Source organism: Electrophorus electricus, chromosome 3 (assembly GCF_041902795.1).
Source record: "Electrophorus electricus isolate QZ-2024a chromosome 3, ASM4190279v1, whole genome shotgun sequence".
Classification (NCBI taxonomy): Eukaryota; Metazoa; Chordata; class Actinopteri; order Gymnotiformes; family Gymnotidae; genus Electrophorus; species Electrophorus electricus.
In genome coordinates this window covers 38,297,719-38,358,666 of record NC_137499.1, presented here as the reverse complement: position 1 = coordinate 38,358,666, position 60,948 = coordinate 38,297,719, and the positions used below count along the sequence as shown (strand labels likewise).

At 42.7% G+C, this 60,948-nt stretch overlaps 6 protein-coding genes and 1 long non-coding RNA gene across 13 annotated transcripts; 2 read left to right on the top strand and 5 right to left on the bottom strand.

The window, feature by feature from the left end:
* Window positions 1-258: 258 nt before the first annotated feature.
* Window positions 259-9,035, bottom strand: aldh16a1 (aldehyde dehydrogenase 16 family, member A1). The gene is made up of 17 exons (XM_035527773.2): window positions 8,654-9,035; window positions 7,979-8,078; window positions 7,748-7,874; window positions 7,363-7,520; window positions 6,939-7,016; window positions 6,378-6,562; window positions 6,041-6,199; window positions 5,295-5,453; window positions 5,004-5,160; window positions 4,599-4,674; window positions 4,320-4,425; window positions 3,953-4,083; window positions 3,698-3,865; window positions 3,046-3,250; window positions 2,749-2,934; window positions 2,463-2,588; window positions 259-2,308 (listed from the first exon to the last, which is right to left on the bottom strand). Exons 1-17 carry the CDS (start codon window positions 8,741-8,743, stop codon window positions 2,132-2,134), a joined length of 2,388 nt encoding a protein of 795 aa, XP_035383666.2. The 5' UTR covers window positions 8,744-9,035; the 3' UTR covers window positions 259-2,131.
* A 214-nt stretch (window positions 9,036-9,249) lies between these two features.
* On the top strand, window positions 9,250-14,288 carry baxb (BCL2 associated X, apoptosis regulator b). 3 transcript variants are annotated; one of them, XM_027014713.3, is made up of 7 exons: window positions 9,250-9,270; window positions 9,741-9,797; window positions 9,906-9,936; window positions 10,267-10,437; window positions 11,198-11,333; window positions 11,444-11,548; window positions 13,040-14,288. In XM_027014713.3, exons 2-7 carry the CDS (start codon window positions 9,776-9,778, stop codon window positions 13,193-13,195), a joined length of 621 nt encoding a protein of 206 aa, XP_026870514.3. In that variant the 5' UTR covers window positions 9,250-9,270; window positions 9,741-9,775; the 3' UTR covers window positions 13,196-14,288. The 3 variants fall into 3 exon arrangements, with proteins under 3 accessions (XP_026870514.3, XP_026870511.3, XP_026870512.3); XM_027014711.3 differs by lacking the exon at window positions 9,250-9,270 and adding an exon at window positions 9,480-9,595; XM_027014710.3 differs by lacking the exon at window positions 9,250-9,270 and having other exon boundaries at window positions 9,479-9,797.
* Window positions 14,289-16,057: 1,769 nt separating this feature from the next.
* On the bottom strand, window positions 16,058-18,731 carry LOC145657055 (toll-like receptor 12). Its single transcript, XM_081711480.1, is given in 3 exon segments — window positions 16,058-16,456; window positions 16,459-16,739; window positions 16,741-18,731. Coding segments are annotated over 3 exon segments (909 nt in total). The 5' UTR covers window positions 17,055-18,731; the 3' UTR covers window positions 16,058-16,142.
* A 156-nt stretch (window positions 18,732-18,887) lies between these two features.
* engase (endo-beta-N-acetylglucosaminidase) lies at window positions 18,888-27,278 on the bottom strand. Its single transcript, XM_027014742.3, has 14 exons — window positions 26,822-27,278; window positions 25,742-25,821; window positions 25,303-25,504; window positions 23,465-23,613; window positions 23,045-23,199; window positions 22,778-22,950; window positions 21,910-22,081; window positions 21,628-21,731; window positions 21,397-21,508; window positions 20,840-21,024; window positions 20,617-20,750; window positions 20,258-20,357; window positions 19,868-19,979; window positions 18,888-19,779 (listed from the first exon to the last, which is right to left on the bottom strand). The coding sequence occupies exons 1-14, from the start codon at window positions 26,935-26,937 to the stop codon at window positions 19,366-19,368; spliced, it is 2,208 nt and encodes a 735-aa protein (XP_026870543.3). The 5' UTR covers window positions 26,938-27,278; the 3' UTR covers window positions 18,888-19,365.
* Window positions 27,279-28,209: 931 nt separating this feature from the next.
* LOC145657054 (uncharacterized) lies at window positions 28,210-32,955 on the bottom strand. The gene is made up of 3 exons (XR_014122881.1): window positions 32,352-32,955; window positions 29,992-31,358; window positions 28,210-29,376 (listed from the first exon to the last, which is right to left on the bottom strand). It is a non-coding gene; the product is annotated as an uncharacterized LOC145657054 (long non-coding RNA).
* Window positions 31,166-36,490, top strand: slc16a3a (solute carrier family 16 member 3a). Of its 2 annotated transcripts, none has more exons than XM_027014736.3 (5): window positions 31,166-31,302; window positions 32,925-33,173; window positions 33,384-33,527; window positions 33,631-34,416; window positions 34,656-36,490. In XM_027014736.3, exons 2-5 carry the CDS (start codon window positions 32,951-32,953, stop codon window positions 35,006-35,008), a joined length of 1,506 nt encoding a protein of 501 aa, XP_026870537.2. In that variant the 5' UTR covers window positions 31,166-31,302; window positions 32,925-32,950; the 3' UTR covers window positions 35,009-36,490. The 2 variants fall into 2 exon arrangements, with proteins under 2 accessions (XP_026870537.2, XP_035388508.1); XM_035532615.2 differs by having other exon boundaries at window positions 31,245-31,987.
* A 298-nt stretch (window positions 36,491-36,788) lies between these two features.
* Window positions 36,789-59,158, bottom strand: csnk1da (casein kinase 1, delta a). Of its 4 annotated transcripts, XM_081711477.1 has the most exons (10): window positions 58,652-59,158; window positions 51,805-51,915; window positions 46,156-46,304; window positions 45,570-45,798; window positions 45,146-45,316; window positions 44,903-45,051; window positions 44,610-44,778; window positions 43,422-43,534; window positions 42,676-42,747; window positions 36,789-39,272 (listed from the first exon to the last, which is right to left on the bottom strand). In XM_081711477.1, the coding sequence occupies exons 1-9, from the start codon at window positions 58,725-58,727 to the stop codon at window positions 42,712-42,714; spliced, it is 1,203 nt and encodes a 400-aa protein (XP_081567603.1). In that variant the 5' UTR covers window positions 58,728-59,158; the 3' UTR covers window positions 36,789-39,272; window positions 42,676-42,711. The 4 variants fall into 4 exon arrangements, with proteins under 4 accessions (XP_081567603.1, XP_026870492.2, XP_081567605.1 ...); XM_027014691.3 differs by lacking the exon at window positions 42,676-42,747 and having other exon boundaries at window positions 58,652-59,156; XM_081711479.1 differs by lacking the exons at window positions 42,676-42,747; window positions 58,652-59,158 and having other exon boundaries at window positions 51,694-51,810.
* Between the last annotated feature and the right edge of the window lie 1,790 nt (window positions 59,159-60,948).

Genomic DNA, 60,948 nt, shown 5'->3' with positions numbered 1-60,948 from the left:
GTATGATTAAAGCAATGCCTACAGTTTATCACCATGTCAATGCTAATGACCAAGTGACTTATAGTTTTATTGATATGTCCTCCTCCCACATTTTTAAGGTTATGGATGTCACAGATGTGTTTAGTATCACTTTAATGTCTGGGACTGTAGTTTGCCTTAAAAACCTGCAATGAAGTGAGCACCCCTTCCCCAAACGAGAAGGGGTTAAATCCATCTCATTGAAGCAATAAGAGCATAATTACTTACACAAGGCAAGGACAAGATTGTAACCGTTTAATTAAGTGTAATAACTCTTAATATCCATTACAGTGATTAAGGACTAAATTTATTATTAAAAATATAGTCATTGAGGGAAAGGGTACACTCTTTGAACTGAAGTATAATACCACCCACTGCAGCAAGACTCAAGTCAGAATTCAGTCCTGTTATGCAAATCTACATCCAAAGAACCGGAGCACTGCACAGTTCAGTATTTCCCCTCCACTAACCTAATTAACACATAATTACCAGTAACTGTAATTGATAATGGTTTGATAACTAGCAGATAAGTTGAATCAGAAATATCCCCATGATATGCAGTTTCATGGCACATCAAGGCCAAATGTGAGTAACATATTACCCACACTGTGTTTACGAGGCTGTTATATTCCAGGTCAAAATCATCTCATTAAAGACCTCTCTTCCTTAACAAAGATGGGAACTTTGCTAGTTGGCCCCAGCAGACTCTGCAATCTTCAGGTAGTGGTGCCTGATTCCAGTTGGGAAGATCTACCCTGCAGTGTTTAGTTCCAACCCAAATCCAGGCCTTCTGTAGTATCTGAATATAGAGCTAACTGTATGACATTTCACATCTCCAGAGACAGAGCTGGGCACCCCTGGTGTACTGGTTGTATCCAAAACAGGGTGTAGCTCAACAGTCATGTTTAAACATAGTGAGTCCCTGTCATTACACATCAACAAATTATCACGCCCTTCATGTTTTCATATGTGCAGAAACCAGGAACACACAAGTGCTTGCCAAAAAGGATCTGAAAAGTAAGGCCCATTGGTTTGTAGCGAGCTAAACTAGATCTAAACTATGTAGCTTGCGCTCACAAACTGTCTTGTTCAGAATGACTGGCTCTATAGAGGTTTGTAGCTCTCTGCCCTTACATCAGTGACAGCCAGTCAACAAGTGTCATAGCATGACTAAATGGAATAGATTTCATCATGGAACAAAATGACATCAGAAATCCTCTACAGCCAGTCAGCTCTCTCGTAAATCTCAAATGGTATAGATCAATATTAATCGTAAAGCATTCACTTCAAGAGTAAATTCAAAGTTAATGATAAAAAGATGTGGAGGAACAAAGACCTCCTTTAGTATTTTTTAAAATATACATATCAAATGACTTCATTAACAAAGTAGTAGTATATTATCAAGTTACAAGTAGTCCATGTTCATACTAAATTCTAATCTACTACATCTCTTAATATTTACTCATTATCTTAGTTTTAATGAAGGACATCAGTAATTTGTTAGTTATTTAGACCTCATCAGAATGGCATTGTTTGATCTCTTAATTGCTCTAAAACCACCTTCTCCGTTTGGTCTGGTTTACCTGCAAAAACACGGACTTGGTACAGGTTGATCAACAAGGAAATTAAATTGTTGCTAGACATTTTTAATATGATATGAATTACTTGCATGTCTGGACAAAGCACTACATCTGAGGCTCACTGTTCAAAGGAAAACTGCAGAGTTCGTTTGAGGTAGCAACAGAACGCAGCGTCAGCTGGTTTCAAACCATTTCCCACTTTACAAATGGTAGCATGGTGGGAGGGAACTGATACTTGCACCAAATGCAGAATTATAAACCATTTTGCTTCTTCATTTTGTCTAACAATATGTTCCTCTGTAATCTCCCAGGAACACTAACCCTTATTTATTACTCCAAAATAATATGTTATATTAAGAGGCTGTTACCTCCAAGAATTAAAAAGCAAACTTAACCATAGGGAACATAATTTTTCCTTTAAGAATAAAAGAAAAGCCCACCAAAAAACCTCCCAATGTTTTCTTGTCAAATTCTCCTTCACCCCAACCACTTCAGCCTCAATTTCACTTTTTAAATCTTTGCTCTCTGCGTTGCTAAGCAGTAGGGATCCACACACTCTTCCACACCACAGCCTCCCTCCACATTTCCTCCTCGAACGAGGGACTTGGGTGGGTCCAGTATCTTCCTCCCTCCTCATCCACCTCTTCCTCACAGTGCAGCCACATACGCTTCAGTGGACTGCAACAGGTGTACTGAAGAAACTGACAACCCTGCGCAAAGTGTGAGGGCAAGAACGAGAGCAAGAGACAGAGACAAAGAACAAGAGGCAAACAGAGCTGTAGAGAGCTTGACAGAGTGAGACAGATGCTTGTTATTGAAATGGTGACTGCTGACAGTCATCCACTACGTGATTGTCACACTCACTTCCACAGAGCCCCAATACCATATGGCCTGAATTTCACTGTGATTGGCCAGTGCCTGGGTCAGCTGATCCCTTCCACCAGTAATGATACTAACCACACCACCAGGAATGTCTGACACCTGAAGAATCTATAACAAGAAAAAAGCCCAAAGTATATCATTAACTTTTTTTAAGGTCACGTAAAAGTGTCCAAAGTTGAAACAAACATCTTATAAGCATACATTTAAACAGTCCCAAAAGGTTGCCGCTCATCAAAACACACATGCATTTGCACGAATGAATACGAACTTGAATGAAATCGATGGCTGGAAGGGGGTGCTTTTCACTTGGCACCATTATGACAGCGTTGCCCATGGCAACAGCTGCCCCCAACAGAGACACCAAGCAGAGGAGAGGCCTTGTGTCTGGGAGCACAATACCCACAACTCCTAATGCCTCTGGTATTAAGAAGGCAGATCCAGTCTGTGGAAGGGGCTTTAGAGAGATGGCCATCATTAATGCACATCATGCAGATGAATAAAATACAATATGAGCCAATTAAGTATGAGATTTAGAAGGTAAATCCTGAAAACAGAAGTCTCTTACTGGCACTACTCCACTTTGTTTATCACAACGTGCAGCCCAATCAGAAAGCCTGGAGATGCTAAGCTCCACCTCCTCATTTGCTTCATCCATAGAGATGCCTGTCTGAGCCTGGATGGACGCAGCCATGTCCCGCCTTCTCTTGTCCAAACTGTCAGCAAGAGCATAGAGGGACTGCGCGCGTGCAGCGGAGCTCTTCCTAAGCCACCTGTGTTTAAACATAAAAAATGAAAAAAGGCAGTATACAGAGCAATGACATTAAACAGAGTAGCAGTAAAACAAACACACTGTGTTAGAATTTAAGGTCTGATAGCTGGTCTTATGTGCACATTGCCAAATATAAAAGAAATTCACGTTTTTTAGAAAAGATATGTAAAAGACTAAAATCTAAAACAACTAATGCCTTATTTGTGCAGTACAGTTAGTGTAAATAATGTATGTACAGAGAAATTCACAATACAGTTGAGTCTAGGAATATAGAAATATTTTACATCAAACTTGCCCGCATTAATACAGCATGATACTGTTTAAAGACACAAGACATTTGAAAACACTGGTACATTAGACTGGAAAAAAAAGAGTTCCAAATGGAATTCAAAGATATTCCAAAGAGTCTATTCCATATGGACAAAGGTCGGATAAAATCACTCCATACCCTGGCTGGACTTTTAAGGCTGCCTCCACAGCATTACGTATGTCCTTCCTTCCTCCATCAGCACAGTAAGCCAACACAGCACCCCCTGGCGAACTCACTACCCTAATGCAGCCAGAATCAGCCTTACAAAGCTTACCACCAATGAACTGTGAGCAGGAACGAGGGACACTTAGAGAGGGGGAGAAAGAGAGAAGATTGAATTAAGATTATGTTACTGGTTCATTGCTTAGCAATGCTAATGTGCACTGGACACACCTGGATGGATCAAAGCCCTCAGGAACCATGAACGTGGAGGCAGCCGTACCAAATGCGCTGTAATCCAAGGAGCGGGGCGTGGAGCGGGGCATACGGGGTGTGAGGGACGGGCACAGGAACTGATACAGACCCTGCCGAGCAACAACCAGGCCAGTTAGCTGGAACTCATTTCAAGCAGTTCTGCACAGATTCACTGGTCTAGACATAATCCTCAACAGAAAACACTGCATGTATACAGCGCATACGGTGTATGTATTAAGAATATCTACATAGTGGCTCTCAATTGAGTAGGTTTAGACAACTCCCATGCAAAGAGCCCAACCCATGGTGCTCGGACCGTAGGATCAGCAGGTAGAAAGCCATCTACCTCTTTGCCCCCGTTGGTGCAGTTCCCACTGTCTCTCCGTCCAGACTGCGGGAGGGAGGGGTCAGTCACAGAGTGACTATTCACCCACACTGAACCTACTTTCAAACTATACACACGCAGATGCATGCATGCATGCATGCATGCATGTGCACACACACACACACACACACACACACACACGTGCATGTAAACAGGTGCAGACAACAGTAAATACTGTTTTTCAGTAAAGACAACCAATAGTTTATACAGACTAAATTAAACAGCCAGATGTGTTTGTACCTCCTGGCAGTCTCCAAAGCTAAGGTCAAGTCTTCAGTCCAGATAGATGCAGCTTGGCCGTGAGGACTGTGGTTACCTTTAAACATTCACAGATCACAAGGGGAACTACTGAGAAACATACTCTAACATGCAGGATAATGTACAAACAATCGGCAACACTTTAACTATCCGTACTTTTGCTATCACTACTTTAGCTGTCTGGATTAGGAGATTACTAAAAGCCACTCTGTAATGTAATGTAATGACTGTATATTGTAATATACAGCAATGACAATAATTGCACCTCTCTGAGTTTCACACCAAAGTAAGAGAAACGTGCAAAGGTTGACAGAACAGGTCCAAAGTCATCTATACATTTTTACGTTCTGCAAGAATGAGACAAGTAAAAGAATGAGGAGATTTTACCCAGAGTAACCCCCTCAACTACACTCCTGAAGGAGAGGAGGGGTAGAAGAGGCCCTGGAGGTGGCGTGGTCACTGCAGAGCAAGGCGGAGCCAGCCCACACAGAACCGTGGGAGGATAGAGACCACCAGTGGAAGGTGGGGGACAGGACTGGATCAGCTAGAATAAACAACCCCCCCCCCCCCCCCCCAACACACACACACACACACCGTATGCTGAAAGTGATGAATTACTGTTTACTGATGGTCCTTTTCCCGCAGTAAACTTGAGAAATGATGTCAACCATGACTCACTGTCGCCCCCTGTTGGACGGCCTGCTGCACTGCAGTTTCTACCAGGCTCCTGTGTGCCTCACTAGCCAGAGGGACACACTTCATTCCAGTCATCCTCAGTTTCAGTCTGCCCACTACACTGTCCCACATGGACTCCTGCACACACAGCACCCACTGCCACTGAGGGAAAAATCAGAACAGGAATGTATTTTATTTGCCAGTTACATACACATACAAGGAATCTGTCTTGGTGAGTAACATACTAAAGAGACTGACACAATAGATTATTTACAAATATATAGAAATTACATAGACAAGGGAATAAAATACATCTAAACAAAGAAGATAAAACAAAAAAGAATGACTAACTGCATGATCTAGAGCACCAGGATTTGGCTCTGCACATAACAGGCACTCAGATTTTATATAGAAATGGACACCGGACATACAGGCTGTACCTAAGTATTTTATATGACTACCATATTGATATAATTAAAATTGTGTTAATGTAGAGGAACTTTTATTTTCCTTAGAACCTAAATTCTATTTAACAACTGATTCACAGGCTTATAAGTGATAGAGACTCATCTAAGTGCTTTGGCATAGAAGTACTATAGTCATCGTAAAATATATAGTCATGCCAATAAATCTATTTTCAATTAAACTCAACTGACAGGAAACACAGACACAGACACAGAAAGAGAGAGAGAGAGAGAGAGAGCGAGCAATGTTCAACGGGTCCTTATTATAGAAACCTGCTCACTTACATCTTTGTTCTTTTTGAATGCTGCCTCAATCACTCCATCCACAGCACTGTCGATGTCTGCAGACTCAAAGATGATAAAAGGGCACACAGCACTGACAGAAAGGCTGAGGGATGTGGGCACACCCCAACCGGCCAGCTGCTTTGCTAGAAGCTCTCCATCCTAGTGAGGACAAGGAGGGCATTTCATTTTTATTATTATTATTAATAAGATACATTTTAATATTACACTTTTCAAATAAAGTGCATGCAAAGGGTCTGGGTCACACACACACACACACACACACACACACACACACACACACACACACACACACACACACACACACACACACACACACCTGCTTGCTCCCACAGAACGTCAGGTAGCTGGTATGAATGCTCTGAGCCACTCTGGCAACCAGAGCGCAATCACCAGTCACTACATTCAGCACTCCAGCAGGAAGTCCCGCCTCCATAAACACTTGAGCCAATAAGAGGGCAGGGGCAGCCATTTTCACTCCAGGGACCACAATGACAGCATTGCCTATGAAATAGTTAAAAGCGACAGGTCATGTTTGGTTAATCAAAGGTCGTTTGCCGTACTAGGAAGCAAAGTGTATGAGTTATGACTACCTGCAAACATGTGTGACTCTTTACTCAACAACAAAAACAAAGTTACTATACTATGTCACTCTAAGTGTTACTTAATAGAATGGTTAGGTATATATATATATATATATATATTTCAAAATGCTTAGCCACAGTACTACTAATTACAGATAAAATGGATAATTTGAGCTGAAAGAAAAAAAGTGGAGTTTGTGGCTTGAAATAGTGATTGTGTGTGTGTGTGTGTGTGTGTGTGTGTGTGTGTGTGTGTGTGTGCATGCATGAACTGGTAGAAAGGGCAAGCCACTCACCCATAGCCAGAGCAGGCAAGACCTTAAGCCAAATGGAGTAAAATTGGCAGTCAGCTGAAACAACTATAGCAACCACACCTGGAATACACGATACCACATATGTACAAACCATGGGGGGGGGGGAAGCATATTCATTCATTCATTCATTCATTCATTCATTCAAGGTATGTTCTTGCAATCAAATATGAAAGTAACGAAAATTGTCCTCTCTCACAAACTGGTCCAAATCTATGTGTCACTGAAACATTTATTTAATGAGTTAACACTCTGATAAACTACTCGGTGTAATTAATTAATTCATCAATTACCTATTTAAGAAAATACACACAACTGAATGTAATCAGATCACGCTACTTCAGTTCAATTACTCTAGAATCAAAAGTAAGAAACGTAAACAGGCTCTGTCTTTGATGCATTCACTAACCTCGTGGTGTCCAGTTAGGCATTAGTGTGTCTCGGAGTTGAGCCCAGCCAGCATAGTAGTGAGCCAGTCTGACCAGGGCAGAAGAGGAGCAGGGACACTCAGACAGGACACACAGCTCAGACATGCACTGGCTGTATCTCTGCAGTGTGTTGGCCAACCTGCAACATACACAGAGTACTGAGTAACACATTCAAAATAGCATGCTATAATGCCAGTGGAGGGGAATTTAGTGATTCGGTGGTGGTAACGAAGTTCCTGTGAGTGAGAGCTTTGTGTGATATCTCATAGTGACACCTGACTTTGTATTTTTCAGCACTTGTCTGCTATGGATCTCTGATGGCTACCCGAGGACAAGTTCCACTCCACGTTCGTGCTGGACTCGTACCTGAGCAGGACTTTAGCTCTACGGTGGGCACTCAGCTCACTCCAGGCCTTGAAGCCTGCAGAAGCAGAGACGCCGCAGGCCGAAACATCCTCTTCCTTAGCACAGATGACACTGCAGAGAGCTGTGCCTGGTGTGGAGCAAAAATAATGAGCACATTGAAGGAGAGGGCGAGAAGCGGATGGGAAGGGACAGTGAATGGTGCAATCATAGAACAGCTGTTATGGGATTCACCTGTGGAGTCAGTAACTCGGAGGGTCTGCCTGTCTACCGGCCTAACAAATCCCCCGTCAACAAAGAGGCCAAGAGACTGAGAGTGTTGCTCAAGCCAAGTCTGATATAGAAGATACAGAAACAAGATTATGAAACGCACGCTATAGTGAAGCTTGAATGTTGCTAAAAGTAATTAGTGTTATTGCATCTGTCCTTTCAAACAATTGTGTGCATCACTCACTCTTTATATATAAATACAATGTTAGAGCCAGGGTTAAATTCGAACGTTTAGCTATGTTTATTGCGGCTGCGACACCCGTTTAAAACCAAACCATAAAATAATCTGTAACGTAAAGGATTCAGCAGTCTTGGGGTTATCTACGATAATTTCTACGTTGTACTTCTATGCTCAAAGTAACGGTGAAATCTGGTCAATATGTCTAAATCTAAAACTCACAAACCCAGTTCACGGTCACACGCTCGCCCTGTGAGTTATAATCACTATGCTGGATAGCAGGTTATGCAGCAGTCACAAATCCAACATAAGATAATTAATAATAAGATATCTAATGTTGTAATGAAAACATAATGGAGCTCAGTGCCATGCATGCAACCCCCGCTAATAAGTATGTCCAATCTCTTCAACAGCCATTTCCTTTATTTTTCTCACATGTGGAAGCCAGCCAGCCACCTTACCCGGGCAGCAGTAGCAGTGGTGGAAGCAGAGGCACCGTACTCCATGGACTGAAAGATGTCGTACACAGTTTTGGAGGCAACACTTGCCATAACACGCACTTAATGTAGGCAGCTTGGGAGCTCCACCAAAATCCCCACCCTAAAGCGAGCTGCGAAAGCTGTCTCTGAAACGGTTTAGCCAGCTAGCTAAACGTGGTTTAAATAAATGAACTGAGTGTCTAGCTAGATGTTTAATCTATTGCATTAACAACAGCGTTGTTAATTCCTGATTAGGAATACAACTTGAAGCAGAAAAGGTTTTGATGAGATGAACTAGTTACAAAGACACAAAAAAAATGCCGCGTACTTTCTCCTGTCATGACCGAGCTCCTCCCTGGCGTGGAGCTACTTGCCAAGATATTTTCGTTTAGGATGAGGGTTTCTGACTTGGCTCAGACTCCACTGAAACATTATTTAATAAATATTTAAGATCACTTAAATATTTGAGTAGAAATGCATCAGGCACACTCGCCTTTCAAAATAGTTCATTTTACTTTTCTTTGAAGGTCGGACATAGTCTGATCTTCACTATTTCCACACGGACGCTTGTCATGGGTGAACAATACACACTTTACAATGTAATTTATTTTTTTGCTTATTTTTTGTAAGCTCGCGTTGTTCTTTATATGACTACAAAACAACACGTATAAAGATGCAAAAAATAACGAAATTGCTTAGCCTGGTAGGACAAAGTAAAGTGCATTTGATGTAACGTGTACACTTCTTTATAATAATCAGCTCTGCGGTGCAGAGTGAGGTGCAGATCTTTATTGCAGTTCATGGCATGCATATCAGATGCGTCCACATGGTGTATGCATCTGTTATGTATGCCCTTCTAGTCTGGTTTATATGAATTAGGAAGAAGGGACAGGCAGATTAGTCTACTTGTGAGACCTGAGCTATGTAATAATTTGTCATACTAATTTTAGCATAGTTCTTATAGCTGCGTAGAAAAACAACCATAAGAACAAGAATAACTTTATACTGGATTATTGTACAGCTGTTATACAGTATTCGTTTCACTGTCCCTCTTACGTTTCTGTTGTAGACTAGTCTAGTAACCTAATCGACAAACGTGTCGACATGTCGTGTGAAGGAACAACGGGTAAGTTGGGTTTCTTAGCTAACTGGTAACTTTTTTAAAAAAATTCGCTATGAATTAATGAAATCAATGTGTTGATCCAAGTGTAAAGTTCTCATTTCCTCCCTCTAGATGACCAAATTGGAGAGGCAGTCTTGATCGGGTGAGTCTTCTCTTCTACATCTCGCTCACTTTGAGGCGTATGTGTACTATTACATGATGTATTAGTCATAATAACCTATATAATAATGATGCAAAATTCAAATAAAAACGAACCTCCAAAATCGAAAGTGAAAGTAGCATAATCGTCTACACACCATATAGAAGTCATATGGACTAGTTTGAGCACATTATGAGTTAGTAATCGCCTTCATGACCTTTAGTCACACCTGTCTAGTATTGTCTTAGTTTGTCTTCCTGTCTCTTTGAGGTATGCTAATTAAATTATTGTACAGAGTCCGTTTCACTGTTCCTTTGTCCCATTGTCATTCAGAGTAATAAAGGACCAGGTAAGGCACATAACTTGTGAAGGAAACATCCCCCCACTGCGCCTTCCTGACATGAAACCAATAACCAACGAGAATGATCAGATGTTAGTAGATCAAATCGCAGAGACGATCAGAGTTATTGGTGATCGGCTCGATCAAGATCCAAGATTTAATGAGTAAGTGTTAAGTCTAAGTTAAGTCTGTGTTAAATTTCATATGAAGAGGTGACAAATTAAATTTAGCAGAGTTCACAGCAATAAGCTGTTTGCATGGCACTGAAAAAAAGAGGTAGATCAGTTTGGCATTCTTCAATTTCTCATATGAAAAAATGTAATAGCTACCCTGCACCCAAGAAGAAGAAGTAGTGTGAAAATATCACAATCAGCACACTGACGTGCTATTTATAGAGTTTGGCCTAATAAAAAATGTAACATGTTCCTGAAAGATCTCTGGCCTTTCCCAGACACTCAGGATGTACTGTAACACTCTATCTAATGCTAATTTAAATTAAAAGTACAAGTCTGTGTACTCAAAATATGTATTGTGAGTGAAAATGATCTTTGATGATAGTGCTCTTTGGCAATAAGGAAGAACATCTAAAATCCATTCTATATACTTAAAGTACATAGCTATAATGAAGGTAAATAAAATCCACTACACTGCTATACACAGGAGACCAGTGTAAACCCAGTGAGCCAACCCAAGTGCATAATCGTTAGGAAGCGGGAAAAACCTAAATTTAAAAAAAACAAAACAAAACACACCACCATGCCCAGCAGGGACCTAAAACTAGCTGGATCTGGGTCATTTGAGGGTAACTTACTCTGTGTGCGCGTGTGTATGAATATAACATATTTCATTGTTTGAGTTGCTTTACAAAAGACCAGAACTTACACCTGCAGTTTTCTGTTCCACTGTTCCTCATCTGCCTGTCAGTATGATGGATGGATTGGGACGTGTGGCTGATAAAAGCTGTTTCTGGAAGCTGGTGGAGAATGTCTTCAGCAATGGACAGATTAACTGGGGAAGAATTATTGTGCTGTTCTACTCAGTAGGAAAACTGTCTGCAAAGGTACTGCTTGACAATAGCCTTCAGTACACTGGACTATCTTGCATAATTGTGTGTTTGATTTGCATATGCGTGTGCATGTGTTTAACATGATCATTCCTTGTTACACACAGATGGTCCTAGCGCGATTGCCTGCAGTGGTCTCAGACATACTTTCTTTGTGTCTGGACTTCTTCAGGAGAAAGCTTTTGGACTGGATCTGCAACATGGGAGGATGGGTAAGAAGAATCAGTAACATGACACACATTATCCTATGAAAGTATGTTTGTTACTTTGTGCCCTTTTCAAGGTACTTACAGACAAGTGTCCTATCTATCTATCTATCTATCGATATATATCTATCTATCTATCGATATATATCTATCTATCTATCTATCGATATATATATATATATATATATATATATATATATACACACAAAAAAAAGTCACACTTAAATATTTCAGATCAAACAAATTTAAATATTAGACAAAAGATAACAAGTAAAACAAAATGCAGTTTTTAAATGAAGGTTTTTATTATTAAAGGAAAAACAATTCCAAACCTACATGGCCTTGTGTGAAAAAGTGATTAGGGGGCAAACAACTGGTTGGGCCACCCTTAGCAGCAACTGCAATCAAACGTTTGCGATAACTGGCAATGAGTCTTTTACAGTGCTGTGGAGGAATTTTGGTCCACACATCTTTGCAGAATTGTTGTAATTCGGCCATATTGGAGGGTTTTGGAGCATGAACCGCCTTTTTAAAGGACAGGCCACAGCATCCCAATCGGATTCAGGTTAGGACTTTGACTAGGCCTCTCCAAAGTCTTCCTTTGTTTTTCTTATGCCATTCAGAGGTGGACTTTGTGTGTTTTGGATAATCGTCCTGCTGCAGAACCCAAGTGCGCTTCAGCTTGAGGTCACGAACAGATGGCCGGACATTCTCCTTCAGAATTTTTTGGTAGACAGCAGAATTCATGGTTCCATTTACCACAGCAAGTGTTCCAGGTCCTGAACAGCCCCATCACACTACCACCACCGTATTTTACTGTTGGTGTGATGTTCCTTTTATGCCAGATGTAACAACACCTCCCAAAAAGTTCAACTTTTGTCTCGTCAGTCCACAGAGTATTTTCCCAAAAGGCTTGGGGCTCATCAAGATGTTCTGTCAAAACTGAGATGAGCCTTTATGGTTTTTCTAATATTTAAATTTGTTTGATGATTTGAAACATTTAATTGTGACAAACATGCAAAAAAAAAAAGATATCAGGGAGAGGGCAAACACTTTTTCACACCACTGTGTGTGCATGTATACACACACACACATACGCACGCACACACATTTTTACAGCTATATGCTTGCACTATGCTGGATTTGGTATATGCTGGATTTAATTAAAGATCAGATTTTGTAGCTTTAGACATAATCAGAATAGCATTAACTGGTAACATCAGAAATGCTTATTTACCAACTGTCACAAATGTGACGTTTTCATTCATTATATGTAAAATGTTGTTATAATGTCTGAGTATCATATGTTCATTTTAAAAATGAATGATTTTTAAGGTTTAAGGTTAGCCTACATTTATATGTAGCATTGTTTTCAGGGTTGTTGGTTCTTGTGTTTTGTTACTGCAATTTACTTATTTTAACTTATTTTAATACAAATGAACTGAAATTCTTCATCCTAATCTTACGGTCCCTTTTTTGTTTATTCTCCATATAAAGATTAACAGCATTTCCGAACTGGCCCGTTTCGCCATTGAACAAGTTTCTACTTCCTCCATCAGAACCATCTCGCCTTCTGTAGCACTGGGCCTGGTTTTCATCAGTGGGGTACTTCTGGGAGCGCTCATCAGTTGGAGAATGAACAGAATCAGCTGAGAGAGACAGAAAGACAGCAAGATGGTGGGGGGGTAGAGAGAGAGAGAGCGTGAGTGAGTGAGTGAGTGCATGTGGGAGGGGCTGACAGAGCAGGTGATGGGGTGAGTGGCAGAGGCTGGATGAGGCAGGCTGGCGTGGCTAATGGAAACCGGGTAGAAAGAGTGAAGCAAAGTGAAAGAATGTAACCTCAAGACAAGAACAAGGGATTCCTGTTGGGAATCACATTCGTTTCCTATGGTTGGAGAACGCTGAACACAGTGCCAAACCTACAAATATCCATTTTGCCATATGTCTGTTTTTATATACATTTTAATGTCAATTATTTTATCTTTTTTAATTAACATGATTCAATTTGTGTATTTGGAAAATGTGTGATTCAGAGGAAAGGGTTAGACTGAGTAAGACTTCTTTAATATGTTATACAGTCTTCACAGATCACTATCACATCAGAACCTCTTTGATAACTCTCAGGTATTAAGAATCTTCAACCTCTACCTCATCCTTAAGTAGAGTACTGTACCCTAAAAGATCCTTAAGGGTTTCGTTGGGAGCTCTTGCGTTATACTGAATTGTGACGTGTTATTTTTTTCAGGACAAAAAAAATTGTGCATATGTTCCTGGTGCCCTTGCGATTTTCACAACCAAAAGTAACAATGGTTTACTTATTGTTATGTAAAAACTATTAAATATACACATACATATATACACTCACCGGCCACTTTATTAGGTACAGCTTGCTAGTACCAGGTGGGGCCGCATTTGCCTTCAGAACTGCCTTAATTAAGGAGGTCCAACCTGGTACTAGCAAAATGTACACAAACACACACACGAGACGGCACAACCTCACAAGATCCTCATCACCAGATTACTATTGTCACCTGTGTGTTATTTTTGCTAACGCTACGCTATATATTCTCTGCGGTCCCGTTTATTCCCTACGAAGTATTATCGCTGTTCTATAGCGTGTACTGAGCAATTCCTCGGTGTATATATCTGACTATTACCCTCGCCTCTTTCGTGTTTACAATTGTTGATTATTACGCTATAAATAAAACACGATTTTAAGATGTTACAATAAAACACTTTATTTTCACTTTTGTTATATTGTGTGGATTATTATACCTGGACTGTTGGAGCAGGGTCTAGCTCCACACCTCTTGTGACAGCCTGGGGTCTTTCTTCTCTTAGTGCAGTTATAAAATATAATTCAGAGCTTGGCATGAGTAGCCTCTAAGTGTGCAATGAACAGATGCTGAAATATTCGCATAACTATCAAACCTCTATGTTCAATTACATTTCTAGGTTGAAAAACAATATATTCACGAGGCATATCATTTAAAGCTATAGTATGAATAAAGTGCAAACTTTTTTATTATATGTAGCGTGTCAAACATGGAGCTTATGGCAGTGCAATGCTAAATCATGTTAACAGGAGGCTGGATAAGGAAAGAGGAGCAGAGGTTGATACAGCGTAGAGAGGGAATGTGTAGCAGCGTGATTGCATTAACACAAACAAAAACTAGGGGAAAAAAGGACATTTCCTTTGTTATTTTTACTGTAATACATTTATTTCCCCAAACTAAAGGCAGATCCTAGTTACATGTTGAGAAACAATTTTTCATTTTTAGCCGTTTAGCTCCCTTCACCACCATTCATTGTAGATTTGCTCATGGACGCCACCTGGTGTTTTTTTATATATATAACGGGAGGAATAGGAAGTGGACAGGCTCCTCATAAACTGGTATGCCTGTCCTATGGATATTAATTTCGACATCAGGTGCAGTTTTACCGTTCACGTGTATTCTGTAAGGACCCACCTTGTTCCAGACAGACATACTGTGTCAAATGGTTTTTAAAGTTTTCAGATAATGTGGTTTATGTACATTTGGCAACCGATCTATGACGAAGTAACATGATAAATTTCAAACAATTAAGCCATTATAGTCCTGAAGCCTTGTGTTACAAAAATCCTACCATCATTAATTTTTACATACGCTACGTAGAAAACCGCATACATCTATAGAAAATAGTACTTCTTGGATGTTACCATATCCAAAACTTTAGTACTTCACAGTTAGTAATAGAAAATTATCTGTACGTGAAAATTCGAACATTGGAAACTATTCAGTCCAACAATGATTCCAACATCGAAGGAGGTTTCTGAAGCCAAACCAAATAATACAAAATGGCAGACGCCGACAAAGTGGTTGTCAAATATAAGTATAGTTGGTAATAACATAACTAATAGATTAATGTGACTGTTAGTCTTAATTTATTCTTTTCTATTTTTATTTTTTATTTTTTATTTTTTTGAGCGTGATGGGTACCAAAAACTAAGAAGAGAATGTGCTAAAATATGAATTTGGTTATCTGATTACCATGAGGTAATATTGTTTGAATAGCTGTTAACCTAGCTAGCTACTATAATGTTATATTGGTTAGATTGCTGTAAGATAGCTTCTGTGGATTCTGCTATTAACAATTTTAAATGTCCAAATGCTGCAAACCATTTTGATCTTTGTGTAATTTGTTGTCTTCACATTCCTAAGTTAAGCGTAAGGTTTTAAACCTAAATTGCTATCTGCAATAGCAGGGGTATTTCAGAACACATTTATTAGGGGTACTGCAATTAATTCTTTCAAGACTCTATTTGGCAGGTTCATTTGCACGCTTTGCCCAAAGTTTGTCCCAGAATGCACTGTGTTGAGCTGGGTCTTGTGGCCACCAACAGTGCTTTTTATATTGAATCTTAAGCTCTAACAATAGTAATTAACACAAAAGAGATGAACACAAATTATATTTATGCTTTTCAATCATTAAATGCATATCTGCTCGCAAATTCCTATATTAAGTATAAAAAGACATCAGCATAAGCCTCAGAAATTTAGAATATCAAAGCAACTTATTTGTTTGAATAATGAACTTCTTTGTAGGAGAAGCATCAAAATTAAAATAATGCATATGGAAAATATGAAATGATGAAGACTCTATTTGGCAGGTTCAGGTTCAGGTGTAGAGGCTGTCTAATGTTCTCCACAATGTCCTTTCCTGGATGGAAACCCCTACTATGAAGGCAAATCCTGAGGAAAGGGGGCCCTCTTTTTTCTAGGTTGGGCAGAAGCTCATCTACCACCCAGTTCTCATCCTTTCTACAGTAGGACACAAAAACATCAAAATTATAATGTCTTCCTTTGTTCACTCTAGTGGCCTCCTCCAACCACCCTCGAGCTATGTGGAAAAAGGCCATCATGTAGTCTCCAGATGGAGCAGCACCACCAGCATGAAGAACAGTAGTCCCACAAAAGAGGAAACAAACAGCAGAAACTCTACATCAATTACACAGTGGTCTTGAAAGTATTTGGACAGAAACTTGGTTCCCTCCGCACCTTTACATTGCAGCGTCTCTACTGAATAGCACATAAGAAACACCTGAATATGCTGTCGATATTTTGCCCGTTCAGTCATCCAGCCATTGTCACAGTGACAGTAGAGAAGCGGACGTTCCATGACAAGATATCTAAGGTTATTCAGGGGTTCTAGAAAGCTCTGTTACACTAAACAGATCATCTATTTTCAATACCAATATTTTAAGTGACTGCAGATCTCTGCTTAAATCATGATCCAGCAAATGTACCCAGCAAGAGGAAAATTCCAAGTATTCCAGACTGGACAAGTTGTGGAAAATGACATCAAGATAAGGCTGCAGAGAAAAATCCATGTTTTTAATGACTAGACTCTTCAGGTGGATGAGCTGCTTCAAATCTGTCAAATCCATTTGCGCTGTCTTGTGCCATAATGAGATTTCTAAGTGCTTTAGAGACTTGAGGAACCGAACAGGAAAAGACTGGCCACACAGCATATGATCTGTCAGTACAATTAACTGGACAAGAGATTGAAAAACTGGACCCTCACAATCATGAAAAGTGACAGACTGGCCAGTAACTTGCAGGTTTAGGCCTGCTTTAGGTTTGCTGTCATTGCCTAATATCAGTATTATTGGACTTTTTCAAGAGCTAATGTACAAGTGAGTCAGATTTTCAGGGAAAATTCCAAATAACAAGCTAAGATTGATCTGCATATGTGAAGATTCAATAGATGGATCATTAAAGACTCCCAGTTCTAAATTCTTTAGGGATTTTAAATACATAAATGTTCATTCTTAAATAGCAATCAAATGATTGTCCATAAGTAGGAGATTTTCTAGATTTAACAAGACAAAAAATGTATATTCTGTAAGTTTTGATATTTTGTTCCCAGTCAAGTCTAATGTTTTTAAAAAATCATTATTTTTAAATGAAAAATCCTCAATATACTTAGTATTAGTGTATGACCAGATCAGATACTGAAGCTCTTTCAAGCAACTGAATTGCTTGTGGCTGATATTTCTGAAGTTGTTTGTTTTAAGATCCAGTGACTTTAGTTTAGTGGCACTAATGTGCTGGTTTTCACAAAGTGCCAAACTCCAGGTCTTTCATTATTCTCCCGATTTTCCACTGTCCACTCTACTTTCAATCTAGTGAGATTTCTCAGAGCACCAATGAATGATAAATTAAATGAGTTATTTTGAATCCCTATTGCACTGATGTCAAAGCTTACAAGCATTAAGCAGTTTTCTAGATTGGGCAGAAAGTATTCAGTTACATTCAAGTACGATACTGACAGTGCTGTGGTCAAAAGTTCAGATGCACAGATGCTTTCTAACAGTTCTAAATTGTCAATATCAGTTAACCAAAGATTATCAACTTTTGTAATTTCATTTCTTAAAATTTGAAATGACTTCCAGTCAATTCTTAAATTTGACAATTTCTATTTTAAGGCAGTTTTATCAAACACCGTTACATGATTAAAAAACAGCTTGACATACTCAAGTGTATGAAATTCTTCAACAACAAAAGATGTCCCATTAGTTAATGTGCACTTTGGATGTCCAAGAGTAGTTACAGATAACTGTACAAATAATTCTTTTAGTGAAGATGACAGAAATGTTAGCCTGCACAGCAACTCAGAAAAGTCATGTTTTGTCCAGGATTGTCAGCTGTTCCAATTTCATAAATCCTCTGAAGACATCTACTGCCATTGATGACATTTTGCATTCAAAAAAGTTCACAGTTCTTACATTCTGAAGGTCACTGACAACCTCAAAGGAAAGTGAAAAATTTGAAAAACCCTTGCAATTAAAAAACACGGTTTGGAGACGCAAGAGATTCTTAAAGGCTCCAGGTCAAGTCAGAAAACATGACAGTTAATACTCTTAATAGCGTGACACCTACACGTTGCGGCTCCAGGGTCTCCAGTTCAAGGCAAAACTGACCGTTCTGGGGGTAGGGCTGAAAGTATTCCCTAAGGTGGAACTTATTTTCAGTTGGAGAAATAAGCAGAACATGTAAGTGATATAGGTGCTCCAAGTGTGTGAACGTGTGTGAGATATAGGTGCTCTGTGTGTGTGAGAGAGAGAGAGAGAGAGAGAGAGAGAGAGAGAGAGAGAGAGAGAGAGAGAGAGAGAGAGAGAGAGAGAGAGAGAGAGAGAGAGAGAGAGAGAGAGAGAGAGAGAGAGAGAGAGAGAGAGAGAGAGAGAGAGAGAGAGAGAGAGAGAGATACTCCAGGCAGCACAGTGGCTTGTTGGGTAGCATGTTTACCACTCATTGCTAGGGTCTTGGGTTCACATGAAGTTTCCATGTTCTCCTTCTGTCTGCATGATTTCCTCCCACAGTCCACCATGGTGGTTGGGTCAATTGGTTACTCTAACGTGTCCTGGTGTGAGTGTGAATGACTGTCCACATGCCCAGTGAAGGATGGTGCTCTGTCCTGAGTGTTGTCCTCTCTCCCAGTGATGGATGGTGCTCTGTCCTGAGTGTTGTCCTCTCTCCCAGTGAAGGATGGTGCTCTGTCCTGAGTGTTGTCCTCTCTCCCAGTGATGGATGGTACTCCATCCTCTCTCCCCTTCTCTGTGTCCACTGCAGTCTCCCACGGGCCCATGGTTTCTTGCAGAGAGTATACAACTGTGTGTGACTGGCTGCTGCTTCTAACTGGTGTGTGTGTGTGTGTGTGTGTGTGTGTGTGTGTGTGTGTGGGATAATTAAAAGCAGACTGTTGTAAAGTGTTATTGGGTATGAATAAGTGCTATATAATTGTAACTAATAATAAGTGCGTGTCAGAGAGATAAAGGTGCTCTATGTGTGTGAACTGTGAACTGTATCAGCAGCGCTGTGGGTGTAGCTGAGTGGGCATCTCCCCCAGTGAGTCTGCAACACACTAAAACCCTCCCTGGTCACCGGCTCTACCAGCAGCTCTATCAGGCCAGGGGCGAAAGGCACCTCCAGCTCCACCACCCGGTACAGGGTGGAGTAGGCCCGGCCAATCAGAACCAGTGGGCTGGGCGGCTCCCCAGGGTCCTGCCTGAGGCGCCAGTGGACACAGAAATGGCGGGCGAGCCCAGTCGGGTAGCACCAACACAGCGTGGTGTTGAGCCGGACCTTCGGAGGGCTACCCTCGTCACCGCCCTCCCTCTGCTTCCAAACTACGTCGTACAGGCAGACGCTCTGCACAGAAACTGGCGGCGTGAACAGACTCTCAACATCCAAGACCTGAGCAAACATGCATTTGAAAGCCCTTTAGAATAAGCTTCTCAAAATAGTTACATATGAGTAATTAAGCACAGGAAGCAGCATTTACCATTATCTCTCCAATCCTGCAGCTGAAGTCCAGGTCATGACCTGCGTCGTCTGCAGCTACACACACATACACCTCCCTGAGTGCACAGCCGCTCAGCTCCAGATGAAAGCATCTACGTGCATGCGACGCACACACGCGCGCGCACGCACACACACGGCGGCACAAGAAATGACATTTTATTTTTGGCAGATGTTATCCAGACAGATTCCAAATTCTGCTGCTACTTTTTTTTTTTCTAAATTCTAATCTGGATTGAATAAAAATTCTGTAATGTTCTATCATCATTAGGCATGTACTGTCTTTTAAATCATTTTTAAGTTGTTGGTTAAAAGCATAATCAGTTAGTCATCATAATCAGTTAGACCAGTCAGACCCATCACTGTCTCTCACCTGCTCATCCAACCGTTGTCACTCGTCCGGCCACAGTTCTGAGTGAACTGCTTCACCAGGTCATTATCCTCACTCAACGCAGCTGGAAATACACTACTGTCTAAACAAACACACACACACATTGAGATAACCCCAAAACACACCTTAAAGAAACCCATCACAGAAAGTAATCAAACTACAGCAAACATGATGTTACTGGGTCAACACCTATACCATTATCTGTGTGTATGTGTGTGTGTGTGAGAACGAGAACACTCTTTTAAAAGGTATACATATGTATCCTGGAGAATACATGTGCCAGGAGAAGTTCAAGGTTCACACGCTCCTTGGTGCCCTGCACAAGGTCACTGAGAACTCACAGGGAGCATCAGGAGCTGAGCACAGCGAGGCGTCTATCGTCCGGAGCTCCAGGGACACATTCAGCCCTGCCGACGGCTTGTAGACGAAAGAGACCAGCGTCTTCGCCGCCAGCGGCACGTGCAGAGAAAATATCCTGCAGCAGGAGTCGTGAAGGGAGATGTGTGTGGTCTTGTGCATGCAGAACCCAGCAAGGTAAAGCCAGAGAAGGACAGGGTTGTTTACCGTGCACAGGCTTTGGCCAGTGAGCACGGGATATGGCCCTCCAGCAGCAGAGAGCTCCCCCCAGACCAAGCCTCTGCAGAGCAGCAACGGCTCTTCAGCCTGCCCCCGCCCTCCAGGTTGGTCTCGGCGTACATGGGTTGGATCTCCTGGGCATTTAGATTGAACCAGCTTCCGTCATGTTCCACCTGTACGCACGAACACAGACATAAGAAGCTGCAGACGGCAGCAGTCCAAATGAGTCCCACCTTTTCTTTTCACTCCCTTTCACCAAAGCGCCTCCCTCAACAGACATGTACACTAAGGCTTAGTCTACCCTTCTGTGCACTGCGTGCAAAATAACCAAAAGGAGACTTCCTGAGGAGAAGTCTGCTGATTGGCTAATAGAAGCAGTGTTCCTTTTTGGCGCGGGGACTGTGGTGACTTGTATTTGTGACAGAGCCTTACACATTTCATTTCAAAGTCAAAGTCAGCGCAAAGTTCAGAGAAGAACAAACGAGTTGTAGCCCAGAACCACCAGCAGGGGCCAGCAGGTGGAAGGGTCAGGCGCGTGGACATACCCGCCCTTTCCAGTAGAGACTCCGGCCAAAGCCCTGACAGAAAGAGGAGACGAAGGGCAGAGGGGACACAAGCTGGTGGACATAGAGGTAGTCTGACAGCCGAGCCCAAAACCTGGATGCACAAACACAACGACAGGACCACGCCATGGTATGGAGGGGGTGTGTGTGTGTGTAAGAACATTACTCACATAATCAGATCATAATGTGAATGCACTATTCTGGTGGACCTACTTGTCCTGGTTTTGGTGGAAATCCGCCGTGTCCAGACACTCATACACCCAGCCAGGGGCGAAGATAGCCGCGGAGAGGTTATACTTACGCACCAGTTCCAGAGCCTGAGATAGCAGGGAGAGAAAGCAGCAGGTTTACACCACATAGCAGAACCAGATTCCTCTGTTCACTAGCGTGGCAAAAACACAGTGAAGGAGAAACAGTGCCTAAAAAAATCAGGCTTCCAAATCCGACCGCTTCACCGTTCCAGAGGACCCCTGGGGACTGAAGCGTCCCCCTCACCTTGTTGGTTTCAAACTTCCCTCCAACCACCTCCCCTCGTGCGAACACATCGATCCCGACGTAGATATCAGCCAGGCGGTGCTGCGCTGCCGGGTCTGAGGTCATGACCTGCAGACTGCTCTCTGTCCAGTTGTAGTTGGTGAAGATGCCGTCACAGGCATTGAAAAACACTCTGATGGGTGGAGGGAGAGGTTACTTACTTGTTTTGAAACAAACATTCATAGTCTCATTACAGAGGCTTTCCTGCAGCACAGCAGGGTGAGCCGGCCAGTTGTGGAAACTTACATCATTTGCATTGTGGGATACGAACTGGTGAGTTGGTAATAAAGACTGGGGAGTGTTTATTATGCATATGTATCGCTGGTTCGACTGACATTTCTGCACAATATCTAGAGGAGTTCTACACACCAGTGGTTGTTTGCAAACCCATGCTGTACAGTACAAGTGGAAAGAAAACCGCACTTTCAAACAGAAGCAGCACTATTCATTCTCATCAGTCACACACCTTACACAGTAGTGTATCACAAGAACATAACACACCAAATAACAGACAAACTAACAATGGGTAAAATCAACATACATATTCAGAAATATCAAACATTTTTTTAAAAACTATAATGCTCTTGTAAAATTATCTACTGATGTACAATACAGCAATAAGTTTTCATAGAAATATTAGGTATCATTAGTTGTGATACCTAAATCTAACGTATTTACAGGTTCACTCTCAGGGAGCCACAGTGTGGAGTGAAAACAGGCTGTGTAAATTACTGTTGATTTCATTATTTCTTAGTATACAGAGGCCTAAATCACTCCTAAATCAAGCATTGTTTTATTCCATCCATAATCTGAGCAGCCCCACTCCTACCTGTTCCTGTCGTTAAGCTCATTCTGCCATTTGAGCGAGCCATCGTCCAAGACGCTGTCGTACCAGATCACCAGGCTGTTGTGCATCTGCTTGTGCATCTGCTTGTGCATCTGCTTGTGCATCTGCTTCGTGAGGTAGCACAGGAAGAGCTCCATGTTCCTCACCGCCACGCCCTGCAACCACACAGGGGCGCTCTCAGCACCGCAACTACTTAAGACACTGCTACCGCTGCTGGTGTGTATAAAGGAGGCAGCTGTGTTCACTCACTCTCAGTGGGTTTTCGATGTTTATGAGCCAGCCGTCAAAGCCGTAGCAGTGAGCAATCTGCACAAGCTTATCAGCAACAGCGCGATATGTCTCCTCAGTGGCCAGAAACAGCTCACACACCTTCTCTCCATCATTCCACTCAGTGATGAAGGTGCCTGAGCAAAGAGAGAGAGAGCGAGAGAGAGAAAGCTCAAACTTGTGCCCTCTTCATCATCATCTCACAGATTTTCATGAAGCTGAATGAAAGTCAGTGTTCATTGAACCTTTTAAAACACCTTCACCGTCAGATATCCCATGATCCCAATGGGAGGAGAAGCAAGAAAATCTCTCTGATACAACGAAATGCTTCATAGACGTAAACCACCGAAAAAAAGCCAACGGTAAGAAACCGGTTCACGTGAAGTAGAGCTGGTGACCTACCCATTGAGAGCACACCGTGTTTATGGGCAGCTGTGGTCCACACAGCTGGAGGAATGGTCACCAGGTTGTGGCTGAAGTAGTTAAAGATGTCGATGTATTCCCAGTGATAAAAGACATATGGGTCCTCAACCGTCGTGCCTTGAATGAATCTTAGAACAAAAATCTTGCCATGAACAGACCACTGGTGGCAACCAAACACAAGATACTATAAGAAGACATAAGACAGATCAGACTTTAACTTATGGAATAATGTGAAAACATTATTGTGAAAACTCCATAGGTTTTTTTCCTTTGTGCCCTTACCAGGAATTCTGTCACGTTTACATGACACACTACCGACAGTTCAAGAGCTCTTTTCACACCACCTTTAGGCAAGCCTAGTCTCACCAGAACATCATCCATTGAACAGCCTCTCACACACCTCTCTACAGTACCACGTGCCAGAGATCTCTGAAGGAAGCGCAGAAGTTGAGGCGCTTCTCCATTCCTATAGGCCTGCTGTTTTACAGGTGAACGTGCTGTGCAGAATGCCACAAAGCATCCACTTTGTAGTTATTGGTTATAATCACAGCTAACAAGAAACATTTAACACAAAGTCCCTTACAGCACTTTAATGTTAATTTCAACCAGAGAGAAGCAGTCACTCATAATGAAGATCCCAGTGTTAGACCTGAGGAAATAAGCCAAGCGTAGGTGTGACGTTGTCGCATGTCAAACAAGTTTGGGGAGCGAGGCGCAAGTGCAGAGAACATGGTTTATTAAACAAAAATCAAAGAGGCCAACACAAAAGTAAATGAAAGGAAATACTCTGGAAGCAGGTAAACCTTGCGTGACGGAGCACAGAGTTAGTCTGTCGTCGGACTATGGTGGAGGGCCTGGGATGGGGGACTGTGGAAACAATTAAGGAAACAGGTGACTAGGTGATTGGGATTTGAAAAGTGATGATCGTTTGTCGTGATGATTAAGGTATGCGGTGATGGGGGACGGTGGTGATGGAGAGGTGTGTTGAAGGGGGAGTGTTGTGATGTGGGGGGGTGTGGTGATGTGCGGGTGCTGATGGAGAGGGTGTGGTGAAGGGGGAGTGTTGTGATGTGGGGGGGTGTGGTGATGTGGGGGGGTGTGGTGATGTGCGGGTGCTGATGGAGAGGGTGTGGTGATGGAGAGGTGTGGTGAAGGGGGAGTGTTGTGATGTGGGGGGGTGTGGTGATGTGGGGGGGTGTGGTGATGTGCGGGTGCTGATGGAGAGGGTGTGGTGATGGAGAGGTGTGGTGAAGGGGGAGTGTTGTGATGTGGGGGGGTGTGGTGATGTGCGGGTGCTGATGGAGAGGGTGTGGTGAAGGGGGAGTGTTGTGATGTGGGGTGGGTGATGTGTGTGGTGATGTGCGGGTGCTGATGGAGAGGGTGTGGTGAAGGGGGAGTGTTGTGATGTGGGGGGGTGTGGTGATGTGGGGGGGTGTGGTGATGTGCGGGTGCTGATGGAGAGGGTGTGGTGATGGAGAGGTGTGGTGAAGGGGGAGTGTTGTGATGTGGGGGGGTGTGGTGATGTGGGGGGTTGTGGTGATGTGCGGGTGCTGATGGAGAGGGTGTGGTGATGGAGAGGTGTGGTGAAGGGGGAGTGTTGTGACGTGGGGGGGTGTGGTGATGTGCGGGTGCTGATGGAGAGGGTGTGGTAAAGGGGGTGCTGTGTGATTGGTGGACATGTGGGAGCTGGTCCTGCTGGGTGAAGACTAGAGTCTGACACTGCAGTGTCTTTGAAAATCACTGACAAGTTAAAAGTACAGAAGTGAAAAGAGATAATGATCCATCATCCAAACAGCCTCCTGATAGAGTAGTAGTACCTGTCCTCCAGGTACCCGCCCTTCATATCGTGGCAGACGAGCGTTCTCCTGGGGTTGGAGGCCAGGGGCAGCCGTCTACTGCTCACAGGTACAGTGGCCACATTGAAGGGGCTCGCCTCGCTGAGTTGCCATGACAACAATTCGGCTAGAGTTTTCAGGCTGGAGCTGATGGGTTCTGTTGTGTTCGGGTCATAGTGCTGTGCTGTCAGATGGACAGGATAGTTAGGCTTCAATAGACAAACATGTTTGGACAAAACTGCACTAAAAGCATTTTTATATGTATTCTTACATAGTATTTTTTATAAAGTTTCTTTCCAGAAGTGTTGACTATGCAACAGAAGCAATGTTATAGTTTTTAAGACACTCTACACCAAATGTTGTGTAGTGCAGGGGTAGGAAGGCATGCAGAGTTCAGGTGAGTTTTGGGGAGGTTTGGTACCTGATAGCAGAGACCTCTCGTAGTTTATCACTTGATGGCCACTTTTCATCTTCTTAAACTGCCCTAAGCATCGCTCAGAACTGTCCATAAGAATAAAATAATAAGCTTTAATGTTTAAAGACGGCTTACTAAGTGATTTACAGAAAGAAATAACAAAAATAAATTAAAAGTAAGATTAAATATAAGTGAAAGAACAAGTGCATATTAAACACAGATTCATAAAAATATATATATAACAGCAGAAAAGTGCAGAAGTCACATAAAACATTAAATTAGGTGGCATGTTACTTATAAACTTATATAAACAGGAAGTCTAGATCATCTGGAGCCCTCGGGTTACTGGGAGAGGAATCCCACAGCTGAGGGCCGCAGTAACAACAGGGCTGCTTCACCTCTCTGTAGTCAGGAAGCAGGTAGATCTGCTCTTTCCTAATATCTAATAATCAATTCATTGGGGTATACTAGGAAAAACATTACGGAATTTGATTATCATTAAGCTAAACATCTATTCTGAACGGCACAAGGAGCATATATTAGCTGTCTGAACAAATATATTCTATTTCATTCTCAGACGTCACAACATGTCATATTAATACTTGTGTTAAAGCTAATATCGCTACCAAAAAGGAACACCCAGGTTTTCTGACACAATTTTCTGATCGTCTTAAGTTCACCCTTTCCAGTAGCAAGGAATTCAGTTGTGTTTTGTGTATGCTGCAGTGCTGCTCACTTGTTTTCTACTGGTGGTAAGCATCTACACTGGTTATTTAAGATGCACAAGATGCGTTCATCAGCTGACTGACTGTAGCAAAGAGGAATTCAGGTTTACGTTTGGCTTGAAACGTACCATTTCAAACTGACAGTTTGAAGTTTTTCCCCGTTTGAATAAAACTATTTTTAATCCAGTTCCTTCCCATATACGAGATGGTTGCTACTTTATGTCGCATTGCAGAGCTCAACGCCACGTACCTGCCGTACGGGGAAATGACAAGCAAGCATGTGCTCGATAACGAGCAGCTGTCTAGCGACCTCTGCAAGGACCCAGACATGAGACCGGGCACTTCGCTATCGATGACTTACTCAGTCTGGGTTTCGCCGATCTTTTCGTCTGAATCACCAGAACTATCCGCTATTTTTCTTTTCTTGTCAACGCCGGCGGCGCGATCTTTCTCGACGGCCGAGACACCGTCCATCATAAACAAGTGTGTCCTTGCAGCTACGGAATACAGATTTTAGGAGAAGGTTTCTCAACGACGTGAGACAGAGCTGAACGCGCTGGTTTCCGGTGTTGCACGCGATTTTGTCCGTCCTCAGATCCCCGGCACATTCAACTAACGGAAGTCTCGCAAATGCAGAACGGAAACGTTCCCGGTGGACGGAGTGTCTGTCAGCACAACGCTCTCCACCAGGGGGCGCTGTTAGCACTCACACGGCTTTGCTGCTTCGCATCAATGACAGGGTGTGGTTGCTATGTGAGGGTTGAAAGTACCAATTATTAAATGATGAAAACGAATCTGATAGAAATGCATATGAATCAAAATTTGATTCAATAAAATGAATGTGAACCGAAATTGTGAGTGATTAATAGCTATTTGATATGACCAAATCAACTGTTATTTGATTAAAACAGTGTTGATATCACGTTATATTATATTATTAATCCGGGGTGGCGGTTACATGAGGTGGAAATAACATGTTTGATGAAAACATGGATTATTAAAATGGATGCGAACTGAAAACTACAGAGGTGTATTATTAAATTACTGGAGTCACTTCTGGTGTCTTGGGTATCGTTGAATCCAAGACATTTTTGTTAATGGCCTCATTTTAGCATTGTTGATTTTTATTATTTGCCTTATTTATCGTTTGACGTTAGTCGCTTTTGTTACTTGCCCAATTTATCGTTTAACTCAAGCGATGTTTGTTACATCCGCCGGTGATAAAAGATAAATGTGAACCGTAACTTCCTGCTTTCGGGTCAAATGTGTATTCTTATTTTAACAGTCTTTTGAAGCGGGAAGGCTTATGTGTTACATTTCCTAGTCTGTAAGTCACTACTGGTACAAACAGGCCTTTCTGGTAGACAAGTAAAATGTTATCACTTTTAGCACTATGTTTGGAAATATACAGGAAATGTTTTTTGCGTGAGTGCACAGTATACCTTGGAGATATGTTTGGTGCATGCAAAACAACATAACTAGAGACTTAAAAAATACTTTACTTTTAATCTGTAATCCCTTCCTTGTTAAATAACAGTAGATATAGTTAATAATGCATCTGTATCAGTCAAAGAGCAGCAATTGTTTTCCATTGTTTGGGACCAAGTTGACCCTGTTCTTGTTTTGAGAGGTGTACCACAGAAGCAGAAGTGGAAAGATGAAACTCAGTGTAGAAGTGAGCCTTTATTCATTTGATTTTTGAGACACACACACCTTTAGCAATAAAATTTCACACAGTCTACTGAACAGGCCATGATGTAGCCTGCAGCTCAGAGTTGAAGGATCAACAGAAAGCAGACCATGTACACATCCCTCCTCATCTCTCTATCTCTCTGCCCCTCCACCGCTCTCTCTCTCTCTCTCATCATTTCTCCCTTTCTGTCTCTCTCTCCCTCTCCATACGTATTTGCAGATTTCCCACAGGATGGTAAAAGACACTCCCGAGTGAAGCTGGTTGCTTCTTGCATATTGCCAGGAGATACACGCTTTCATAATGATCAATTCCCCCACTGTAGGCTAGTGATGTGTTCATGCCACTCCTACAGCATTCTCTAGTCACATACTGGCAACCATTCTTATGTTGTAATACTGTTCTTAAAAAGTAGCCTACAATAACAGTAATCTTCTTTTATGTGTGGCTATTACACCACGTACAAAATTCTTGGCAAATATTCATTAGGCAATTAAATACCAAGATGTGGTATTTAAAAAGCAATAGGAAAGACCAAATAACTGCAACGGAAATCCAATACATCTCTTTGGCAGTGATTCTAAATGATGCCATTATATAATTATATAATGTTCTATACTATTAGTCTTTTTTCCTTCACTGGCTATACCTCTGTATAGACACAGCAGGTAATTTTAGCTGTGATTGGTTTATGACAGAGAATGCTGAGTCATTAATATCTCATGACATTTCCTGTTTGCCTGCTCTGTCTAATCAGTTGCATTATATTACACCATAGTCCAGATTTAAAGGTTCATTATCTGTTTAGTTCATGGGTCAGCACATGAACTTGAAATTGTATTTATTTCATACAATGAAAAAAGACATATTTTGCCTTATTATTACTTACATAATGTAATTGTATTTATTTAATTTAAGCAAATTTAGGTGGTCCAAATCTGTACACTGTAATCATTGTTCCAATAGCACACAATGTTCACTTCAGGTTAGCTGAGCATGTAGTGCAGAATGTGTGCGTGAGCTCAGGGACGAGTCTCCTGACACCATCCTCAATGCTCCGTTTGTCCTGGAGCTACCTGTGGATGTGCCACGGAAAACGTAGACACCATTCCTGCCGAGTTCAGGGCTCTGGCACAGCTCCTCCCCTGCGCGGGCTGTTTGGCACCACCACCATAGATGTGTTCCACTGCGCTTAACATCAACCGCCTGATTCCACAGTGTGAATTCTGTCCACATTGGAAACCAGAACAGGCACAGCACAGTCTCAATGTGGGATGCAGGGTCTCTCCTCTACCATGTATTATATACAAATGCCTGTGTAATAATAATTATAATAACATTATTTAAGAAAGAGAAAACATGAGAATAATGGGCTATATAAAACAGATGAAAGATTGCATTTTATGGTGACAGTTATGTCATTTTAATAAAATAGCTCAATGTACAAAATTAAGTCACAGTCCCAAGATTCTTAGAAACAAGACTGCAGTGCTTTTATGAGTTGAACAAGATATGGTGATGCTAGACTTAGTATTTAGAGTTTGTAATCAGCGTAGTACATAACAAGAAACAACAGGAATTGAACAATACGAATAATATGCTGTCTTTCCTTTCCTGGTGCAGACATCAGCTGTGATTGCCTACAGCAGGGCAGCCATGATAAAGTTATGAAAGCAACTTCTTTCTCAGAGTCAAGGAAGGCAGCATGCATTTTATTCTGAATGTTTCTTAAATTTTAAAATTAGAGATGTTACTTATATTCATTTATATGCTGATGAACATTTAAAGACCAGCATCAAAGGTTGCACTTATGTGCATAACAGTTTTTAGTTCTTAGATACCTGTCCATCCTGACTGCAGACAGTGTCATTTGCTCAGTGTGGTCAAATCCCAGCGTGTCAACATGTCACCATTACATCTTACACCCCTACAGATGCCTCTTCAGAGTTAGTGAGGTCTGTTTCACTTCATCAGTCGCTTCACTTCATCATTTCACTTCATCATTCGCTTCTCAGAGATTATGGGATGTGTGTGAGTGGACAACACTGAGATGCAGGATGTATTGTATTTTCAAGAGGACGGGTTGTGTCTTAAATAGCTTACCTCTAAACGTAACACTGAACATTAAGTATGTTCTCACTGCAAAAATTGCGTAATCTAGTGTGCTTAAAAGAACCCGTACGCTCTACCAGTGTGTCATAGAGGACACTTTGTCACACACTTTCTAGCCAATCATGCACCACAGAAAGGGAGAGTGGTCAAAAGATGTATATATAGAGAAAAATAAACTCAGCATACTCAGCAAGTACTTAAATGAACTCTAGCTGCATCTGCAAAAATGAGAAACTCTCTGTATTTATCTCTCTGTATTTATCTTTTATTCTCATATTTACTAGGTTGAAGTCAATTTAAACAAGTTAGTCTGTCTAGATATACAATGTTTGAAATGTATCAGCTAAGTTTGGCAAGGTTATCCAGTGCAGTACTGTCTTGTGCATGCCACATCCCATAAGCACATAGTAGTGGTATGGAATATAATCACACACATCATCATACTGTTAGAAATATTCACGTACTTTCATATTTTTCATATATAGATTAGTGAGGTGTATATATTTAAAAAAAACCAAACAGGGCATAGTAATTGGTTCCAGACACGGTGGTGAGGTGGGGACAAGGGAGATATGTCTGGTGGTCCCATCTGTCTGGTGGTCAGAAACGTTCTCATAAACCAACAACAACTGAACCAATTGTTTTACCTCTCACGAGGTTTACATTTTTATAAAACAAAACACTACCTAAAAGGGGAGAAAACAAAATATGCAATAATTAAACTACTACAGATCCGAGACTACCGAATGGTACGCCAAGCGTCTCCGCAGCAAAGGGGAAACTTGGTAAAGCAGTACGTGCAGGATGTCAATCGCCGAACCTTCTTTGGAAATATGCACCGAAAATGCAAAAAGAGGAACTGGCAGTGTCATCATCCGAACGCACGCTTATACTGGGTGGACCCTAGGACCCAGGTGAGTCGCTGTGAGGTGCGCTCTCGCCACACTCACGCCTGTCATGTCATACGTGCCGCGGAAAACGCGCAACAAGAGCACCGCTGGACCTTCACGTACGCAGCATCTCCTCCAGAGCATCCCTCGGTAAGCGTCTCTTACGGCATATTGTAAAAACAGCTGAGGACTGACGACAGAAAACTCTATATGTTGGGATGGAAAGAGAGAAATAGAAATGTTATTGGTGATCACTAGATCAATAATCACTAGACTATTAAAAATATTATTATTAACTCATGATTTTACTGGTCCGAATCTTCATTTGGACAAGTTATCAGTTAACCGAGATGTGTAGAAGGTAACCGTGATCTGAAATAGTTTAATGGCTTCGTTCGAGATGGATGACTTTGGACATGGACATCCGCGTCTCCCGGTCTCGACTGCCCACCGGTGACTGGAGGCCCTTGGAATTTATGTTATCTACATGGGTCATTGTGATAGACCTGGAACAAGTCGATTTCTTTCGGGATTAAAACGCTTTGGTTCAATTCGCGGACATGCCGGTTAGCCCCGCACGCATCTACCCTGTCGGATATTGCAAGTGGCTTTCCAAGTCATCGTGACGTGACGCAAAGTGAGTCGGCTTAGTTTCAAAAAAAAAAAAAAAAAAAAGCGCATCCGGAAGGCATTTAGAAACCGGCCCGACGCGGTTCGGGACATGAAGCAACGGCAGAATGAGATCACGGGGTAGCTGAGTGATGGTTAGGAAGCCTTTTCACCAGCGGGCACTCGGGTCCATCAGTGCTTGACTTCAGCGCGCATCAACCGCATGGTAAATTTACCCATGGGGGTCATCAGGTTAAGCATTTATGAGAAACGACTCTTATTTGGGGGGTATTTTGTTTAGCTACTGTATTTCATTTGCCTCATTAGGCCTACATATGTTACAAGCTACACAGCCTATGAAACTAATGGCAAAAATGGTATAACAAGAATTAAAAAATTAAATTAAATTAAAATAATAATAATAATAATACGAAGAAGAGAAAATAAACAGTGCGTCTACTAATACAATTGATACATTAAAAATAAGTAAAATGTCATAAAAATTAAAATAGTACCCCGGGTTAGAGGTAGTACCCACTACCCAATCACACTTATTAACTAAATGGTGTCCTCTAAAGATGGGGATATACCTGACGCTTTGTCACCAGCGCTTCCGGTCGTGCGGTGTTGTCGCGTCGGTGCGACGCTTGGTGCGAGCCAAACGCTTCAGATTTTCGTTCACGTTCACGGGTATGTCTTTGCACTGCCACCTGTAGTTGTGGAGAATACCGCAAGGACGAAAGCTCTGCTATAGAAGCATACGCTCGCCTCAGATCTGTACGCTGGGCACGCAGAAATGCGCACATCCATGCCGCAAAAGTACAAAGCCTGAGTTAGCGCCAAGTTACAAAAGTCTAGAGGTGCATGGTGACTAATTTGAATGTATGCAAAAAATGTCAAGCAGGCCACATTGTTCACCCTGCACTTCGTTCCATTTGCAGGTATTATAAGGTAGGATAATAGTAAGGACTGTTGATAAGACAGATCTTATTTAGATGGTTCTATTCACACAGAGTGAACGGAATTGCTCATTATATCACCACATCAGGCGAAGCTGCTGTAAACTGCGTAATTCATAAGTATGTACTCATGTGAGAAATGTCCGTTGTAACGAGCTGCTCTAAATTTCCATGCACGCACTTTTTTTTTAAATTATTTTCAAGGGGACAGTGAGAAGCAGAAGTGCGTCATGGGAGGAGTAGCGTTAGACGACGGCCCAAGCGGCGTGAACGCCCCCGACGGCGGCTGGGGTTGGGCTGTCCTCTTCGGCTGCTTCGTCATCACCGGCTTCTCGTACGCGTTCCCCAAAGCCGTCAGCGTCTTCGTCAAAGAGCTCATGAGAGAGTTCGGCGTTGGCTACAGGGACACGGCCTGGGTCTCCTCAATTATACTCGCCATGCTTTATGGCAGCGGTACGTTGAGCTGTCAGTGAAAACAACACCGACTAGCATCATCAGGAACAATAAATATCTAAATAGCCTGCTGCCATCTACTGGCTGAGAACATGCTTAGATCAACTCACTAGTCAACTCACTAGTCTATAGCCAGCCACTGACACCAAAATAACTTTGCACTAGGCCTGAATGTAACCATCACAGTGTGTTTGTGTCTCTTTATGCCAGGCCCCTTATGCAGCGTGCTAGTGAATCGGTTTGGGTGTCGCCCTGTTATGATGGTAGGGGGCATCTTTGCATCTACGGGGATGATCTTGGCAGCGTTTTCCACCAACATCATACACATCTACTTATGTACTGGAGTAATAACAGGTGAGTACTACAGCTCAGTGTGGTCATATATGGACCATGGACGTGTTGCCATGTGCATGGTCCACGTCAGCATGCAAACTGAGGTGAGATCTCGCGATTGCAGGTCTTGGCTTGGCCCTGAACTTCCAGCCTTCCCTCATCATGCTGAACCGATACTTCAGTGAGAAGCGCCCCCTAGCAAACGGCCTGGCTGCTGCAGGAAGCCCCGTAGCCCTGTGCTGCCTGTCGCCACTGGGGCAGGTCCTCCAGTACTACTATGGCTGGCGGGGAGGCTTCCTCATCCTTGGGGGGATACTGCTCAACTGCTGTGCCTGTGGGGCTCTCATGAGACCGCTCACCGCCCCAAAGAAAGCAGACACTCCTGGGCATGAGGACTCGCAGGAGCCTGCCCCAAAGGCCAAGGCCAAGGTCCAGCTTCTGGACTTCAGCGTGTTCAGGGACCGGGGCTTCGTCATCTACACCGTGGCCGCCTCCATTATGGTGCTGGGTCTGTTCGTGCCCCCTCTGTTCGTGGTGAGTTACGCCAAGGAGCTGGGCAACGAGGACACCAAGTCCGCCCTGCTACTCGCAATACTGGGCTTGGTTGACATTTTCGCTCGGCCCACGTGCGGCATCATCGCCGGCCTGAAGTGGGTCCGCCCGCACTGCGTCTACCTCTTCAGCTTTGCCCTCGTTTTCAACGGCATCACAGACCTCATAGGCTCCCAGTCTAAAGACTATGCGTCTCTCGTGGTCTTCTGCATCTTCTTCGGCATCTCCTACGGGATGGTGGGAGCGCTGCAGTTCGAGGTTCTCATGGCCATCGTGGGCACGCAGAAGTTCTCCAGCGCCATTGGACTGGTGCTTCTCATGGAGGCCATAGCTGTGCTAGTCGGACCGCCTTCAGCGGGTGAGCAGCCAAGATCTTAACATTTAAAACATCTGATTGTGTGTCAGCATAAGGATTTTAATGCATGCTTAATTACTAATTAGTAACTTTTATTATTAAAGATTTTAGATGTTATAGATTAGTAATTTTTAATCCAGCACAGTCCAGGACCTACAAAGTCCACATACACATACTGATATAAGCCTCAGCCAGGTAATGAGCTTGCTTTTTTTTGTGTCTTTTTTGCTCTTTTCTTTCAGGTCAACTCCTGGACTACACCAAGAACTACATGTTTGTGTTCCTACTGGCTGGGACTGAGGTGGTGCTCTCCGCCTTTGTGTTAGCGATATGCAACTTCCTGTTCATCAAGAAGAAGCCAGCGCAGACAGAGGCCGCTCTGGAGGCAGGGCAGACAGCCGCAGAGCTGGAGCACCTCAGTAAGACCTCCAGAGAGGAGCCACAGCGGGCCAACGGCGACACGGAAAACCAGGAAGAGCAGAGGAGAAGCATGGCCCAAGACGACCCAGAAGGCTCCACCCCAACGGAAGCATTCCAGCAAGACAGACATGCCCAGAACGGTGCCGTTAGTTCGAATCCTGAAACCAACCTTTGAGAGAGAAGGCAGATTATTCCAACAGCTGGGCAGAAGGAGAGCCAAGGACATTCCTGTTTAAGAAGAGGTTGATGAGATCCAAGTCACAGCAATAGGCTTCCCTTGGTATTAAAGTGTGCTTTGTCTAGTTATTGCCTCAGTCTGTAGTGTGTCAGGATACTTCAAACACAACTGGACTTGTGAAGACTGGCTTGCCCAGGGCGCACATTACACTGCCAAACAAGAGAAACATGACTGAAGAAACTACACAGGTACCGACACGAAGGAACCATAAATGCATCACAGCATTAATGTTCTAAGCCTTCCAAAAACCAAAAACAAAACAATACACACACAACTCTGGCCATATACAGTAAAAGGTGATAGATATGCTTTGTCTGTGTAGTTTTCTGTCGGTGTTCGTTACAGAGCTCTGTATTCAGACGTCATGTCCATAGAATCAATGTTTTGAGTTAAAGCTCAGAGATCGTTAGCGTGGCATTCCAGAAGTACAGGGCATTCCAAAATCCAGTCTGATGGGTGCATTTTGACTTGTTTTTCCAGAACAGCATAATGTACAGTGACATGTACTTTTGTTTTTTTAAGATTTTGTTTCCATTTTTCAATTGTCTCTTCCAGTAGATTGGCAGGAATCTTGTATCTTCCAGTTAAGCGTGAGATTTTTATAGAGGTTGTTATATTTGTTATAGGTTTTTAAATACTTGTTAAATTAATATTTTATTTCCTTAGCTGTCCTGTCATGAGAAGCTATTGTACTTTTGCTGCTATCTGGTTGAAGTTCTGTTGTGAGCATTTTTTTTTTAGTGGCGAGCCAGAGTCTGTTGGGTCCGACCATGCATGAACTGGCAAGCAAGCATACTGGGGAATATTCAGAGGTCACAAGGCACCAAAAATTTCTAAATTTATCCAATAAATTATCAAGAGATTAAATGAGAACCTCTGTCAGAAGAGACTGCCGTAGACCCTATTATGTGCGTTTTACAGGGAGCAAGTGTCAGTAACTAGAGGCGATATCAGCCTAAGGCAGAACTCCGCAATACAAACTACATGCAATATTAATGCAGTTTCTTTGTGGTCAGTGTCCTGTTAATTCCACGGATGATGACACATTATGCATCACTTCACCCAGAGCAATGCCTTGCTGCAGTCTGTGAGAAATAAGACACCATCTTCCAAGTGTGTGACGCTATTTCAGGGAGCTTAGCAAGAAATGAAATTGAAAACAGAACTACAACAAGAGTTTCTGAGCATTGGAGAATTTATGTACCTGTTTTCAGATGTGTATAGTATTCTATGCTGGATATTAATTTATTATTTTTCTAAAATTCAGTTTATATTTTTAAGACGTACCTCTGAGTTCTGCTGTTAAAACAAATATATAGAAAGCTTGCCAAGTGTACAATTACATTCTGTGCTTATGTGCAACAAATGATGGCTAAAATAGTAAAACTGCTCTTTTGCAATAAACTTCCATCAAGCTGATTGCTCTTCACAGCACACTCACTTATAGTATTTATGAATCACTATATAAATCCAATTGAACATAAGTCACAAAGCCACATTGACCAACAGCTACAAAAGCTGGACAACTGTCACCTAACAGCCACTGTGTGGACGGCAGCCACTGATGCAGAGAATCACGGAATAAAAAAATAAGATTCCTCCTCTCTTCTCCAAATAAAGCAGTTAAAATTCAGCACAATGACTGATTACTCGATGACTCAGAGCACAAGAGGCTGGATCTAACGGAGCAGGGCAAAAAAGTTTGACTAAGGAAACATACAAGTACTTATTAATTTATTTACACAATTTAAAATACACAAATACAGTGGCAATACAAATGAGGAGAAAAACCTTCCACAGCAGGAAGATTCCCATAATTCCATCTGATACAGCACAGTGTGGTGATTGGGTAATTCAGAAGGCCCGGCCAATCAGTCTTGGCTCAAACGAACCAGCAAAAATGTTTTAAAATGTTGTAAAAAAAATAAAAATAAAACAAAATTAAAAAAGTAAATTAAAAAAACAAAAACAAAAAAAACAAAAACATAACTGGATGTTCCCCGAGTGGGTTTGCTCCCACACTGAAAACTATGGGAGCCATTTTTGCTTTTTTCTTTTCTGAGACCACCGGAGGAGCGAAAACACTAACTTAACAAATCTAGAATGGAACAGTCCCTCACATCTCTCTACACACTACCATTTTCCCCATACTCCACACACACACACACACACACACACACAGGTTATGTTAAAACGGCACCTCGCCATCACTAGGAACATCCTATATACATGACAAAAGAAGAGTTTCACCACCGCTACACCCTGTCCCCGACTACACAAACGTCTACGCTCTACTTGGATGGCCCTGTGGACAGGCAGCATGACTGTCACTTCCTCTAAGATTAGAAGCACAAGTAACTGTAGAAAGTAAAACTGAGATGAAGACTGGAGGAAATGGCTCCAAAAGCCTGTGTAACACTCAGCAAATAAAACGATCTTAATTTTTTTGTAAAGAAAAATATTAAATGAAATTTAGTTAAAAAAAAAAAAAAAAAAAAGTTTAGTGGGCATGGCTTAAAGAGTCCTGATGACTGGTGTTCATGTCACTCAGACTGAGCTGGAGCAAATCACCACACATTCCAACTTCACTTCTGAAACCAGAAGCCAAAAACTCACACTGCGTAACTGGCCATGAATAGAAACAACCGATTCAGATACACGTTTGTCCAGGATTTTCACACCACAGTACAGTCTTCCCAACATATTCTGTTTAAAGTTAAAAAAAATCCCAACATGCTATTTAAAAAAACAAAAAAACAAGTAATAAACAAGTAGCGCGCACACACAGCGCATCCAATGGCCAACAATCTACCGTACAGTCAAATGTGTTGTGGATCAAGAAAGACTGGCTGCAAGTTCAAAACAAACAGCACACAAATTTTTCCACAACATATGCGATTTTGCTTTCCATCGCTTGAGGGAATGAAAGACAAAACTAAAAAAAACTTTTTTAAAATCAATCAGAAAGTCAACAATCAGGCTGATGGGCACAGAGAAAAACTGATGGGCACACAAAACTGAAAATAAAAGCTCACCCACAATGCCTGAAGATGTGGTACTGGATGGTACTGGTGTGTTATCAGACTGCTATTTAAACATTTTATTTGCCACCTCTTCCCTAGGCTTTACTACACCAACAACAGAACTCAAGAACAAACCTTCCACATGTAACAAAGTCCTGTGGAACTCCATTCAGGACCCCCACCTTCCTGCAAACATAATGGATATGCATCTGCTATTTTTGAAGTCTAAAAACCAAAAAGTAATAAATCTTCCCAGTTCTCCGATTTGGACTGCATGGGTAGTTTCCTTTCTGTCTGTAGCATACGTCCAAACCTACAGATGTGTTTTGTATGTCTGATTAAAAAAAGAAAAGAAAAAAAAGCTTCTACCCACTCTCCTTAGACATTTAAACCACCTGAACTCCCAATTTCAAGTTCTTAAATGCAGTTCAAAGCAAAAATAAACCTGTAAAAGAATGCAGCCAGTGGAAACAGTTAAATATTTGTTAAACAAAAACAAAAAAAGCCCACAAAAAGTTGAAGAAGCACAAGATCAATGGCTATTAGTACAGCTCAATTTCAAGCTGGTTGAGTCATTTCTAGTCATTTCTTTTTTCTTTTCCTTTTGTTTTTTTTTTGCAACAGGTGAGCAAGAGTGTCGTGAGGGTTGAACTGGGGTTGTGGCACAAGAGACACTTTGCTTATGAGGGCTCCAGGACAGCAGGAGGAAAGTCCAGGCCCCCCAACAGCACAAGACAGAGTAAGGCAGGAATGGCCACGCCCGCCCTGTTCTGCCCCGCCCATTTCACCAGAGGTCTTCTTATGCAGCAATGTGAAACAGCTCAGTGTGCTGCAACTGCTTTTTACTTTTTTTTTTAAATCATCTACTGTGATGTGCGTGCAGGTGGCTGGATCAGAACATGTTCACATGAGCACATGTGCAAGACTGATCGAGAGAAAGTGTGCGCGCGCGCGGGTACGTGTCTGTTCATCTCCCTCAGCAACAAGTTTGTGTTACTTGGCTCAGTTGCACTGGAAAAAGAATAAAGAAATAAAGTCTGTGTGTGGCTTTGATTTGCAGATGCCGGAGAAGTCCTGGTGCAGAACAGGGCCGCTGATGGTCTGCCTCCTGGTGGCGTGTGCAGCACTCATCGAGGTACAGCTGACTGCAATCCGCTGGGGGTCACGCGGGAAAGGGCCTACCGTGGCACAGAACAACATACAGTCAGCAACAATCAAATAAACAGAGACAGGCACTCTCCGACCCCCATGAACCTCTCACTTCCTCAAATACCCACCCACCCACACTGGGTGGGGGAGACGGTCACCACCTCAAACATTCTATTTAAAATCACAGGTAACTGCAATAGTAGAAAATGTCAAACAGAGAAAGAGTGAGAGAAGGATGTAAAGGTTTAGTTTGGACTGAGTCTGTTACAGTCTCACAGCTTTGGATGCAAAGTATCTCCGGTCTAACCTGGCTGAAAACTGTTACACTCAGTAGACCTTCATCACTTTGTTCCTGTACTTCGATGAACTATGGTCCAGTTCGCCAAACAAGCTACAACAGTTACAGGTGTGGAAATCAAACACAGTGTGAATAATGCCAGGTGCGGTTGTTTATGTTGACAAGTGTTCACTAGCAACATTGGTGCGTGAGCCAAATGAACTGAAAACCTGACATGGCTGGACTGGTAGACTTAACTACAATCCATTGGGTTTTTTTTGAATAGTGCATCCAAGGCTCATGGTATTGGCCTTAAGCACAGACTCTGCGTTCTGGGTGCAAGACACTGTAGTTTTGCTAAAACACCGCCGTCTGAAAACATGGGGGCCAATCAATATTATTGATTTCTGTCCGGGCATGTGAACTGGCATTTAATTAGTTCATTTCTGAGCAGCATAATTAAATATGCGGATGCATGCGTGAGTCCTGAATATACATTTTAATTAATTGCTGGAGGGCTTCCTTACAAGCCCCTCTCCATAGCCTTACTCATGAATATACATAGACGACTATAAACATTATATATTCACACACTTATGTGAACGTGAAAATATAGTACACAAAAGCAGCAAGCACATTTTTTTTTTATTTTTAATTTTTTTTTTTAAGTGGCTCTCAGCTGTCCATCGGTGGATTTTATGTGGGCGTTAAACGACAAAATCAAGCGATGACAAGAAGCTGAACACAGAAAAAGGAGAGCATTTTTCACACTGCGCTGACAGAGCTCTGAGACTACACAAGGCCCAGGAGGAGCAGGGGTAGAGAATTCAGCCAATCACAGAAGGGCTCTCCTCTAGAGGGCAGCAGTAATCCATCTCTGCCAGTGCCGAGGAAACAAAAGAGCCGTCAAGGTGTGTGTGTGTGGGGGGGGGGGGCATGGTGAAACAAAAAGACATCAAGGTGATGTTGGAGAAATCTTAAGAAGCTAAAAATATAAAAATAAAAAGTATGGATTAAACTGCTTTAAAATCCACACACTAAAAGGCTGTACAGCTTCACACCAATATCATGACTGTAAACAGCAGAGAGGGTAGGCAGTCTCAGCGCCGGAGAGAAGTGAGCAGAACACCAGGCCCAAGCAGCGTGCTCAGGGTGGAGGAGAGAGAAAAGGAGACATCCTTCACTCATCACACATCCTCAGCGCCCACGACCTGCTCTCATTAAGTACGATGGCGCAAGAAAGGTAACTACAAAGTTCATGCCAAAGTAACTACAGAGGACTTGGCACAGCATGCAGGTGAAGGACAACACACACGTCAGAGAAACAGCATGGCAGGTCAGAAAGGCTCTGAGACTCAGGGGAAGGTTTTTTAGGACATGGGTTAGGCCTAGTTCTTTACTGAATACCCCTCTTCATATTTGAGTGGATGCTGCACGTGTGCGCGCACACACGTATATGTATATAAAAATAAAATTTAAAACGGGTTACTCCAAAGTGACTTTTTTTTTCCCTTAAAAACTGCTTTGTTCAGCAGGACCCAGGAGTAGCCAAAGATAAAATCACCATAGGAGGTTTTCCTTAACTACGGTGTTGCCTTTGACTGGGCTTTATTGCTGAGAGGCCTGCCCACACAGACAGGGAGAAGAGAGAGTGATGTCGAGCTGGTGCACCTACCGTCTGTATACCCTACAAGCTGAGGGAAGTTCCCACATAAACTCATGTCTTTAAGGTCATTTCAGGTTCATAGGGTGCATGTTTTTTGAACAGGAACTATCCAGCTCTATTTAGAATCAAAGTGTTAAGCTTCAACCTCATTTCAGTGTGTAGCACACACACTTCATTTTAAAGCCAGACCAGACAACTTGCTTGACCGGACTGATTCTAGACCAGTTCTCAGATCTGTCAGTAACATGGACCAATGCCAACAGCTTCTAGCTAAACCAGAAAACCCCACACACAACACTTTCACATAAACAGTCATAAAAAGAGTTTCATCTGATTAGGAGAAAAAAAAAAAAGTAAATATTATTTGGTTGTAATGTTACTAAAATACTTTGGCCTCTAGGAACATGTCTGATGGAACCTGCTAGAGATTCTTGCTAAAACGGCAGTGTGATATGTGAAGGCACGCAGTCCTGGCAATGTCTGTACGGTATTACTGGAAGACTGCAGTGCCAGCAGAAGGGCGGAGGTGGAGGGACCACATTTCCATGTAAGGACAAAATAATCTTTTCCCACGCTCTTCATACTACACTTGTAATTAAATGCAACCAGCCTCGTCATCGTGCTATACATACGAGTACTGAACACAGAACGACTGATGGGTGAGAGCAGCTTCCTTTACACAGGGCAGTTTAAGCAGCACTAATCTGGCCCAGTTCTAGTGAATGCATGCGGCCTGTGGAGCAGACGTATGTTCAGCTCTTTCTGGGGCCTCGGCTTCAGAAGGGACAAATTTACATCACTATGGACACAGTTAGTTTGCATCTAAATCTCCAAGCCCATCCCGACAGGGAGGAAACCGCCAACGACTGCAGACAGTTGTGTGTTTAGGGGGCTGTGGGCACCTCTCCTTTGCCCGATAAAACTGAGGCATGGCCCCCCGCACAAATCCCCTTATGCCGCATAGTGTGTATTAGCACAGCCGCATAGGGGCTAAATATATCTCAACATGCCAAGGTTCACATGGAGCTTTAATACAGTCAAATACTGGATACAGGCATTCCACCAGCTCCACAAGGGTCCATCTGTGAGCAGCAACAGTCTACCAAACAATTTCTTTTGTTCACACAGACTGATTTTATTCTCACCTAAACCATAGGAACAGGGAGTCATGCACAAAGCCTAGGATGACAAAACCCCTCTCTCAGCCTTAGCCAAGTAACCACAAAGTTACAGACCGAATTTGAATGTTAGAAGACATCCTTCATTTAGATCTTGATCCATGTCTGCATTTCATGTTCGATAACAACAGAGGAATATGTTTAGGCGACACCCTCAAGTCAACAGGAGTAGTGTGTGTGGAGACGGGGGTATGTGATGCTGGTTAACGTGAGTCAGGGCAGGGTGAGGTAGACGAGGTTGTCCCCCCCCTTAGACTAAGCACAAGAAGGTGCAGACAGGGCAGACAAAATGGCACCCAGCTGTCACTCACCAGGTGCCGCCTCTCAGAGCAGAGCGTGGCGTGCAGTTACTTGCCGTGGTGATCGATGAAGGGAATGCTATTCTGAGAGGGGTGGGTTTGGGAGTGGGGGAGACATTTATACATGAAGAAAGGTAGGGTAATGTGGGAAGATGCATTACACACAGTGCACGGAGTAGTAACACTTAGACTGCACTCAGGAAAGGTGAACTGTGATTTCTTTCGAGGTCAGAGCACTACGTAACTTGAGAATTTTATGCGACAGATTTATCTGCAGGTCTCATTTTTCTCTAAATCCAGGTTCTGAATTTATACCAGTGATGCAATCCCCAGTTTGTGCCTACAACTACTCTAGACATCAACAGCAAAAGCCAAATCTGCAGAAAGGTTAATGGCCTTATAAAGTACGAAGGCTTATATTTATGAATGCGCCAACTGTGACCCCATGAGACGTGCATGAAATAAGTCACCAAGGCTTTTTAACGTAGCATGCTAACAGCTACTGAAGCCAGAAGTCAGTCGGCAGGGCATCTCTATACCAATCTCACACGCAGCACCTCAGCTGTGAACACCAAAGATACAAAGATGTGCAGATATAGCTGGACGGTGGGTTAAAAAACAACAACAACAACAACAACAACAACAACTCTAGTATACAGCACTAGTAAAGGTATGACTAAAGGCTCTGATGGCTTCAGTTTAAAAAGGTCTTAAAGATATTTTAACGAGGGACGATTGTTAAGAGCAGGCCTCATTACCTGTGAGGTGGACATTCGTGAGGTGTCCTGTCTTCCGGTCAGGTCAGAAGAGGAGATGTTCACTGGAGCGCCACGGTGTAATCTCATACTGACCTTCCTCTCACGCTCCACTCCTGACACATCCAGCCAGCCAATCAAAGCAAACAAGAACATTAGTGTGCAGACAAGAATTCAGGGCAACAGAATGCCATCTGTTGATGTGTGATTTTCCTTTACCCCATAATTTTACCAGGAAAGGTATGAAAGGGAGACATTCTACTTCACACGCAAAGCCTGCATTGTGTGGTCGTGGCCTTTTTTTTGCTACCTGGGGCAAACCAGCACATCTCTACTCTGTGGGTGTAAACACAGAGCTTCCTGCTGCAAAACATGCACTGCAGCACCCAGAAACACAGCCAGACAGAAAACTGAGCACCATCTTAACAGTTCATTGTCCCAGTTCACTATATTTAACCAGTCCTTCACACCAAATGTCCTCGGAGGACTGGGATCAGTTCAATAAAAATCAAACCTGCTGCAAAAACCTTGAGAAAAGGAGTTTTTATGGGTTTATTTGTACATCAGACAACGCCCCCCCCCCCAAATCACTACCATCTGAAAAAGGAACATCACTTCATCTGTGAGCACAACACGATGTCATATGACTTCCTGTTTAGTGGGAAACCGAGTGACTGCGTTACCACTTCCTCTCAGCCGAGAACACAAAGTTGCTAAAAACTGCCTGGAGCAGCCGACAGCTCCTGAACACTGCAAATGTCGTCAAAGCCACAAGACCCATGCCAAACTGAACCAGTGAAAACTGGAGAAAAAAATACGAGCCTCAAGTATGAGAACTGAGCAGCATGATCCTGATAACACTATTGCATCTCCCAGTTCCAGCTGTTGGTGGGAGAGGCTCTGGACCAGTGTAATCTTTTGTGTTTGTGTACGTATGTCTCCTGCAACGTAATGCTGATTTGTTGCTGATTACAGATTTCTTCAGTATCAGGGTGAGTTGTTTCACTACAAAGGTTGAAATCAAGGCTGACCGGTATAGACAAGTCACTGGACGAGTGGGTGTTGCCTGAACATACTCGTGCTGTGTCTAGGAGTGTGGGCGGTGCTTGAGGAAGGGTTTTCACCTTTGGAGTTTGCCGCCTTCCGTGTGAATGTGTGTGTGTGTGAGCGGTGTCACGTGTGCACGGTCACCTGTGTGGGAGGTTGGTGTAAGGGGTGTGGGCGGAGCTACATCCTGCGCTGCTCTGGGTCTACTGGAGGCAGTGGGCATTCCCCTGGTGCCCGGGTTCCTGCCATGCCTCAGTCTGTCCTCACGATCCCTCCTCTCCCTCTCCGCATCCTCCGCCACCCGGTTCGCGCCCTGAATGGCGAGACACGTCACGTCATCACCACACGCAAATCCGAAAGCAGCCTACCGGCACCTGACTCCTCAACCAGCGCAAAGCTGGGACGTTCACCGGTGCCCTCTCGTTGTGGACACTTACGAATTTCAACATGTTCCAGTCAAAGACGTAGTCGTAGGAGAAGCCCTGTCTGTGGAAGAGATTCCTAAAGAGCTGTCTCAGGTACGAGTAGTCGGGCTTGTCATCGAAACGCAAGGAACGGCAGAAATTGAGGTACGTGGCGAACTCAGCTACAAGAGAATGGACGGGGGACGAGAGTAAGCACATTTTTCCGTTAAATACCATGGAAACCTAATAAACCAACAAGCAGCAGAAATAGCCTACATGGGTATCCTTTGCAGAGGACTTCGATGGGAGTGGACATCTTCTTCTCACTGATGCGTTCATATTTCTGCCTCTTGGTGGCAGCCTTGAGGCCCTGCCAGGGCAGAGAGCCCAGGTTGAAATACATCAGCACGTAGCCCAGGGACTCCAGATCATCTCTTCTGGACTGCTCTGAGGGCACAACAGTCCAAGATGGAAAAAGTCATGTCAGGTCACACTTAAAGCCAGTCTAGTGAAGCAGATTCACTGTCAAAGCAAAAATGAACACAAAATCCAATGCATCCAGTGCCTAACACATCTGTATGATGGGTAACTGATTAGAGAAAGTGGCAGTGGAGTGCATAAACCTACCATCAGTGGTGTGTGTGTGTGTGTGTGTGTAGACCTATGTCCAATAAGTCCAGGTGTGCCTTTGTGTCTGTACCTATGCCCAGGTGTGTGTTGATGGAGGCATAGCGGGCGGTGCCAGTCAGGTTCTTGTTCTCGCGGTAGGGGATGTGCTGGTGTGTGCGCGCGTCTCTGTATTTCTTGGCCAGGCCAAAGTCAATGATGTAGACCAGGTTGCCCTTCTTCCCCAGACCCATCAGGAAGTTATCGGGCTTCACGTCACGGTGGATGAAGTTCTTGGAGTGGATGTACTCGATGCGGCTGATCTGGGGACAGGGAACAGGTTGAGAGAGAGGGAGAGAGGGAGAGAGAGAGAGAGAGAGAGAGAGAGAGAGAGAGAGAGAGAGAGAGAGAGAGACACGCAGACACACTTGTCATGATGTCAACTCCGCAATGCAAAACAGCCAATGAGTGAAGACAGAACAAGAAGGCTTTGGACAGCAACATGCCTTCTGGCACTGAACGCTACATCAAGCCACAGGTGAAAGAGGAACCATGGTAGCCATGTAAACAGCACTCAGATCTGATCCTGTAATACTGGCTCCTTTAATCGCCAACCCAGGAGCAGACACTGACTGTAATTAACAACCCCCCACCACACACACACACCCCCGCACACCCACCATCTGGTCAGCCAGGAGGAGAACCGTCTTCAGGCTGAATTTGCGGGAGCAGAAGTTGAAGAGATCCTCCAGACTGGGGCCCAGCAGCTCCATCACCATCACGTTATAGTCGCCCTCTGCACCACACCATTTGATCGTTGGGATTCCAACTGGGAAAGATGGAAAGACCATTAATCAACGATAACAACAAAACACAAATCTGCACCATGACACTGAAAAGTATCTTCATTTTAGAAACTATTTGGAAAATAATTACGGATGATAATTCCAAAAAACACTCAGACATGCATCATTTCATGACTTAGCAATTTTATGTATCGAAACATACATCTGCCATTGCTACTACACTAACAATATTAAACACCTGTGTTGAAATCCCTTCTGGGTAGAAGGGACACCGTCCTGTCTATGCGACTGTGCTAGATGAACAGCAACCGTTTCCACACATCCATAAGTAAGAAATCAATGGCCAGAGACAAGCTCGGTCGTTTTGGGTTTCTAGACTGCCAGACACGGAAGGTGACCCTCACCACAGTTGATATTCGCCAGTTGAAGAGGGGGGGGTTGGGGCGCCCATTTGATTCAGTCCATGTGGCGGCACGATAAACCACCACACGGCGATCCGGACCATATACACGCCTGCGCTTGGATGCTCCATGACCGCTGCTATAAAACACATCTGTGGGATAACCTTGCACGAGGCATGGGGGGGGGGGGGGGTGGGGGGGGCAAAGGATGAAGCAGGCCTCAGCAGGAGGGCAGCAAGCCAATCAGATCACTCGTACACAGTTCCTCCTGCACCACAGACCCGTCCTCTGCCCCATTGGCCATGGTTCAGCCACCAACATGCCATGTGATATAGGAGGTTCATAGGCAACATACAGAGAGCAATACAGCACAACCGAGTTACAGAGTAACTGCAATTATCTGTGGATGTTATCGCAAACATGCATCAAAAAGCATGAAGGCATCTATTAACCGTGTGACTAATCTGTATTTCAGATTAAATAGCTGATACACACCTCCACAGAGAACAAATATTTCAAGTTTGGCATAGATGGTCTCAACATAATTTAAAGGTTTAAAATCATACAACACTGAAATGTCATTTAGTAAGGTCCTCAACTTTTTGGTTAGTAAATTAATAACTGAAGAGACTTGGAACATTTTTCAGTTCATTATATTTTGCACTCGTGTTCTAGTTGCTAAACACTGGGGATTGCACTGGGCAGCATGTTATTCTGTTACAACACCTAAGATCTTAAACACTACAGAGACAATCCAAAATAAATGCTCAAAGGACTGCAAACTATGGCCCTATGAAATCAGTTATACCCAGCCCCAAACCCTTCCTGTAAATCCCATTTTATTTTCTCATTTTTGGCTTTCCACCATTTTGTTTCCCCCAATTAAAATTAAGGCTTAACAGTTTTTCCTTAAAAGAAACTACAACTAGAACATTTGTAAACAAAGCCCATTGTAACTGCATCCAAATATGACTATTAACTGTCAATCAGCAGCCATCATTAAGTGTAGACACGCAATTTGCATCAGAAACTGAACGTCAAGGTTCAGGAATCTAAAAAAATATTAACTAAATAAAGAGCTTTAATATAGTAAGTGTCTTCTTTTCCAGTATATAGTATGTTGGAAAAACTTGCAGAACAGCTGGTGCCCTGGCTCATAAAAATCACTGGGCTAATGTGTCGTGAGTGTTGTAATAAGCCCATTTCACTGCAGACACGGTACCGTGCCACAGCACGTCGCAAGCAACGCTCTCCTACATTAATCAGCATAACCCTGCTTTCCTCAGCAGCGTAATGTTCACAGCAAACAGACACACGCATTAGCTCTGGTTTTGTTGCTTGCCGTGTGTGGCAAACATTGTGGTTTCTAATCAGAAGCAGTACAAAAATGAAGCATTCTGGCTATATAATGCACAATTCCACAGTAAACCTTTCTTAATTTTTTTAAATTATCTTGTTTGAACTTTTCAAAGGAAAACTATGAAAAAAGTCAGAACAGCAGCTGTTTTACATTAAACCATGTAAGAAAACCAGTCACCATTACAAAATACATAATTATTTAATTAGCTGCCCCCACAGGAGAAGGCTACCGTAAAGTTCATTCCAATCGTCACTTTTTTTTTTTTGCACCATCGTGGTGAGTCAGTGTGAAATATAAAGCCTACCAACTTGTCGCACCGCTTCTGCCACAAAATGGGCTTTCGTTGTTTTTTTTCCCGCCGTTTTTTGGCTCACCCGAAGTTAGTCTCAACACTACTCCCATGCTAATAGCTAATCTTTACACACGGTGATGCATGTGCACATAGACACAAGCATCATGGGATTTACAGTTCGTGGATAGTACAGGGACATGTTTAAAACAGGAAAACTGTGTCCTCACTCAAAACACAAGACCATCGCCAACTCGACACAGGAGCTAATCTTGAATGAATACACCTTCTCAGCTATCAGCAGGTCACAAATAACGTTCATTCAGTAGCAGTTTTGTGACGTCACTCTCCAAGTTAGCAAAAAACAAAAACAAAAACCAACCAACTTGCCCTTCTAATGGTTCTCATTAAACACGCCGAACCCTGATTCGGGTTCTTTATGGAGAGGATCCCAGAGCCATCTTACTTTTGGGAAATTATAATTATGAGTTGTTGTTTTTTTGGGCAAAAATATATCCAAGACATCTCTAACACAGGGAACATGACTGTACTTCCTGAAATTGATATTTTGGGGGTCTGGTGATGTACATACCTCCACCCATGTATGGGGCCCTCACACAGAAATGATTTGGGGAGACGACCACAGACGAAAGGCTCATCACATCACAGGAAGGCTACCGTGTCTGGGTAGCTGTTAACTGCCCTGGTGTGGGTGTGTGTGTATGTACTCATTGCCTTCTACAGCAGAGCTTTCATTGCTCAGCATTTCTGTAGCACACATCTTCCAGGTCAGCTATTTCTGAGCAAGCTCAGGAGGGTAAATATATCCCGCCAACCACCCCCGTCTGGGTCATCCTCTATGCTATGCAAGCCTGGCTCTAATCCTGAGCAGTTTTAAATGAATGAACCCATATGAAGGAAGGCACCTGGGACTGAGCGTTTGTATGTATGAGCACAGGTGAGTAGAATCCACACCGTGAGATAATACAAAATCAGTGACTGATTGTGCTTCGGGCGATGCGCTCTCTCTCTCTCCCTCACACACACACACCCCCCCCCCCCGTGTGATAGTGTAAAGACAGTATTCATCCGTTGCTGAATAAGGCAGAGTAGTAGAGGAGATGCAGTTAGGGAGAAGGAAGACTGAAGACGTAGCCCACCCCCACCATCTGGCCTCTCCCAATCACACACACAGACAGACAGAGAGCAAGCCACCACAGTGTGTGAATGTTGTGCATGTACAGTCATGCTATTGTTAGTGTGATGTTCACAGTGCAAAACAGAACGAACACCGCAGGGATGTGCACACACAGTTGCTGGAAGCAGGCCATGCCTCTAGTTAACAGCATGCATTTACCTAACTACAACTAAGACACTTGGGGCCATTACCAGCTAAACTAAAAGAAATGTATCCTTCAGGAACCTCATTCATATTCATATCATTGATTTATGGCAAGTAATAATGTATAATGAGTGGAAAACTCAGGGATCAAGAGGACATGGAGAAGGCTTGGCTCACTGTGAGAACATCCACCAATAATCCAACTTCAGAAAGGCAAGCTACTCACACCTCAGACTGACGAAATCAGATTAGAAATTTTAAAAATCCTCCCACTCACCCTTCCCCACTATTTAAAACAAGAAAAGAAATCAAAAATCAACAAATAGTGTTTGTTTTACAACAAAGCCTTGCTTATTTATTCTTTTCTAAAATTGAAGGGTTCCAAACAAGGGAAAAATTGGGCAAATGCTTACGAAGGACTGGATCTGTACTAGTAATATTACACAGCACTAGATGTAGTAGTGATGGGGACTTTGGTAAACATGTAAAGCTCAATGAAGACCAACCTAAGTTTGACAAGCTTGACCAAAGTATGTGTCTTTCTGGGGTTGAGTTGCTGGTTGCTGGCAAACAGACATGTTATAATTATTCAACACCAAATATACATTTGCTTAATGGTTTGCTTGTGTTTTTTTTTTGTTTTGTTTTTTTTAAATGTGCATTTATTGAAAAAAATAAAAAACTTTAAAAGTAACAAACAGCAAAAACAGATGTTGAGGCACAGAATCCAACAGTCATTAGTAACATCTGACCACCAAGTTAAACTTGGAAGCTTCTGATGAGAATTTAAAAATGAACCAAAAACAAACAAAAAAACAAAAACAAAAAACACATACAGCTCTGACCACATGCTGTTACTTAAGAGCACTTCTCTGTGATTAATTAACCAGGCATGACCACAAACCATTCCATATTTCTTGCACAATGCATCACTGATGCTACTAAAGCTAGGTTCATTAGAGGTCGTTTCTATAGATGCATTGTCAGTTTAAGAAGTTTCACAGACTCGAATCCTCTGTGATGCGCGCTAGTTTGATTAAGAACAGATTCACACAAATGTAACTAGTGAACATCAGGAGCGTTTCCAAGGGCAGCCCATCCACTCGCTTTATGTGGACCGGCAGCACAATCAACACCGTGGTGAATACGAATTTCAGTGGTTCTCAGGATGACACGCAAAGCATGGAAAGTCCGCCGTGGACGAGCCGCTGGGAGCGATGCACGCACTCAAACCTGAACAAAGACACGCTTAGTGGAGTGTGGCATGCTGACTCACAGCGAGTACTGAGGGGCAGCAGGCTGCCTCACGCGGCCTAACTAACGCTTCTTTTATAGAAAAAGTGTTACAGTGCAGCAGGTTGATATAGACATCAGAACACTACCCAGTGTAACTCAAAACATGGGAGATAGTACGGCTATTCACGGACGCAGTCTGTGTTGACTTAAGAGATGAATGTTGCATCACCTTTCAACATCTTTAACTCTAGTCTAAGGTACATCCCCATTTCCAAGTGATCATGTGCCACCAATTTCACTTCAAAGGCTCCATGCCAGATCAAGTCAATTATTCTGAATTAACGTAAGCCTTGCTATAGCAAACAAATCAATAATTCAAATGTCCTTAAAATTACCAGACAGCCAACGAAGCCAAGAACCAGCAATCAAGGCCGATCAGTGAAAATGGAATAACAATTATCCAGAGTAGAAGCGTTTTACCTTTACTACGTACAATTAAATCACCTCTCCAAATTTGGTGCCCACTCTTATAAAGGTTTTGACCTTGCATTAGACAATCACCACACACACACACACACACACACACACACACACACACACACACACACACACACACACACACACACACACACACACACACACACACACACACACAGCTTCAACAATTGAAAATTACTCTGAAATTGCTCAGCATATTTTGAAAATACGGTGAACCACGGTGAACGTAATCACAGTGGGTAGGTGCATGTGCACTGAGGCTGTATGCAGACATTATGAAGCTTACAGTAATTTTCCTAATAAGTTGTTGGGAATGCTACTGTAAACTCCAAAAAGGTACACTCCAGGAGCTCGTGGGCAGGAAGCAGCAGTGCATGCTGGGACATCAGGAATGTACCTCCTCCTTGCATCATCTTGTAGATCTTGCTCTCTATGTGTAGCTGAGGGTGCTTGGTTTTCACACATTCCAGCTTGATGGCCACCTCTTCCCCAACAGAGATGTCTGTGCCTGAGAAACAGAAAGAAATGGGTCAGGCACACAGGACAGCAGCCTGCTTACAAAGGAATTATGGGCATAAATGGGAGAAAACAAAAAAAACAAAAAAAAAAAAAAACACACAAACAGCTGTGAAGAGCGTAGAGCCAAAAAAAAAAAAAAAAAAAAAAAAAGCAGCCCCACCCCCACCCCAAAAAAAGGGTTACTTCCAGGTAGAAAATCAGACCAATAGACCTTGATGACAACACCGTCATACCTATAACATTAACAGAGTCAGCAGGCTTAGGACTTCATATTGAAATTTCTCATTGTAATCACGATATGCTGCCATATCATGATGGCACCCATCTCTCCTAGTCAGGGCTAAGAATCGCTGCCTTCTGAACACTTTATTGTATCTTTACACAGATATTTAAAATGAAGCAATAAAAAAGTAAACCCTCGAGAATGACGTGATACATCTAAAATACACACTCAAATATTCTCCACTGGAACACCACTAAAACAGTGCCAGTGTGTGCTTTGTTCAATAAAGATACATTTTTAATACTGTTGGCTTATACATTTATCACTGGATTTAAAAAAAAAAAAATGTTGCCAAAATTTGAGATTTAGGACATACTGCCTCACTCTGCTACAGCTTACAGAAAGATCAGTCTACACCACCACCTCCTGTCAACCATTTGGCCACAGTGAAGATCCTAGCAGGGAGAAATAGCCCACTGAGAGGCACTCAGGCTTAACCAGCTCGAACCGCAACATGACACCACTCCAAAACCAAATTACAGCCGAAGCAAAAAAAAAAAAATAAAAAAAAAAAAAAGAGGCCCACAAATAACAGGAACAGCTTTCTTGGGAACTGAGCGTACACAGTGCACCTCGGGGGAACGTGACGTTAAAGGCAGGCTGAACGGTAGGGCCATGGAGGATGTCTGGGGGATTCAGTGTGTGTTGTGTGTACACGCACACGCGCACCCATACACGCACACGCACAGCAGGCTGGGGCAAGCAGGTCTAAAGTTGAGAACACATCCCTGGCCCACTCCTTCACCCCAGGGCCTTGCCCCAGCGCAAAGCTCACATTCGAGGTCCCCCAACACACTAGGCTCTTCCTCGGGGAGATAAGGCCCAGGGTGAAGAAGCGTTGGGGGGGGGGACTGGACTCCAACTCATTATTTTTAAGTAGAAGCACACCTAAATCTCTTTTTACACAGGCAGCTGTGCCCATAAATGTTCCAGCATGGGTTTGTGTGTAAAAGCCAGCTGGAGACCAAACACTGAAAAAAATGATCAGGCAATTTGCCAAAACTAGACCTGGTAAAATTCCCAACAACATTTTATGATCAAATGTGAGCAATAACCCAGACATTGTGGGATGATAAGTTAATGACGCTTTCCTGTGATGACGTGTTGTGATTAGACTGCTGATGCGCAACAGGCGTCTTCCACCCTGTACATCAAATCTTGACTTGCTGGGATTTTCAAGTCACACACGAACACGCAAGGCCAGGCAACCCTAAGGGGGAGACGCAGGGAATAACGACGTTTCGGGTTTCATATTGGAAAGGGAGTTGTGCGGTTCCATTGTCTTTGTCAGCATGCGTAGAATAGAGGGAGTGTGAAGGAAGAGTTCCTGCGGTCACTGGGAGATGCTGCTGTTCCTCCCTCTCAAACCAACCAGGATAAACGGCCACGGCTTGTTACGCAACATCTAACGACGCCTCTCCTCACACTTGCATCTGCCCAACTCTGTGATAAACACTACTTCATCCAGAACAACAGGCCACTATACCAGTATCCCGTTACGCGAGTAAACAACACATTTGAAACAGCATTAGAATACAACAAGGACCATATAAACAATATGAAGAACTGTTCATCTACACCCCCCCCCCCCCCCGGCTCCCAGAACGTCCCAAATGCTTCTCAAATTCTTTAAAGAGCAGTCATCCACTGAAACACACTGTCTTAAATATGCAAAGTGCAGCAAGTCAACTTCAGTGTTGAAATAGTAACAATACTTAACACAGTGCAGTGTTACTGCGCTAATACACTCCAGTGGAACACAGCAGCCAGGACAGAATGCAATCAGCCTAAACCTGCCTCTAGTCTTTCAGGACCACACCACCACAACAATTATACTAGCAAAGTGGATCCCTACCAGTACTGGAAAAGCATCCACCTACTGGGAAAATGTCTCCCACCCAACACAAAAACAAACTCAAATATACAAAATGTATACCAACTTCTTCGGTAACACTTATAAGTAAAAGAGCTTTTCCTGACACCAAAGACAATAACCCTGGTTAATCTAGAACTTTCTTTATCAGTTAGGCTGAGCACATGACAAACTAAACATTTAAAAGCCAAATGGAGAAAAGTTCTACAAGAACTTGGCTGCGTCTGAAGACAAAGTGGCCTAATTACTTCATGGCGAGATTAAGCACCATTTTTATAATACTGGAATAGGTTTTAAGGAAAAGGCTTGTGTCTGTAAAGGACACTGCATTATCAATGGGGTAGGGTGGAGTGAAAGATAGACAAATATTGTGATAATGTTGTAACATTGCTGACGTCAAAGTAAACAAAGATCCAGGACTGGCCTTTGCCATGTGATTCAGAAAACGAATGATTAGATTAAAAAAAACAATATCCTTCATCGCTGGCCCCAAGCACCACTGTATTTACATAGATATTACGCTGGGTGACAACAAACTGATTAGCAAATCAAAGCAATCCAACTTCCAAAAACCATACTACTGTAAACAACACCTGCAACTTATGAGGTACAAAAATGCCACAATATTTCTACCAAAACACAAAAGCCCGCAGGTAATGAACTCGGTGCCCAATCACAAGGTCCTGTGCTATCAAACTGGTAAAGTTTAAAGTGGGCTTGGCACAGGGGCCTCTAGTGGGCATGACTACAGCATGGTGCTAATAACACCAAGGTCATGGGCTTGATTCCCAGGCAGCGCATGTACTGTCATACTGATAACTAATTAAGTTGCTCTGGATAGGAGCGTCTGCCAACTGCCATAAACGTAATGACTGTGGGGCGAACCCACGTTGGTGCTGCCACACCAGTGCGATTTCCATCTAAATTGAACAGTCCATTGTATGGAAGAGGCTGGAAGTCATGGATGACAGACAAGGCCGCAGGGCTCCTGAGTCACGCACGGATGCAGGCGGAACTCTGCTGCACCTCCTGAAGACTCCTCCTCGAGCCGGCGGAGGGCCAGACTCTACGCCCAGGCCGCTACAGGTAGACCTGAAGGTATCGGCACATTTCCGTAGCACACGCGGGCATGTCTGGACCTGGGACCAGCCTTATCACATCGGATAAAGTCCACACACACAAACAATATGAGCAGAGTCAGCACAGACATGCATGCCCTCACGTGTGTCAAACAATAGCTGTCAAATCTGGAATGACAGCGTTTTTCTCACGTCACAGTGATTTGGAGGGACCGAGGAAGTACTGATGTAGAAAACATCCTCCATTACCTTGTAACACCAGCATAAACCCATTATGTTCCACTTCCAAATAACCATCTGAGTTTAAAAGTAAGCCAGCTGATATCTTTAGAGGAATTTAGATCTGCTCTCAACATATTCTACTTGTTCCACTACCAGACCTGACAGTGCACTGGGCATGTTCAAACACGTTCCTGTTACACAAGAGGAACCCAAGCTTTGTCAACTCGAATTTGTGCATTCAAATTATTCAACATCATGGTGAGCCCAGGGAAGATGTTAAAACAAAGGTTTTATATCCAAAGGTTTTGTAGACTACACCAAAACACTTTCTGGTCACAAATACGGTTTTCGAATTCTTAAAAATATACATAAAATTAATTATACCAGATAGCATTCTATGTAACAGTCTTACCAGATTAACATGTTCAGACCTCTCAGCCTCAAAGCAGCTGCCATTACCCCACCCCCCAAAAGCGCACACTCACCAAGGATCTCCAGGGCAGACATGGGGGTGAAGTCTGCCTAAGGAATGAACTAACTGCACATGTACGATTCATCTCATAAGAGCGCCAGCCACTCAGTCTGACTAATTTTTTTTGCGAAGGACGACAGATATTTTTGCGCTACAGACTCAAATTTCATTTCATTGTAATTTGTATGAGGGGGCTGGTGGGAAAAGAATCCCCTGAGAAGTAGAACAGCGGAAGCAGGAACTGGAATATGAGGGAACACACAAAGCCTATCAGATTTTTTACCCCCCACAGGAAGGTCACACCAACTGGGAGAGTGATTAATGACATGGTGAATAAAACCAATTAGACCTGTTTTACAACATCCAAGACACATGTATAATAAGCAAAGCTTTAAGAGTCAACAATGACATCATACATGTTACAAGCAAAAGGAGGAAGTCATGGTTGAAGCCAGACATGCCCCACTATGTTGACTGGGTAACAATTGTGCATGACACATTCAGTTTATCTGGGCTGTGAGAACATCCCCACTCCAGGTCCTACCGTGCAGAGAATCCTGCATTGTTTGTTTTTCTTTTAAAAATAAGGCCTGATGGCCATTTTTGATCAAGTCAGGCCATCACCCACCTCCCAATCAGCCCCAGCTGCATGTCATCAGGCTCAAGTTCACACATTGGGGTGGGGGTACTGAATCTTTACATAAGTCCATATGCTAAGTAGATGGACTTGTTTCCAGCAAACCAACTGAATCACCAACTGTTTTGCCACTTTGCACTTCACAAACTTGGACTGTACCAACACCAAGTTATGGCACCACAGCCCATATGAGATCCATAACCCTGCAGAACCAAGTCAAGCCAGGGCGTGAAGATCTGACAGAACAAAACCATGGATGGGTCTTATCCACACATACAAACAGCTGTGCTCAAGTTTATCTGTTTGAAAAGGTTCTTTTTTCAATGAGGCTGGCTACTTACAGCACTGAGCAATCGTGACAGTACAACATGCAGCTTTATAGTGCAGCCCTAAAGACTGTCCTCTGGCACCGAGGTGTGTTTATGGTGTTTCTGGAGCAGTGCACGGAGGGGCTGGGGGGGAGGTCGGAAGCGTTCTGAATCAACACACTCCTGTCCTGCAGCAGCGATCTCCTCAGATCACAAACACAGCACATGTGTCGGCAATTACCTCACCGCATACGGCTCCACGATCCCTACTTTTGAAAAAGAAAAAAGAAGAAAAAAAAAAAAAAAAGAAAACGGTATGAGACGCACAAAGGTCCCTGGATGTGGCTAGAGAGTGTTGCACTTTATTACTGCTCAGTTCTACGCACAAGTCAACCAGGGACGAACGCTAATATAATGGCATCATCAGTGTGTGTTTAACAACAACAAGACACTGAAACTTTAACGCAAAGGAAAACCCATGACAGAAACCTGAGCCTGGCCAAACTCGAATATGCACAAACAAATGATTCGATTTGAACAATGGGGCTGAGGCATGAAAGGTGACAGTCACTTTCCAATAAGCAATGTTGTTTATTAAACACGAGGGACTGCATCTTCTAAGTCTCAACAAGACCATCACTCCCTGGCTGTTAAGCTAACAGGACATATATGACCAAGGACACCTACATTATAGAACTCAACAAAAAAAGTGAGATGGATGAATTTCACCTCTTCCACCCTCACAGGTCCAACAGATGGCTGATGATGATGATGATGATTATGATTAAACACTCAAACATTTGCATTTATATGATGTTTTGATGTGTCATAAAATGTACAGCAAGTCTGTTTACACCACTATTTCAATATAATGTCACCCTGCGCATCAACCCCCATATACTACCTCTTAGTCAACAGTACACAGAACCATATTTTCCATGGCATTACTTGGCTCTCTTAGTCTTACTAAGCATTAACTAAGAAACACACAAATATTCCTTTAGAAACTCCTGCTTGCCTTGCCCAATAAATGTTAGCATATTAATTACAAAATGTGTAATTTTCCGGCCACATAATATATACCTATTTCACGTACACCAGAACTTAGCCTATTATTTTAGCCAAGTGGCCCGCATTTTGCATTGGTACGAATAAAGCAATAAAACTGAACATGCCAGCTGACTGGTAACCGAGGTAAGTCAGACGTGTCCAAGCTCACCCTTAAAGCAAAGCTTCACTGACGACAGCGAGAAACGGACAGCGCACTTAAATGCAATCTAATGCGCGTTATCTTTCACAAGTGCGGTTAGGTAGCCGACTATATTTGTTAGGTACCGAGAAAGCCTTCGAGGCATTAATCTGGCAGTTATTTGAGTCTTATGTGGGTTAAATTTGAAACAGCTCCCTGTCAACGGGTGTGTCGTTAAATTTTAGCTTAAGGGCCAAATTTGGTTTGCCAGCTTGCATAAGTAAGTGGCTAACCTCGCTACCTCGTTAGCGAAACAAACAGGAACGAAACTGGTTAGGTCCACCAACATATTTAAACCAGCACCAACAATCGAGCTGGTTCGTGATAATTAGCAAGATATTTATTTGTCCTGCATGTATAAACTCTTATTTGCAACAAGACCGTGTCGAGTCGACGGGTTACACACATCGAGGCTAAAGCGACCTTCAGTGGCAGCTAGCGTTAGCACTCAGCTAGCTAGCTGTTAGCCAGGTATTTTACTAAAAACCAAACATTACTAGAAAGTAACGTCAGCCTGATCGGTGTAGGCGACACACGACGGTTACCAGTGGCTTGAGTCGTCTATGAAACGACATGGCCAGGTAATGTTTTGAAGCACTTACCCAAGTAAATGTCACCAAAAGATCCGGAGCCAATTTTTCTTCCCAACCTATATCGGTTCCCCACTCTTAACTCCATTGTATATGACAAATAAAGCCAGCTAGCAATGCGGCTAGCTCTATGAGCGGCAGGTTTATGTTTATATCTGGAGGCTGACTTCGATAAAACGCAGGCAATTAAAAATAAATTCAGAGCAGGTTCAGTATCCGTCTATTCTCCTCTGTCCAAGCCAGTCTTCAGATTTACAGCTTTCTTGCTAGCTAGCTATTTCCCCTCAACAATTACCCAGTTTTCACCATTTGTTTTCTAACATTCCGAATATAGTATTGTCAAAATATTGTACTTGTTATAAGGCCTGAAGTGCGAAATGCATGTTCCAGATGGTTTTAGTCTAAAAATCAATACTTTAAAAAAGGATGAAGGTGGATTTTTAAAAACTACCCTTTCTTACTCCCGTTTCTCTTCGCTGTTCTACTTACTGTTTGCTAGTCTGTCTATGTTCAGTGGAACGAACATCCTAGGTTGAATAATATGCCGTACACAGAGACATCACTTCCCATAGCAACAGCAGACCACGGCCTTTGACTGGATATAAAATAAAATAAGGGGATTAGTTGGGAGGGACTTGGAGAATGCTTGCACAATAACAACAAAAGGCTTGGTTATATTTCTATTGTTCGGAGTATGCAGACCTGTCACAAAAATAGTTTTTTAAAGATGCTACCTTGAATTAAATACTTCAGTCTTTTAATTTTTGAACATTACCAACTGTATAAAATGTTTAAAATAAGATGGAAATAAAACAAATACTTGATTCACAAACTGAACAGTAGGTGACTTATATAAGCAGTCCCGTAATCATATTTGATAGGCCTATTGTGTTTAAATAACATGATCATGTTACGTGGGACTATAGGATACATGACTCCTCACATGTTGCTAGGGTGTGTCTATGTCCTTAAACACTCAACATGCAAATCCAGGATGTGAGACTGAATTTTTACTGGTTTAAGATGTCACAAAGAACAGCATATCCCATACGTCTCAGAGAGGAAATGGTTGAATTAGAAGGCATTTTTAATATTATAAGTACATTATGAGCAAATGGGTAGCAAGTGTTCTGATATTAAATTAATGATACTAAACAGTTTAAAGTGGTAGTCACTAGCTGTGTTACACACAACTAAACAGAGAGAGAGAGAGAGAGAGAGAGAGAGAGAGAGAGAAGGAAAGAGGGGGAGGGAGAGAGAAAGAGACAATTTCCTATACATTGCTAAGACTATTCTTGGATTGTAAGTATGAGTTTAAGACTAATGTTCATCTAATAAACCAACCCATAATTCATTGTCTACATATACATTGGCTAAATATTCTGTACATTAGTACACCTGTCAGGTATATTTGATAGATTTTAGAGGTACATAATCTCATTACTGTACACCGACAAGGTATTTCCACTTAATAACGTTTTCAACTAAAGCTAAATGTTTAAATTGAGTTCATATCACATTCGACGCAGTATGTTAATGGTTGTCTGTAATGTATTAGGCAGACACCTTATATGAAATTTATCCTTAAATCATATCTATACTTGCTCTTGCGAATGTATTTACATAATGACAACTTTGTTGCCACTCCTTAAGGTCTCTGCTTCAAGCTGAGTCCTGTTACTGGTGATGCTGTGAGTCACGTCACTTACAGTAAACAAAAACAAAACGGCTCACCCTGGCAACTCATCCTCACCCCCAGCAATTTCTAATAGTAGTATAGTAGTAATAATAGTAGTATTTATACTTCCCATGTGATGGTGGGCTGCTATAATATAACCCATGTGGATTTATATCCCATTTGAATTTGTTTGGAACAAGGTGAAGTTGTTGATGTTAGTGAAGATTGTTTGTTTGAAGTGAAAGTGAAAGAAAGTTATTGTTTGATGCTTTATGGGCACATGCAGGTCACAGTGAAATCCAGGTCCAGTCCCCCCATTGGAGCAGGTGGTGAAGGCATTTGAAGGTAATCCCTTCCCTACCAAATGTCCCTGAAGGTTTTCAGTCATCCATGTGATTGGATTGTTTATTAGTAATTTGCATAGATTCTCCAGTCACACTATTTTCTACTATATCTTCCTCTGCCTTATCACATTGAGCTTTAGCTTCGAAGAGCTGAGACCTTAGTGGCTAAGCCACAGCTTATCTATCATTAGCTGAAGTCAGGTCAACAATATACATTCAAATTCTTGACTAATGCCTTTGGTCTTTGTAAAGCAAGAATCATTTTTCAGGTTCCAAAGCAATCTTTC

Coding starts and splice junctions, on each gene's coding strand:
- aldh16a1 (XM_035527773.2), bottom strand. CDS start 8,743: ATGGCAAGTGTTGCCTCCAAAACTGTGTACGACATCTTTCAGTCCATG. Junction 7,521..7,747: donor AGAGCTAAAGTCCTGCTCAG/GTACGAGTCCAG, acceptor TGTATGTTGCAG/GTTGGCCAACACACTGCAGA. Junction 5,454..6,040: donor CATTCAAAAAGAACAAAGAT/GTAAGTGAGCAG, acceptor TTTTTCCCTCAG/TGGCAGTGGGTGCTGTGTGT.
- baxb (XM_027014713.3), top strand. CDS start 9,776: ATGTCGTGTGAAGGAACAACGG. Junction 9,937..10,266: donor GGAGAGGCAGTCTTGATCGG/GTGAGTCTTCTC, acceptor ATTGTCATTCAG/AGTAATAAAGGACCAGGTAA. Junction 11,334..11,443: donor TAGGAAAACTGTCTGCAAAG/GTACTGCTTGAC, acceptor TGTTACACACAG/ATGGTCCTAGCGCGATTGCC.
- engase (XM_027014742.3), bottom strand. CDS start 26,937: ATGATGGACGGTGTCTCGGCCGTCGAGAAAGATCGCGCCGCCGGCGTT. Junction 23,614..25,302: donor GGCGGGTACCTGGAGGACAG/GTACTACTACTC, acceptor TTTTGTTCTAAG/ATTCATTCAAGGCACGACGG. Junction 20,751..20,839: donor CTGGCCAAAGCCTGTGCACG/GTAAACAACCCT, acceptor CTCCTGCTGCAG/GATATTTTCTCTGCACGTGC.
- slc16a3a (XM_027014736.3), top strand. CDS start 32,951: ATGGGAGGAGTAGCGTTAGACGACGGCCCAAGCGGCGTGAACGCCCCC. Junction 33,528..33,630: donor ATGTACTGGAGTAATAACAG/GTGAGTACTACA, acceptor TCGCGATTGCAG/GTCTTGGCTTGGCCCTGAAC. Junction 34,417..34,655: donor AGTCGGACCGCCTTCAGCGG/GTGAGCAGCCAA, acceptor CTTTTCTTTCAG/GTCAACTCCTGGACTACACC.
- csnk1da (XM_027014691.3), bottom strand. CDS start 58,727: ATGGAGTTAAGAGTGGGGAACCGATATAGGTTGGGAAGAAAAATTGGC. Junction 51,916..58,651: donor TTTTGGTGACATTTACTTGG/GTAAGTGCTTCA, acceptor TCTGTTTCTCAG/GCACAGACATCTCTGTTGGG. Junction 44,779..44,902: donor ACTGGAACATGTTGAAATTC/GTAAGTGTCCAC, acceptor CTCGCCATTCAG/GGCGCGAACCGGGTGGCGGA.